Below are 61,473 nucleotides of genomic sequence, written 5' to 3'. Positions count from 1 at the left end.
GATGGGAGGATATGTGAGATGCAGCAGGAGAGGTGGAGGAAGCACAGGTATACAGAAGAGATGAAGTAGAAGCAGGGAGATACTTTCATGACATGTCCTCAGGTACAGCTTCCTCTCCAGTATTAGGAATTGACTTCCGGTATTGCTCATGGTCTCCCTGCAACTGATCCTTTCCCTATTACTGACCTACAATGCTCCGGGTCTCTGTGTGGAGGTGCCCATCTTGGTAGAGGAGCAAAGTTTTGCTCCCTATGTCAAAGCTGCCCTCTTGATATTGACTGGTTGTCTTATGACTGGCGGTGTAATGATCAGTGGCAGCCGCTTCATTAGGGGCGCAGGTGTGCCGCCCCCCTAATGTTAGCGCCCAGCCCCTAATCTACATGCAGGGCGCTGGCCGGATGTATTTCAATGGGTTTTTTTGTTTTTGAAGCATGTGATTAAAGCCTGAGGCTCTAATTGGCCTAAAAAAAGGGTGGGCTCGGGGCGCAGAGCACTGTGCCCGAGCCCACCCAGTTGTGTGACATTAACAAAGTATTAATATTAGCTATTGTTTTCCTGAGTCTCTTCACAGCCAATTGGAAGGCTGGCCCTGAGACCTGATTTGGCCAGGGAGTCTTTGGAGTCCCAGCCAATCAGGTTTTAGGACTCCCCTCCTGTTCGGCTGGGAGCAAAAGCAATGGCCCCTCGGCAAGCTGAAGCGAGGAGCAGCATCGGCCCCCTAAGGTAAGGCCACTGATCGCTGCCTTCCTGCCCGCCCGGGAGGCCCAGATAGGCAGTCCAGCCAGGCTGGACTGCCTGTGCATGGTGCTGGTCATCTTTTGGTAAGTGGGCACTGACCTGTGGCTGACGGTGGACTATTACCGGTGGAGGGACTATGTACCGTGCTGCCCCAGATCTTCTGCTTCAGAAGGTTCTCCCAGGACTACACTGGAGGCCGGCCGTGCAGGGGCTAAGCAGCTGTGGGAAATGTTCAGCACTATAAGCTGCAGACTCTCCGTCTGGGCTTGACAAGCTGTCATCCATTTTTCTGCCCCCCAAATAGTGAGCACCAGCCGTGACCTGTAATGATAGAGGGGGGGGGAGGCACAGATCCAAAGAATGGGGTGAAGTAGAAGCAGGGAGATCCTTGCGCTGCAGGTCCTCAGGTACAGCTTTCTCTCTAGCAAGGAGAACAGAGATTGTCACAGCACTGACATCTCCAACACTAGCGAGACTGTCAGAGGTAGATGTACCTTAGATCTCACACTACATGTATACAGCTTTGGGGTTGTAGGTACAGAAGAGTTCAGATTGACTGTTTTCTGACTACAGCGGGGATCATGTGACACTGTCTTGGCCAGCCTTTCTAAATAGGGGTTCCTCCAGAAATTAGTAGGGGTTCCTTCAGCAGATTGCTTTCCCACCTGACAGTCCTCCATTAGTGTGGGACCAGTGGAGATTCTCCCCTCATCCTTCTGGTAAGTAACCACTGACACTAACAAACTTTTTAACCCTCTGTAAGAGACATTCTTCCCACTGATCACCAATGTAAGGAACATTCTTCCCACTGATCACCAATGTAAGGGACATTCTTCCCACTGATCACCAATATGAGACATTCTTCCCACTGATTACCAATGTAAGGAACATTCTTCCCACTGATCACCAATGTAAGGAACATTCTTCTCACTGATCACCAATGTAAGGGACATTCTTCCCACTGATCACCAATGTAAGGGACATTCTTCCCACTGATCACCAATGTAAGGGACATTCTTCCCACTGATCACCAATGTAAGGGACATTCTTCCCACTGATCACCAATGTAAGGGACATTCTTCTCACTGATCACCAATGTAAGGGACATTCTTCCCACTGATCACCAATGTAAGGGACATTCTTCCCACTGATCACCAATGTAAGGGACATTCTTCCCACTGATCACCAATGTAAGGGACATTCTTCCCACTGATCACCAATGTAAGGGACATTCTTCTCACTGATCACCAATGTAAGGGACATTCTTCTCACTGATCACCAATGTAAGGGACATTCTTCCCACTGATCACCAATGTAAGGAACATTCTTCTCACTGATCACCAATGTAAGGAACATTCTTCTCACTGATCACCAATGTAAGGAACATTCTTCACACTGATCACCAATGTAAGGGACATTCTTCTCACTGATCACCAATGTAAGGGACATTCTTCTCACTGATCACCAATGTAAGGAACATTCTTCCCACTGATCACCAATGTAAGGAACATTCTTCCCACTGATCACCAATGTAAGGGACATTCTTCCCACTGATCACCAATGTAAGGGACATTCTTCTCACTGATCACCAATGTAAGGGACATTCTTCTCACTGATCACCAATGTAAGGGACATTCTTCCCACTGATCACCAATGTAAGGAACATTCTTCTCACTGATCACCAATGTAAGGAACATTCTCCTCACTGATCACCAATGTAAGGAACATTCTTCTCACTGATCACCAATGTAAGGGACATTCTTCCCACTGATCACCAATGTAAGGGACATTCTTCCCACTGATCACCAATGTAAGGGACATTCTTCTCACTGATCACCAATGTAAGGAACATTCTTCCCACTGATCACCAATGTAAGGGACATTCTTCTCACTGATCACCAATGTAAGGGACATTCTTCCCACTGATCACCAATGTAAGGGACATTCTTCACACTGATCACCAATGTAAGGGACATTCTTCCCACTGATCACCAATGTAAGGGACATTCTTCTCACTGATCACCAATGTAAGGGACATTCTTCTCACTGATCACCAATGTAAGGGACATTCTTCCCACTGATCACCAATGTAAGGGACATTCTTCTCACTGATCACCAATGTAAGGGACATTCTTCCCACTGATCACCAATGTAAGGGATATTCTTCCCACTGATCACCAATGTAAGGAACATTCTTCTCACTGATCACCAATGTAGGGGGAGTATGTTTAGACTGAGGCTGTTCCCATGTACATTAGTATTTCCGGCGCTCTTGGCGTTCTGCCAGCCTCTGATCTGTATGGAGTATGTCATTGGATAAGAACAGGCCTGCAGCCTGACACGGAGGAGCTCACACACAGGGCTGGGGGGGTTCTTTGTGAATGGATTTATACTCTGTAATATCAGAGATCAGAGCCGCGCTGCGCCTTGATCAGTCACATGTGAAAACTTGTCTGCCTGCGGAATATTTCTGTCTGTCCTGCAGTTATTCCTGGAATGTAGAGAACGGCTCCCTCACACAGGAAAATCCCTTAAGGGAACTCTCCGCTGGCTTACAGAAACTGCTTGCCAGCTAAAAGAAGAACTCTGCCTTCAGGAGGAACTGAGCACATGGCATGTATATCTGTTAAAGGTGAACTCCAGACGCCAAAACTTTGCAAACCCAGATATTGTCTTGTGACAGTAGCAGTGACATCATCACTGTGCTGTATATAGCCTGAGCAGAGCTGTGGAAGGAACCCAGCAAGCGCCACCAATTTTTGAAATCTATAGGAGGGGGCGGAGACGAGACCAGTCACCCTTCACAAGGAGAGAAAGAAGAGCTGTGGGAGGAGCCCAGCAAGCACCACCCACTGCAGAAAATACAGGAGGAGGCGGAGGCCAGACAAGTTACCTTGCACAGGGAGAGCACAGAGCTGTGGGAGGAGCCCAGCAAGCACCACCCACTACAGGAGGGGGCGGAGGCCAGGCAAGTTACCCTGCACAGGGAGAGCGCAGAGCTGTGGGAGGAGCCCAGCAAGCACCACCCACTACAGGAGGGGGCGGAGGCCAGACAAGTCACCTTGCACAAGGAGAAAGAGAAAAGCTGTGGGAGGAGTCCAGCAAGCACCACCCACTACAGGAAAGTACAGCAGGGGGCGGAGACCAGACCAGTCACCCTGCATTAGGAGAGAGAGCAGAGCTGTGGGAAGAGCCCAGCAATCGCCACCCGCTGCAGAAACTACAGGAGGGGGCGGACACCAGACCAGTCACCCTGTACAAGAAGAGCGCAGAGCTGTGGGAGGAGCCCAGCAAGCACCACCCACTACAGGAAAGTACAGCAGGGGGCGGAGACCAGACTAGTCACCATGCACAAGGAGAGAGGGCAGCAGTGGGCGGTCTTTATTACAGGAAATATCAAATTGGATTAGTGCACAGAAAACTCTTCTGGGAAGGCCGTCCACAAGGTTTAGGAGGGTGTCTATGGGAAGCTTTGACCGTTCTTCCAGAAGAGCATTTGTGAGGTCAGGCCCTGATGTTCAGCTTTCCCAGAAGAGGTGAAGCTGTTATAGCTGCAAAGGGCGGTGCCAACTCAATATTGAACCCTACGGACTAAGACTGGGAGGCCATTAAAGTTCATGTGTGTGTAAAGCAGGGGTCGACAAATCCCGGTCGCCATGGCGACTAGAAATAGGGTCCTGGCGACTTGGTTTGGAAGGGGGGGCAAAAAAAAAAAAATTTTTTTTTTTTTGTGAGCTGGCGCCATCTGGTGGTGGCCGTTGGTATTACAAGTTAAACAGCAATTCTAATGTAATTTTTCACTATTTTCACTGCCATCTTCTTCCCTCTAATTAGAACCCCCAAACATTATATATATTTTTTATCCTCACACCCTAGAGAATAAAATGACGATCGTTGCAATACTTTCTGTCACGCCGTATTTGCGCAGCGGTCTTGCAAGCGCACTTTTTTGGGGACAAAATTACACTTTTTTTAATTTAAAAAATAAGACAACAGTAAAGTTATCCCCATTTTTTTTAATATTATGAAAGATAATGTTACGCCGAGTAAATTGATACCCAACATGTCACGCTTCAAAATTACGTCCGCTCGTGGAATGGCGTCAAACTTTTACCCTTTAAACGTCGCCTATGGAGATTTAAAAAAAAACTCTACAGGTTGCATGTTTTGAGTTACAGAGGAGGTCTAGGGCTAGAATTATTGCTCTCACTCTACCAATCGCGGCGATACCTCACATGTGTGGTTTGAACACCGTTTACATATGCTGTCGCTGCTCATGTATGCGTTCGCTTCTGCGCGCAAGCTCGTCGGGACGGGGCACGTTTTCTGGCTCCTAAGTTTTTTAGCTGGCTCCTAGATTCCAAGCAAATTTGTCAAACCCTGGTGTAAAGGCCGGCGTCCCAATACTTTTGGTAAAATAGTGTGTATCATGTATAGGATTCCTGTACAGACCCTGCAATTGAAGCTGATGTTTGAGGGGGGGACTACAGGCTGACAATGATGGTGGAATGGCTGGAAATAGAGGATATCCTTCCACTGGTCTTTATACCTATTGCTAGCAGTGCAGGTTGGAGGAGGAGTGCTATGTTACCCCCCCCCCCCCATTTCTGTACTCACCCCTCGGGGTAGTGCAGGGAGCAGACGCCCCGTCTTGCTGTCAGTGTTTGGCTCCAGAGAGCGATGTCTGTCCAGGCTTGTTATCTATGAATGACAGCCAGTTTCTCTGCTGCTCCTCGCCGATTCCAATATCTTTCTTATAACATTCACAAGTCCTGAATTTAGGCGCTGACATCATGGCCCAGGTGTGCTGCGTTCTCCCTGCAGGGTTCATACGCAGTGGGCGTGACCCAGACTCCGTGTCCCCAAAACCTGGAGCTGCGAGGGCTAAGATGCAGCTCGGTGGAATTTTAACGTGAACCCGCAACAGGGGTCTCCAAACTTTCTAAACATAGGGCCAATTTAATGTCCTTCAGACGTTAGGGGGGCCGGACTGTGACCAGTGGGAGTAAAAAAAGGTCCCAATGTCATTGGGGGGGGGGGGGGGAATAATGCCTCTTTTGTGTCAGTGGGAGGAATAGTGTCCCATCATTGGTGTCAGTGGGAGGAATAGTGTCCCATCATTGGTGTCAGTGGGAGGAATAGTGTCTCATCATTGGTGTCGGTGGGAGGAATAGTGTCCCATCATTGGTATCACTGGGAGGAATAGTGTCCCTTCATTGGTGTCAGTGGGGGGAATAGTGTCCCATCATTGGTATCAGTGGGAGGAATAGTGTCCCATCATTGGTGTCAGTGGGAGGAATAGTGTCCCATCATTGGTATCAGTGGGAGGAATAGTGTCCCTTCATTGGTGTCAGTGGGGGGAATAGTGTCCCATCATTGGTATCAGTGGGAGGAATAGTGTCCCATCATTGGTGTCAGTGGGAGGAATAGCGTCCCATCATTGGTGTCAGTGGGAGGAATAGCGTCCCATCATTGGTGTCAGTGGAAGGAATAGTGTCCCTTCATTGGTATCAGTGGGAGGAATAGTGTCCCTTCATTGGTGTCAGTGGAAGGAATAGTGTCCCATCATTGGTGTCAGTGGGGAGTAATAGTGCCCCATCAGTGGGAGGAATAGTGCCCCATCATTGGTGTCAGTGGAAGGAATAGTGTCCCATCATTGGTGTCAGTGGGGAGTAATAGTGCCCCATCAGTGGGAGGAATAGTGCCCCATCATTGGTGTCAGTGGGAGGAATAGTGTCCCATCATTGGTATCAGTGGGAGGAATAGTGTCCCATCATTGGTATCAGTGGGAGGAATAGTGCCCCATCATTGGTGTCAGTGGGAGGAATAGTGTCCCATCATAGGTAAAATAAACCGACCATTACAATTATAGACTGATCGTTTCTTTATCGGTGGGCAAACGTACAAAATAAGCAGCCGATCAAATACTTTTTCCCCCCCTCACTGTAGAAAAGGATAGGACCAGTAAATTACATATTTACTGGCCCCTTCCTCCGCACTCCATTCTGAAACATCCCCCCCCAGCAGCCGGTTGGGGAGGAGAGGAGGGAAGGCGGGAAACACGGGGGCCCTCATGGGGTGATTAGGGTGTGCCCAGGCACGCCGACACACCCCATGCGCACACGCCTAAACTGATGAAATCTATAAAAGGGAAACATTTCAGTGTACAGACGTATTCCTCGTAAGCAAAATTTAATGCAGATATTTCTTCTTATTATTTTTCACTAAAATTCCCCCCCCCCCCCCAAATAAAAAAAAAATGATTTCCTTCCCGTATTCGCATTCACAGAGAATGGGGGGGGAATCTCAAGCAACACTGCAATCCAAGATTCAGATTTCACTGGCAGCATATTTCACCCTTTGGAGAGTTAGACATAAAAATACATTTATTTTTTTATAATACATACATAACATATAAATAGACAATACTATATGCTTGGAGAGTCAGATCAGTAACATTTTCCAGTGTAATGTAAAAGAACTCTAAAACCGTCAACCCGGGGGTTGTTCCTCGTGGGTGGGGCTTAGTAATAGAAGGCAGGTCAGTAAGTAAGAGCTACTGTGGGGATTTCATTGGTTAGTGAAGCTGTAGTTTGATCAGAGGAAGCACAGCGATAGTTGTCCGCCCCGGTGGCCACTCTTGGTATCGCAGCTGAGAATGAGAGGGGGGGGGGGGGCAAATAATCCACTTGAATACGACACCTGCTACTAGCCCATGAACCACGACGACGGAACGGATGTGTCTACAGGTATTTAGGTACGAGCACAAATATCCGGATGGACGACGTGGCCACCACACCACGTCGAGCGCATACAACTTTCTTCTCCTTTTGCTGACGTAACAAGGGCCACTGTTCCTGGTTGGCAGCCCGCTACCGCCGCTGTGTGTTTCCATCCACCGCCAGATATACTTCCTATTAGTGCCGACGCTTGACCGCCCTCTTCTACCTCCAAGGCATTCCTATTGGCCAACGAAACATCCTATCATAGTAATGGGCCAATAGGGATATAAGGACACAGGGCCGGGACAAGAGGTGCGGCTGCCCTGGGCATCGGGGGTTGTGCTAGAAGGGGTGATTTGGAGGGGGGGGGATTTATACTAGGGGGTGGGTTTCTGTTAGAAAGGGTGATGGGATGGGAGTAGTTGTGCTAGTAGGGATGATTGGGGGAATTTTTGGGGGGGAGAAGGTATTGGGGGGGATTGTGAAAATTGAGGGGTAGAGGATTTGTGTTCCAAGGGGGTTTGTGCTGGGAGTGGGGGATTTTGAGGGGGGGGGGAGCATTTATGCACAGAGCGTAAATTTGAGAGGGAGAGGATTTGTTCTAGGATGGCGGATTTTGAAAGATGGGGGGGGGGGGGTGATTATGCGCAGAGGAGAAATTTGAGGGGTAAGGGATTAGTGCTAGATGGAGGGATTTGTGCTGGGAGTGGGTGATTTGGAAGAGGGGGGAGGAGAGGATTTATGCTCAGAGGAGAAATTTGAGGTGTAGAGGTTTTGGGGGGAATTTGTGCTGGGAGTGGGTGATTTGGAAAAGGGGGAGAGGATTTATGCTCAGAGGAGAAATTTGAGGGGTAGATGTTTTGGGGGGGATTTGTGCTGGGAGTGGGTGATTTAGAAGAGGGAGGAGATGATTTATGCTCAGAGGAGAAATTTGAGGGGTAGAGGATTTAGGGGGAGGGGGGATTTGTGCTGGGAGTGGGGTATTTGGAAGAGGGGGGAGGAGAGGATTTATGCTCAGAGGAGAAATTTGAGGGGTAGAGGATTTAGGGGGGATTTGTGCTGGGAGTGGGTGATTTGGAGGGGGGAGAGGATTTATGTTAAGAGGGAAGATTCGATGGGTAGAATATTTGTGCTAGAAGGGGGGATTTGTGCTGAGTGAGGCGGATTTGGAGGGGGATGAGAGGATTTTTTTCTCAGTGGGTAGATTTAAGGTTGTAAAGGATTTGTGCTGGGAGTGGGAGATTTTAAGGGGGGGGGGGTTTATGCTCAGAGGGGAAATGTGAGGAGTAGAGGATTTGTGCTAGGAGGGGGGATTTGTTCTGAGAGTGGGATATTTGGAAGGGGGGGGGGCATTTATGCTTAGAGGGGAGATTTGAGGAGTATATTTGTGGGAGGATCTTGGGTGGATTTGTGCTGGAAGTGGGGTATTTGGAAAGGAAGGGGGGGGGGCATTTATGCTCAGAGGGGAGATTTGACAGATCGAGGATTTGTGCTGGGAGAGGGTAATTTGGAGGGGGGTGAGGGGATTTATTCTCAGAGGGGAAAATTTGAGGGGTAGATGATTTGTGTTAGAAGGGGGGTTTGTGCTGGGAGTGGGGGATTTTGAGGGGGGAGCATTTATGCTCAGAGCGTAAATTTGAGAGGGAGAGGATTTGTGCTAGGATGGCGGATTTTGAAAGGTGGGGGGGGTTATGCGCAGAGGAGAAATTTGAGGGGTAAGGGATTAGTGCTAGATGGAGGGATTTTTGCTGGGAGTGGGTGATTTAGAAGAGGGGGGGGGGTGATTTATGGTCAGAGGAGAAATTTGAGGGGTAGAGGATTTAGGGGGGATTTGTGCTGGGAGTGGGGGATTTGGAAGGGAGCGGGAGCATTTATGTTAAGAGGGGAAATTCGATGGGTAGAAGATTTGTGCTAAAAGGGGGGATTTGTGTTGAGTGAGGGGGATGAGAGGATTTTTTTCTCAGTGGGTAAATTTAAGGTTGTAGAAGGATTTGTGCTAGGAGGGAGAATTTGGGGGGATTTGTGCTGAGTGGGGTATTTGGAAGGGGGAAGCATTTATGCTCAGAGGGGAAATTTGACGAATAGAGGATGTGTGCTGGGAGAGGGTGATTTTGAGGGGGGTGAGGGGATTTATTCTCATAGGGTGAATTTGAGGATAGAGGTAGAGGATTTGTGCTGGGAGTGGGAAACTTTGAGGGGGAGAATTTATGCTCAGAGGGGAAATTTGAGGGGTAGAGCACTTGTGTTAGAAGGGAGGATTTGTGGGGGGGGTTGTGCTGGGAGTGGGGTATTTGGAGGGGGGATTCATGCTCAGAGGGGAAATTTGAGGGGTGGAGCACTTGTGCTGGGGGGAGGATTTGGGGGGGGGGGTTGTGCTGGGAGTGGGGTAATTGGTAAGGGGGGGATTTATGTTCAGAGGGGAAATTTTAGGGTTGGAGCACTTGTGCTGCGGGGAGGATTTGGGGGGGGGGGGAGTTGTGCTGGGAGTGGGGTAATTGGTAGGGGGGGGGGGGATTTATGCTCAGAGGGGAAATTTGAGGGGTAGAGCACTTGTGTTAGAAGGGAGGATTTGTGGGGGGGGGTTGTGCTGGGAGTGGGGTATTTGGAAAAGGGGTGGGGGATTTATGCTCAGAGGGGAAATTTAAAGGGGTTCGGTACTGTAACGACATGTTGCTGTGGGCGTAGTGATGTCATCAGTTCCGGGGTGGGGCTAGACAGAATGGGGGCGGATCCCTCGAGAGAAGGAAGTCTACGTCGTGTAATACCATCAAGAAAAGGCGGCATAGAAAAGCCGCTCAGATTCTGCCCCGCCAATCGGCAAATCCCACGATCGTCCACCAATCCCACCCAACACCACCGTCCGTAACATTCTAATTGCACGTATAGGCTTGCGTCCTTTCGCTGCACGTGCTGCACGTCACGTGGCAACACCAGTGGAACTTGCAGTGGCACTGCCACGTGTGGGTGTACTGGAAGGTCTTGTACCCGCGGCCGCAGCACAGGAGCTCGCAGCTGTCGGACGTGCGGTTGCACAGGCGCCCGTAGGTGCCCGCGCTCCCCGTGGCGTCGTCCCTCTCGCAGAAGTTGGGGGAGCCGTCCACGTAGACCAGGTCCGTCTCGGCCGGCTTGGCGTAGCTCTGGGGGTTCTTCAGCTTCAGGAAGGTGGGCAGCTGCTGGCGCCTCCCTCTGACGGCCTCCACCATCACCGCCTCCTTGTAGCGCTCCTTCAGCATGTAGCCCATCTCTCGGAAATGAGGCAAGGTGACCCAGCAAGTCTTCACCGTGCACGAGCCCGAAACCCCGTGACACTTGCACTCCAGGCGGACGCTCTTCTCTAAGATCTAGGAGGAGGAGGAGACGTCATGAGAAACAACGTGGCATCAAATTATAACAGTTCTCCCCCTCCCCCCTCTTCTACAATACAGGAGAACCACACTATATTACCAAAAGTATTGGGACGCCTGCCTTTACACGCACATGAACTTTAACGGCATCCCAGTCTTAGTCCATAGGGTTCAATATTGCTTTCCCCCCTGATGAAGACTCTTTATGAGTTGAAATGCGTTGGCGTCCAGCCATTGACAGATTGATATTGAAGATATCTCCATGTGGAGGAGTCTATATATACTATATTACCAAAAGTATTGGGACACCTGCCTTTACACACGCATGAACTTTAATGGCATCCCAGTCTTCGTCCGTAGGGTTCAATATTGCTTTCCCCCCTGATGAAGACTCTTTATGAGTTGAAATGCGTTTTTCATCCAGCCATTGACAGATTGATATTGGCCCGGATTCAAAGAGCAATTGCGCCTGCGTAACCATAGTTACGCAGCGCAATTGCTTACTTGCGCCGGCGTAACGAATGCGCCTGATTCAGGAACCTCGTTACGCCGACTGCAGCCTAAGATCTGCGCGGCATAAGGCTCTTATGCCCGCCTATCTTAGGCTGCATTCTTGTGATGGCCGCTAGGTGGCGTTCCCGTTGTGCTCAGCGTATAGTGTGCAAGTTGCATACTAACGCCGATTCACAACGTTACGCGAGCCCTGCGTACGCAGTTTACGTCGTTTGCGTACGGCAGTTTTCGTGTTGGGCTGCCCCTGCTATTAGCAGGGGCAGCCAATGTTACGTATACCCGCCGTTCCCGCGTCGCGAAATTTAAATTTTACGTAGTTTGCGTAAGTGATTCGTGAATGGCGCTGGACGCCATTCACGTTCACTTTGAAGCAAATGACGTCCTTGCGACGTCATTTGCCGCAATGCACGTCGGGAAAGTTTCCCGACGGAGCATGCGCTCTACGATCGGCGTGGGAACGCGCCTAATTTAAATGATTCCCGCCACCTACGGGATCATTTAAATTGCGCGCGCTTACGCCGGGCAATTTTAAAGAGCGCACACGCAATTTACGGAGCTACTGCTCCGTGAATCGCGGGTAGCGCAGTAAATTTGCGGGGGCGCAGGGCAAAAACGGTGCCCTGCGCCTACGTAAAAAATGCGTAATTGTTACTGAATCTACCCCATTGAAGATATCTTCATGTGGAGGAGTCTATATATACTATATTATCAAAAGTATTGGGATGCCTACCTTTACACACACATGAACTTTAATGGCATCCCAGTCTTAGTCCGTAGAGTTTAATATTGCTTTCCCCCTGATGAAGACTCTTTGAGTTGAAATGCGTTGGTGTCCAACAATTGACAGATTGATATTGAAGAGATCTCCATGTGGAGGAGTCTATATACACTACATTCCCAAAAGGGACGCCTACCTTTACACACACATGGGCCCGGATTCAGAAAGACTTACGACGGGCGTATCCGTAGATACGCCGCCGTAAGTCCGAATCCGCGCCGTCGCAACTTTAAGCGTATGCTCAAACTGAGATACGCTTGAATGTTGCTAAGATACAACCGGCGTAAGTCTCCTACGCCGTCGTACCTTAACTGCATATTTACGCTGGCCGCTAGGGGCGTGTATGCTGATTTACGCCTAGAAATATGTCAATCAGCTAGATACGCAAATTCACGAACGTATGCCGGCCGTCGCAGTACAGATACGCCGTTTACGTTAGGCTTTTTCCGGCGTAAAGTTACCCCTGCTCTATGAGGCGCAGCCAATGTTAAGTATGGACGTCGGGCCAGCGTCAAAATTTTCCGTCGATTACGTCGTTTGCGTAAGTTGTTCGCGAATTAGGGCTGTGCGTCATTTACGTTCACGTCGAAAGCATTGGCTTTTTGCGGGTTAATTTGGAGAATGCGCTGTTTGGAAAAAGCGTCATTTACGTGGGGTCACAATAAATTTACATAAAACACGCCCACATCTTCCACATTTGAATTAGGCGGGCTTACGCCGGCCTATTTACGCTACGCCGCCGCAACTTACGGAGCAAGTGGTTTGTGAATACTGCACTTGCCTGTCAAAGTTGCGGAGGCGTGGCGTAAATAGGATACGTTACGCCCGCACACAAATACACACTCCCTACCTGAATCTGGCCCATGAACTTTAATGGCATCCCAGTCTTAGTCCGTAGAGTTCAATATTGCTTTCCCCCTGATGAAGACTCTTTATGAGTTGAAATGCGTTGGAGTCCAACCATTGACAGATTGATATTGAAGAGATCTCCATGTAGAGGGATCTGTATACACTGTATTTCCAAAAGTATTGGGACACCTGACTTTACACGCTCATGAACTTTAATGGCATTCCAGTCTTAGTCCGGAGGGTTCAATATTGAGTTGGCTCCGCCCTTTGCAGCTATAACAGCTTCACCTCTTCTGGGAAGGCCGTCCACAAGGTTTAGGAGGGTGTCTATGGGAATGTTTGACCAATTCTTCCAGAAGCGCATTTGTAAGGTCAGGCACGAGAAGGTCTGGCTTGCAGTCTCCACTCTAATTCATCCCAAAGGTGTTTTATTGGGTTGAGGTCAGGACTCTGTGCAGGCCAGTCAAGGTCCTCCACCCCAAATTCACTCATCCATGTAATCTTTATGGACCTTGCTTTGTGCACTGGTCCCAATCATTTGGTGGGGGATTATGGGGTGGGGTTGTTTCTCAGGGGTTGGGCTTAGTCCATGGGGTTCAGTTAAGACATTTTGGACAATTTCATGCTCCCAACTTTGTGGGAGGAGTTTGGGGGACGGCCCCTTCCTGTTCCAACATGACTGCCCACCAGAGCACAAAGCAAGGTCCATAAAGACATGGATGGGCGAGTTTGGGGGTGGAGGAACTTGACCGGCCTGCACAGAGTCCTGACCTCAACCCCATAGAACACCTTTGGGATGAATTAGAGCGGAGACTGTGGCGTGCCAGGACTTCTCGTCCAACATCAGTGCCTGACCTCACAAATGCTCTTCTGGAAGAACGGTCAAACATTCCCATAGACACCCTCCTAAACCTTGTGGACGGCCTTCCCAGAAGAGGTGAAGGTGTAATAGCTGCAAAGGGCGGAGCCAACTCAATATTGAACCCTCCGGACTAAGACTGGGAGGCCATTAAAGTTCATGTGCGTGTAAAGGCAGGCGTCCCAATACTTTTGGAAATATAGCTTATATAGACATGGAGATATGTTCAATTTCAACTTGTCAATGGTTGGACTCATTTCAACTCATAAAGAGTCTTCATCAGGGGGGGAAGCAATATTGAACCCTACGGACTAAGACTGGGGGCCAGATTCTCAAAAGAGATACGCCGTCGTACCTCTGAGTCCGCCCGTCGTATCTATGCGCCCGATTCATAGAATCAGTTACGCATAGATATCCATTAGATCCGACAGGCGTAAGGCTCTTACGCCGTTGGATCTTAATTGCAATTTTTTTTTTAGCCGCTAGGTGGCGCTGACGTCGTTTTCCCCGTCGGGTATGCAAATTAGCAAAATACGCGAATTCCCGAACGTAAGCCCGAACGACGCAGTGAAGTTACGACGTTGACGTAAGATTTGCGACACGTAAAGTTGCTCCTGCTATAGGAGGCGCAGCCAATGTTAAGTATGGCCGTCGTTTCCCGCGTCGGAATTTAAAAATTTACGTCGTTTGCGTAAGTCGTCCGTGAATGGCGCTGGACGCCGTTAACGTAGAAACCAATGACGTCCTTGCAACGTCATTTAGCGCAATGCACGTCGGGAACATTTTAGGGACGGCGCAGTACGATCGGCGTGGAAAACGCGCCTAATTTAAATGATCCACGCCCCCCTACCCGGATCATTTGAATTAGGCGGGCTTGTGCCGGGGGATTTACGCTACGCCGCCGCAACTTTTACAGGCAAGTTCTTTGTGAATCAAGCACTTGCCCGTAAAACTTAACGTAAATGATATACGCTGCCGCCGCAGAAATGCGGCGATTCTAACAGAATCTGGGCCAGGGAGTCTATTACAGTTTATGTGAGTGTAAAGGCAGGCGTCCCAATACTTTTGGTAATGTAGTGTGTGTCTGTATGAAATCTGATATTTGTCGTTTTGCAGGAAGCAAATTGAACTGTTTGACCCAAAAACGCAGATTTCACCCTTCAGAGAAGGAACGCTTTTTGCTGCAGGGCTGCGTCGCATCGAATGGCTCCCCGCAGTTGGCTGATTCTGAAATGATTCATATTCTGAGATCCGGCCCCCAGGAAGTAAGACAGAAGCACATTCCTTCATAACGAGTCGATCTTCTTCTTCACCGATCCCCGACCACGTTGTTGTTACTCGGCAGTGTGCGCAGCGTTGGGGACACTCCCCCTCACTTCCTGCCTCCCCCCTCACTTCCTGCCTCCCCCCCTCACTTCCTGCCTCCTCCTCACTTCCTGCTTTAGTGACAACATCGTCACCAACACAGGAATTGGTGGGACAGACGGGCAATACAAATCTTGGTGGATTGCTGGACAGCGGTACAAAGGATCATCTGCAGGCGGGTAGTCAGGGGAGCTCTCTGGAATCTGGTGACCCCAGCAATTGTCACCATAGTAGTGACCCAAAACGACCAATCACAAAGGAGCACCAATGATGCTTCATATGTCCAACTGAATGTATCTCTCTATCTCCCTTCTGATCAATGTTTATAAACACTGGCCCGGATTCAGGTAGATTTGCCCCTTATTTGCGGAGGCGCAGGGCAGCGTTTTTGCCCTGCGCCCCCGCAAATTGACTGCGCTACCCGCGATTCACGGAGCAGTAGCTCCGTAAATTGTGTGTGCGCTGTGTAAACCTGCCCTGCGTAAGGGCGCCTAATGTAAATGATCCCGCAGGGGGCGGGAATCATTTAAATTAGGCGCGCCGAGCGTAGAGTGCATGCTCCGTCGGGAAACTTTCCCGACGTGCATTGCGGCAAATGACGTCACAAGGACGTCATTTGCTTCAAAGTGAACGTGAATGGCGTCCAGCGCCATTCATGAATCACTTACGCAAATTACGTAAAATTCGAACGTCGCGACGCGGGAACGACGGGTATACTTTAGCATTGGCTGCCCCTGCTATTAGAAGGGGCAGCCTTACACTAAACACGCCGTATCGGAAACAACGTAAATTGCATACGCAGGGCTCGCGCAACATTGTGAATCGGTGTTAGTATGCAATTTGCATACTATACACTGAGCACAATGGGAACGCCCCCTAGCGGTCATCGCAAGAATGCAGCCTAAGATATGCGGGCATAAGAGCCTTATGCCACGCAGATTTAGGCTGCAGTCGGCGTTACGATGTTTCTGAATCAGGAGCATTCGTAACGCCGGGGCAAGTAAGCAATTGCGCTGCGTAACCTATGGTTACACAGGCGCAATTGCTTCTTGAATCTACCCCAATGTTACTTTGTATCTCTATCTCTTGTCTAATTAATGTTTATAAACAATGTTACTTTGTATCTCTCTATCTCCAGTCTGATCAATGTTTATAAACAATGTTACTTTGTATCTCTCTATGTCTCCCGTCTGATCAATGTTTATAAACAATGTTACTTTGTATCTCTATCTCCCGTCTGATCAATGTTTATAAACAATGTTACTTTGTATCTCTCTATCTCCCGTCTGATCGATGTTTATAAACAATGTTACTTTGTATCTCTCTATCTCCCACCTGATCAATGTTTATAAACAATGTTACTTTGTATCTCTCTATCTCCCATCTGATCAATGTTTATAAACAATGTTACTTTGTATCTCTCTATCTCCTGTCTGATCAATGTTTATAAACAATGTTACTTTGTATCTCTCTATCTCCAGTCTGATCAATGTTTATAAACAATGTTACTTTGTATCTCTCTATGTCTCCCGTCTGATCAATGTTTATAAACAATGTTACTTTGTATCTCTATCTCCCGTCTGATCAATGTTTATAAACAATGTTACTTTGTATCTCTCTATCTCCCGTCTGATCAATGTTTATAAACAATGTTACTTTGTATCTCTCTATCTCCCGTCTGATGAATGTTTATAAACAATGTTACTTTGTATCTCTCTATCTCCCATCTGATCAATGTTTATAAACAATGTTACTTTGTATCTCTCTATCTCCTGTCTGATCAATGTTTATAAACAATGTTACTTTGTATCTCTCTATCTCCCATCTGATCAATGTTTATAAACAATGCTACTTTGTATCTCTCCATCTTCCGTCTGATCAATGTTTATAAACAATGTAACTTTGTATCTCTCTATCTCCCATCTGATCAATGTTTATAAACAATGTTACTTTGTATCTCTCTATCTCCTGTCTGATCAATGTTTATAAACAATGTTACTTTGTATCTCTCTATCTGATCAATGTTTATAAACAATGTTACTTTGTATCTCTATCTCCAGTCTGATCAATGTTTATAAACAATGTTACTTTGTATCTCTATCTCCAGTCTGATCAATGTTTATAAACAATGTTACTTTGTATCTCTCTATCTCTCCCGTCTGATCAATGTTTATAAACAATGTTACTTTGTATCTCTCCATCTTCCGTCTGATCAATGTTTATAAACAATGTTACTTTGTATCTCTCCATCTTCCGTCTGATCAATGTTTATAAACAATGTTACTTTGTATCTCTCCATCTTCCGTCTGATCAATGTTTATAAACAATGTTACTTTGTATCTCTCTATCTCCTGTCTGATCAATGTTTATGAACAATGTTACTTTGTATCTCTCTATCTCCTGTCTGATCAATGTTTATAAACAATGTTACTTTGTATCTCTCTATCTCCTGTCTGATCAATGTTTATAAACAATGTTACTTTGTATCTCTCTATCTCCCACCTGATCAATGTTTATAAACAATGTTACTTTGTATCTCTCCATCTTCCGTCTGATCAATGTTTATAAACAATGTTACTTTGTATCTCTCTATCTCCCGTCTGATCGATGTTTATAAACAATGTTACTTTGTATCTCTCTATCTCCTGTCTGATCAATGTTTATAAACAATGTTACTTTGTATCTCTCTATCTCCCGTCTGATCAATGTTTATAAACAATGTTACTTTGTATCTCTCTATCTCCCGTCTGATCGATGTTTATAAACAATGTTACTTTGTATCTCTCTATCTCCCATCTGATCAATGTTTATAAACAATGTAACTTTGTATCTCTCTATCTCCCATCTGATCAATGTTTATAAACAATGTTACTTTGTATCTCTCTCTCCCGTCTGATCAATGTTTATAAACAATGTTACTTTGTATCTCTCTATCTCCCGTCTGATCGATGTTTATAAACAATGTTACTTTGTATCTCTCTATCTCCCGTCTGATCAATGTTTATAAACAATGCTACTTTGTATCTCTCCATCTTCCGTCTGATCAATGTTTATAAACAATGTAACTTTGTATCTCTCTATCTCCCATCTGATCAATGTTTATAAACAATGTTACTTTGTATCTCTCTATCTGATCAATGTTTATAAACAATGTTACTTTGTATCTCTATCTCCAGTCTGATCAATGTTTATAAACAATGTTACTTTGTATCTCTCCATCTCCCGTCTGATCAGTGTTTATAAACAATGTTACTTTGTTTATAAACATTGATCAGACAGGAGATAGAGAGATACAAAGTAACATTGTTTATAAACATTGATCAGACAGGAGAGAGAGAGATACAAAGTAACATTGTTTATAAACATTGATCAGACGGGAGATAGAGAGATACAAAGTAACATTGTTTATAAACATTGATCAGACGGGAGATAGAGAGATACAAAGTAACATTGTTTATAAACATTGATCAGACGGGAGATAGAGAGATACAAAGTAACATTGTTTATAAACATTGATCAGATAGAGAGATACAAAGTAACATTGTTTATAAACATTGATCAGACAGGAGATAGAGAGATACAAAGTAACATTGTTTATAAACATTGATCAGACAGGAGATAGAGAGATACAATGTTACTTTGTATCTCTCTATCTCCTGTCTGATCAATGTTTATAAACAATGTTACTTTGTATCTCTCTATCTGATCAATGTTTATAAACAATGTTACTTTGTATCTCTCTCTCTCCCGTCTGATCAATGTTTATAAACAATGTAACTTTGTATCTCTATCTCCAGTCTGATCAATGTTTATGGTCGTTACCCTCTGACCGAGAGAGATGTGGATCACATAAACACGCGACAAGACTTACAACATAAATAGACCTGAAGTGTGCCTTGGTGGTCTGGTCAGTATGCCAAGAAAAGGGGGCATACCCAAGGTAAGTAATGGGTAGTTAATTGAAGAAGGACATGCTGAGAAGTGCCCTGAAAAAGGGAAGGGCGGGAGGGTGTCGAATGCGATTGAATGCACAGACTCACGGACATGAGGTGAGCTGGGAAGAGTCGGCCCAGTGACGTGTAGTACTGCACACTGAACCGACAAAGAGCATGTGTGAGTGGGCTGTTTAAATACCCTCCGGGCTCCTCCCATAAACTCAGGCCACCATACTGGCCTTCTTATTTATACACACTGGGGTAGATTCAGGTACGACTTGCGCCCTCTAACGGAGGCGCAGCGTATCGTTTTTACGCTACGCTTCCGTAAATTACATGCGCTACGCTTCATTCACGAAGCAGTAGCTCCGTAATTTGCGGGGGCGCTCCGTAAAACTGGCCGGCGTAAGAGCGCGTAATTTAAATGATCCCGTATTGGGCGATTCACTTACGCAAACGACGGAATTTTTTAAAAATCGTGACGCGGGAACGACGGGTATACTTAGCATTTTCTGCCCCTGCTAATAGCATGAGCAGCCTTACGCAGAAACCGACGAACGCAAACAACGTAAAATGCGAACCCCGGGCGCGCGTACGGTTGTGAATCGGCGTGAGTATGCAATTTGCATACTCTACGCTGATCACTACGGGAACGCCACCTAGCGGCCATCGTAAGAATGCAGCCTACGATACGACGGCATAAGAGACTTATGCCAGTCATATCTTAGGCTGCAGTCGGCGTATCGAGCTTATAACCCGTAAGAAGGGAAAGTGCCGGGGACTACCTTTCTCCCCACCAGGTTGTTGTGCAGGTTCATCAAGGTGCGGGCGTTGCGCTTCACCTCCCGGGCGTCCAGGAACTCGCGGGACAGGCGCATGCCGTGCTTCACGTCGGCGGAGCACCCGCCCCATCGCCATCCCTTCTCGGGGTCGTGGTGCCCGTGCTTGTCCCGGTCGCAGCCGCAGTTGGTCAGGTTGCCGTGGCTGCAGGCGTTGGTGATGGTGTGGGCGATGCCGGCCGACAGGATGGCGTAATAGAAGGCGGTTTCTCGACTGCCTGGTCAGTGGAGGAAAAAGATAAAATAAAATGGAAAGAGATTTCAGTTTTGTTATCAACATATTTTGCCTTCCCTGGCTCCTCCCATCGCGCCCCCTCCCCCCTTCACATACAAGCTTTCCATTCTCATTACAGTCCTTACATTCGTCCCAGTGATGTCATCGCCGGGTCCAATGGCGGCTGGTGGTCATTTTTTGGGGTGGGGCGGCAAACAGGGCACCCGCCAACCAGTGCCACCTACCAGTGTCCATCAGTACTGCTATTCAGTGCTGCCAATCAGTGCCTCATCATCAGTGCCCATCATCAGTGCCCATCAGTGCTGCCTTTCAGTACCACCCATCAGTGCCCACCATTGCTGCCAATCAGTGCCTCATCATCAGTACCACCTATCAGTGGCACCTACCAGTGCCCATCAGTACCACCTACCAGTGCCAATCAGTGCCTCATCATCGGTGTCACCTATCAGTGCTGCCTACCAGTGTCCATCAGTACTGCTATCCAGTGCTGCCAATAAGTGCCTCATCATCAGTGCCACCCATCAGTGCTGCCTTTCAGTGCCACCCATCCGTGCCCACCAGTGCTGCCAATCAGTGCCACCCATCAGTGCTGCCTTTCAGTGGCACCTATTAGTGCCACCTACCAGTGCTGCTAATCAGTGCCTCATCATCAGTACTGCCTATCAGTGGCACCTATCAGTGCCCATCAGTACCACCTACCAGTGCCAATCAGTGTCTCATCATCGGTGTCACCTATCAGTGCTGCCTACCAGTGGCCATCAGTGCTGCCTACCAGTGGCCATCAGTGCTGCCTATCAGTGGCACCTACCAGTGCCCATCAGTGCTGCCAATCGGTGCCTCATTAGTGCCACCTATCAGTGCCCATCAGTGCCAGCTACCAGTGCTGCCAATCAGTGCCTCATCATCCGTACCACCTATCAGTGCTGCCTATCAGTGGCACCTATCAGTGCTGCCAATTAGTGCCTCATCATCAATGCTGCCTATCAGTGGCACCTACCAGTGCCACCCATCAGTGTCCACCAGTGCTGCCTTTCAGTGGCAACTTTCAGTGCCACCTATCAGTGCCATGTATCAGTGCTGCCAATTAGAGCCTCATCATCAGTGCCACCTATCAGTGCTGCCTATCAGTGGCACCACCTACCAGTGCCCATCTGTTCTGCCTATCAGTGCAGCCTCATCGGTGAAGGAGAAAAATTACCTGTTTGCAAAATTTTATAACAAACCAAACTTTTTTTTTTCTCTCTCTTTTCGCTCTTTTTATGTTTTATTAGAAAAAAAATGTAACCCCCCCGTGGTGATTAAATACCACCAAAAGAAATCGAAATTAGTGTGAAAAAAATGAAATAGAAAATGTCCTATGTGTAGAGTGTTGCATGACCGTGTAATTGTCATTCAAAGTGTGAGAGCGCTGAGATCTCAAAATTGGCCTGGGCAGGAGGGGGGTGAAAGTTCCCCCCGGTATTGAAGGGGTTAAAAAATTATATATTAAAAAAAATATATTATTTTTAAATAAATAACGCACACATAGGGCCAGATTCAGAGAGATACGCCGTCGTATCTTTGAGTTAAGTCGGTCGTATCTATGCGCCTGATTCATAGAATCAGTTACACCGTCGGATCTTAACTGCAATTTAAAAATGGCCGCTGGGGGGGTTCTCGCCGATTTACGCTGAGAAATATGTAAATCAGCGAGATACGCCAATTCACGAACGTACGCGGGCTCGACGCAGCGTTGTTACGACGTTTACGTAGCGGTTTTCCCGGCGAATACTTACCCCTGCTTCTATGAGGCGCAGCCAATGTTAGGAATAGCCGTCGTTCCCGCGTCGATTTTTGTTTTTTTTTACGTCGTTTGCGTACGCCGATTCTCGAACCCGCTCGTCGCAAGTTACGCTCACGCCGAAACCACTGACGTCCTAGCGACGTCATTGGGAGCAATGCACGCCGGGAAAATTCGCAGACGGCGCATGCGCATTTAAATCGGCGCGGGGACGCGCCTGATTTAAATAGTACACTCCCCCTAACCGCGGAATTTGAATTCCCCCGGGGGAGTTACGATCCGCCGCCGCAAGTTTGGAGGTAAGTGTTTTGTGAATTACCCACTTGCCTCGCAAACTTGCGGCGGCGGATCTTAAATCACATAGATCACGCGGATCTAAAGATCCGCTGATCTATGTGAATCTAGCCCATAATCTAAATCTATAAATAACCTTCGCACATAACAATACTGGATTGCGGTATAATGAGAGATAAGGTCCCCCTCCCCCATATCCCCCAGGCGTAGTAGGAACGCACGCGGGGCAGATTTACAATCCGCAGACGATGGAATCTGGACCAACGTTTCACAATACTGGTCATACTGGGAGCTCTGACTGGGAGCAGAATCCGGGGGAAACGTCTTTTGTTATGTAGAAGTTTCTCTGCAGACGGTAAAGTATTTATATTGGAGGGGGGAGGGGGGGAGTTATGAGTTATAAGCATTTATTGATTGGTTTGCGCAAATGTTATAGCGTCTTCAAAATATGGGAACGTTTTATGGCATTTTTATCAAATATATATATTTGTTTTTTACTACTAATGGGGGCGATCAGCGATTTTTATCGTGACTGCGACATTGCGGCGGACACATCGGACACTTTTGATGCTATTTTGGGACCATTCAAATTTTTTCAGCGATCAGTGATATAAAAATGCACTGATTACTGTGTAAATGGCACTGGCAGGGAAGGGGTTAACCACTAGGGGGCGATCGAGGGGTTAAGTGTGTCCTAGGGAGTGATTCTAACTGTGGGGGGGATGGGCTACCAGTGACATGACACTGATCACTGCTCCCAGTGACAGGGAACTGTGGATCAGTGTCCTGTCACTAGGCAGAACACACCTACTGGGCACCCCACACCTACCGGGCACCGCACACCTACCGCCACCCCACACCTATCGGGCACCACACACCTGCTGGGGACCCCACACCTACCGGCACCTATCGGGCACCCCACATCTACCGGGGACCCCGCACCTACCGCCACCCCACACCTATCGGGCACCTCACACCTACTGGCCACCCCACACCTACCGCCACCCCACACCTATTTGGCACCCCACACCTACTGGGGACCCCGCACCTACCGCCACCCCACACCTATCGGGTACCACACACCTACTGGCCACCCCACACCTATCGGGCACCTCACACCTACTGGCCACCCCACACCTACCGCCACCCCACACCTATTTGGCACCCCACACCTACTGGGGACCCCACACCTACCGCCACCCCACACCTATCGGGCACCACACACCTACTGGGGACCCCACCCCTACCGGCACCTATCAGGCACCCCACACCTACTGGGGACCCCGCACCTACCGCCACCCCACACCTACTGGGGACCCCACACCTACCGGCAGCTCACACCTACCGCCACCCCACACCTATTGGGCACCCCACACCTATTGGGCACCACACACCTACCGCCACCCCACACCTACTGGGGATCCCACACCTACTGGGGATCCCACACCTACCATCACCCCACACCTACTGGGCACCCCACACCTACTGGGCACCCCACACCTACTGGGCACCCCACACCTATCGAGCACCGCACACCTACTGTCGGCCCACACCTACTGGGGACCCCACACCTACCATCACCCCACACCTACTGGGGACCCCACACCTACCATCACCCCACACCTACCGGGCACCCCACACCTACTGGGGACCCCACACCTACTGTCACCCTACACCTACTGGGCACCCCACACCTACCGTCACCCTACACCAACTGGGCACCCCACACCTACTATTACCCTACACCAACTGGGCACCCCACACCTACTATTACCCTACACCTACTGGGCACCCCACACCTACCGGGCACCCCACACCTACTGGGCACCCCAGATCTACCGGGCACCCCACACCTACTGGGCACCCCAGATCTATTGGGCACCCCCACACCTACTGGGCACCCCACATCTACCGGGCACTCCACACCTACTGGGCACCCCACATCTACCGAGCTCTCCACACCTACCAGGGACCTTACACCTACCAGGCACCCCACACCTACCCACTTTTAGCTCTGGTCCAAAGAGACTCGGTTCCCCCAGGGAGGTGCAGTTCCACCGGCTGTGCTGGAACTGGTAGCGGCATTCCTCAGTGCCCAGACGAGCGCCGGTGCCGATGGCGATCATGGCGTCTGGACGGGCCTCACAGATGTTTCTCTGTCTCGGTGATAAGCCCGGCATTTTCCGGCAGATGATACTAGCACCGAGAGCCAGCACAGACGACACCCCACTGGAGGAAAGATGGGAAAAAAAGATGAGGAATGAATAATAACTACCGGGCCCCGCCTCCGACCGCCTCTCCCCATCTCACCGGTGATTGGTGGAAGCGGAGCCGAATACAATCTATAGATAAATACTTTATTGTCATTGCAAATGAACATATAGACAAGCCTGATGCATTTTGGAAACAAGTTCTGTGGACCGATGAGGATAAAATAGAACTTTTTGGCCGGAATGAGCAAAGGTATGTTTGGAGAAGAAAGGGCACAGAATTTAATGACAAGAACCTCTGTCCAACTGTGAAGCATGGGGGTGGATCAATCATGCTTTGGGGTTGTATTGCAGCCAGTGGCACAGGGAACATTCCACGAGTAGAAGGAAAAATGGATTCAATAAAATTTCAGCAAATTTTGGATGGTAACTTGATGCCATCTGTGAAAAAGCTGAAGTTAAAGAGAGGATGGCTTCTACAAATAATGATCCTAAACACACCTCAAATCCACGGGGGAGGAATTTCATCAAGAGGCGTAAACTGAAGGTTTTGCCATGGCCTTCACAATCTCCTGACCTCAACATCATTGGAAATCTATGGATAGACCTTAAAAGAGCAGTGCGTGACAGACAGCCCAGAAATCTCAAAGAGCTGGAAGACTTTTGTAAGGAAGAATGGGCAAAGATCCCTCAAACAAGAATGGAAGACTCTTGGCTGGCTACAAAAAGCGTTTACAAGCCGTGATACTCGCTAAAGGGGGCAGTACAAGATATTAACTCTGCAGAGTGCCCAAACTTTTCCACACGCCATTTTTTATGTTTTCTGTAATTTTGAAAGTGTAAATGATGGAAATTAAATTTAACTTTTTTTGACATATTATAAGAATGTCTAATCTGTAATTTGATGCCTTTTGGAGATTTTTCCATCTTTCCTTGGCTTCGTTATGCACATTAATACAAATTTTTACCTGGGGTGCCCAAACTTTCGATCCCCACTGTACATGGGAGGAGCCTGTGATGCTTATGTACCTGGGAGGAACCTGTGATACTTATGTACCTGGGAGGAGCCTGTGATACTTATGTACCTGGGAGGAGCCTGTGATACTTATGTACATGGGAGAAGCCTGTGATACTTATGTACATGGGAGGAGTCTGTGATACTTATGTTCCTGGGAGGAGCCTGTGATACTTATGTACCTGGGAGGAGCCTGTGATACTTATGTACCTGGGAGGAGCCTGTGATACTTATGTACATGGGAGGAGCCTGTGATACTTATGTACCTGGGAGAAGCCTGTGATACTTATGTACCTGGGAGGAGCCTGTGATACTTATGTACATGGGAGGAACCTGTGATACTTATGTACCTGGGAGGAGCCTGTGATACTTATGTACCTGGGAGGAGCCTGTGATACTTATGTACATGGGAGAAGCCTGTGATACTTATGTACATGGGAGGAGTCTGTGATACTTATGTTCCTGGGAGGAGCCTGTGATACTTATGTACATGGGAGGAGCCTGTGATACTTATGTACCTGGGAGAAGCCTGTGATACTTATGTACCTGGGAGGAGCCTGTGATTATTATGTACATGGGAGGAGCCTGTGATACTTCTGTACCTGGGAGGAGCCTGTGATACTTCTGTACCTGGGAGGAGCCTGTGATTATTATGTACATGGGAGGAGCCTGTGATACTTATGTACCTGGGAGGAGCCTGTGATACTTATGTACCTGGGAGGAGCCTGTGATTATTATGTACATGGGAGGAGCCTGTGATACTGATGTACATTGGAGGAGCCTCATGGGAGAAGCCTGTGATACTTATGTACATGGGAGGAGCCTGTGATGCTTATGTACATGGGAGGAGCCTGTGATACTTATGTACATGGGAGGAGCCTGTGATACTTATGTACATGGGAGGAGCCTGTGATACTTATGTACATGGGAGGAGCCTCATGGGAGGAGCCTGTGATACTTATGTACATGGGAGGAGTCTGTGATGCTTATATACATGGGAGGAGCCTGTGATACTTATGTACATGGGAGGAGCCTGTGATACTTATGTACATGGGAGGAGCCTGTGATACTTATGTACATGGGAGGAGACTGTGATACTTATGTACATGGGAGGAGCCTGTGATACTTATGTACATGGGAGAAGCCTGTGATACTTATGTACATGGGAGGAGCCTGTGATACTTATGTACATGGGAGGAGCCTGTGATACTTATGTACATGGGAGGAGCCTGTGATACTTATGTACATGGGAGGAGCCTGTGATACTTATGTACATGGGAGGAGCCTGTGACACTTATGTACATGGGAGGAGTCTGTGATACTTATGTACATGGGAGGAGCCTGTGATACTTATGTACATGGGAGGAGCCTGTGATACTTATGTACATGGGATTTTTCTCCTTTTCTATTTTTAATAAATTTGTAAAGATTTCAAACAATCTTCTCTCACGTTGTCATTCTGGGGAATTGTTTGTAGAATTTTGAGGAAAATAACGAATTGAATCCATTTTGGAATGCGGCTGTAACATAACAAAACGTGGAAAAAGTGAAGCACTGTGAATACTTTCTTGATGCACTGTATTTCATGCAGACTATAGTTTTCTATACCAAGCACCCTTGTACTGCAGAAGTGCTAACCACTAAGCCACCAACAATTCACAATGCCAGAGGTTTGCAGACCATGCAGAGTTAAGCCCTTATCATCTTCCGTGCCAAGCTGGGCAGAGACCAGGCGCAGAGTGGTGGCAGATAACAGGTCATCAAATCCGCTATCGATCCATCCGCAGCCTGCAACTGAACCCCCCCCACCCCCCGCACCAACCACCACCAACACAAGGAGCCTTTTTCTCTGCCAACCCCGCAGAACAAAACGTCTGTGTGTTCCACAGCGGGATCAAGCGCCCCGTCACTTAACACTAAAGTCCCATTCTTATTTATTTATTTATCATGGAATAAATGGGACGCTCACAGGGACCGATGAAAGCAAAGGAGCCGACGGAACAAGGGACAGAACAGTGTGAGCTCAGCGATCACTGCTCTTCTGTTCAAGGACCCGCTGATACGTACAGGCCGTGCCGTGCGATACCCCCCCCCCCCCCAAAAAAAAGATGATCCCAATCATAACATCAAAGTTGGCTTCACCCATGTACAGGCTACACAATTCTACCCATACTATGCGAGGGCACTGCCAACATGACCATACCTCCGTACAAGACCGTAATACATTCCGTGCCACACCATTAAAGGACACTACATCACAGCAGTGACTTATTCCATTTCCATTACGATACATTACACCCAACCACCTACGATACATTACACCCAACCACCTACGATACATTACACCCAACCACCTACGATACATTACACCCAACAACCAGTGAGTGTTCAGTGTTTACTTTGACACCAAGGAACCATCTAAATGAAATATTTGAAGCTTATCGCAGGAAAGGTGATTAAGCAGGAATGCTAATTTATCATTTATCAGAAGATCTCTGAGGCCTCACCCACATCCCACGCATTGGTTTGCCTTTGTGTCTAGCAGAACTTGTCTGGGACATGCAGTCAGCCATGTCTCTCTCCAACAAACCAAGCCAAGAAGTATGAGTAAGACCCAGTTATTCTGTATGGTCATGCAAAGAATGGAAAGATTGTTGCTCCTTGGTTCTCTACCATTTCTCCCAGAGCGTCTCATTTACATAAACCTTCATGCTGCTTTCTGTTTTGTTCCCCATGAAGATTTAAACAGCCAAACTAATCTAACGCTGTGCAATGTAGACCTTTATAACCCTGGCTGTGCTGGAAATGAAAAAAGGTTGGGGACCACAAGGCCTTAGAAGTTATATCCTTCCCCTTTGCATCTCTAGATCAGCAGTTCTCAACCACTGGACCATGGCTCACTGCCGGACCACAGCCAGCTTCCTCCCAGGCCTCCAGCCACTTGTAGATCCCCTAACCTCCTACAATGCCTCCCAGCTCCCATAGTGCCACCCAACCTCCCTTAGTGGTCTACATTTTGGAGTTTGAGGGCACCATGGCACAATGTTGGAGGTTGAGGGCACCGTGCAAAAAAGGTTGGCAGTTGAGGGCACCATGGAATAATGTTGGAGGTTGAGGACACTGTGGGACAATGCTGGAGGTTGAGGGCACCGTGGGACAATGCTGGAGGTTGAGAGCACAGTGGGACAATGTTGGAAGTTGGGGGCACAGTGGGATAATGTTGGAGGTTGAGGGCCCCATGGGACAATATTGGCGGTTGAGGGCACCATGCCACAATGTTGGAGGTTGAGGGCACTGTGGGATAATGTTGGAGGTTGAGGGCCCGTGGGACAATGTTGGAGGTTAAGGGCACTGTGCGACAATGTTGGAAGTTGAGGCCCCCGTGGGATAATTTTGGAGGTTGAGGGCACCATTGGGACAATTTTGGAGGTTGAGGGACCCGTGGGATAATATTGGAGGTTGAGGACACCGTGGGACATTGCTGGAGGCTAAAAGCACCATGGGACAATGTTGGAGGTTGAGGGCCCTGTGGGACAATGTTGGAGGTTGAGGGCACCGAGCGACAATGTTGGAGGTTGAGGGCACTGTTGGATAATGTTGGAGGTTGAGGGCACCGTGGGTCGATGTTGCAGGTTGAGGGCAGGTGAGGGGATGGAGGCCCTGCAGCTAACTAGGGGGCACTGCAGGGGACTGGAGGGCACTGTGGAAGGTTGGGGAGGGGGTCACTGTGTGGGCTAAGGGTTCTCAGGGGGCTTGGGGGTACTTTGGGACGTCAAGGGGCCCAGTTTCTACAGTGCACTCAATTCAACCACAGTGCCCCTGGAAATCCCCACCCCCAAGAGAGACCAACAGCCCCCCTCCAGAGACTCTGTCCCTTACAGTTGCAACCAGTTCCCTCCAGAATCCCCTACAGAGCCACCAAATGTGCTGCAGAGTCCCCAAACTCTCTTCCGAACCCCCATCAGTGACACCCAGCCCCATTCAGAGCCTTCCAACATTTCAATACATACAGTATTTTATATTCCCTTATTTTTATGGTGGATGTACAAACTTTTTTTTTTTTTTTACTGTTGGGGCATGGAAGGTTTTGGAAGAAATTATTGGGCCCTAGTCTCAAGAATGTTGAGAAGCCACTCGTCTCTGTGTAAAGCTGAGGATTCTAGTGACCACGGGAACGACGTGCACTGTGCTCCCTCTGCTCTGTGTACTTCACATATCCCAGGAGGCATAGCCTTTCATTGAGGATAGGAGGAGGGGGTGGGCCTATCGGCCTGTCATCAGCCGGAACCCTATCAATGACATCACAGGAAAACATGGCGGCATGGGACAGAGCGCTGCCAGAGAAAAGGAAGATCTCAACTGGGCAACGCTGGATCCGCTGGGCAGGTGAGAATCTCAAATAGCTGCAAAGGGCGGGGCCAACTCCATATTGAACCCTACTGACTAAGGGTCCTTTCACACTAGCGGACCGTTCGTCCGCTTATTACAAGTCCGTTTACGGACTTGTAATGAATCCCTATGGGATCGCGTCTGTTAGCGGATGCAGCATCCGCTAACGTCCGAATCCGTCGGGATCCGCTTTTGTGAACGGAAGAAACCCTATTTTTCTTCCGTCCGGCGGAACGGATCGGATGCAGACGGACAGACGGTCCGTCTGCATCAGATCCCCCATAGGGGAGAGCGGAGCAGAGACAGGGCGGTCTCTGCACTGTGTGCGGGGACCGCCCTATCCGCCGACAGCTCAGCGGGGATGACGGATGATCCCGCTGAGCTTTGGCTGACACACGGAGCGGACACAGAAACGGTCCACTCCGTGTGAAAGGACCCTTAGACTGGGATGCCATTACAATTCCTGTGTGTGTAAAGGCAGGCGTCCCAATACTTTCGGTAATAAAGGGGTAGATTCAGGTCGCTTTTACCGCGGCGTATCTCCAGATACGCCGCCGTAATTTCAAATCTGCGCCGGCGTATCGTTCCGCCGATTCTCAAAGGCAGATCCGCTAAAAAAATAGGCTTCCTCCGCCGACGTAACTTGAATGCGGCGGCGTAGAATTGTGTGCAATATTACGTTGGCCGCTAGGGGCGCTTCCGTTGTTTTCGGCATAGAATATGCAAATTACCTAGATACGCCGATTCACAAACGTACGTACAGCCGGCGCAATTTATTTACGTTGTTTGCGTAAGGCTTTTTCGGCGTAAGGTTGCTCCTGCTATTAGGAGGCGCAGCCAATGTTAAGTATGGACGTCGTTCCCGCTTTGAAAATTTGAATTTTTTACGTCGTTTGCGTAAGTCGTTCGCGAATAGGGCCTGACGTAATTTACGTTCACGTCGAAACCAGTACGTCGTTGTGGCGTACTTGGGAGCAATGCACACTGGGATATGTATGCGCCGTTCGTAAAACACGTCAATCACGTCAGGTCATCACACATTAGCATAAAACATGTCCCCCCTTCCACATTTGAATTACGCAGGCTTATGCCGGCCCCATTTACGCTACGCCGCCGCAAATTGCTTTGTGAATACTGCACTTGCTCCTGTAAGTTACGGCGGCGTAGCGTAAATACGATATGCTGCGCCGCCGTAAGAAGAAGCGCAGGTACATGAATCTAGCCCAAAGTGTATTATTTGCTGTATTAGGCTTCGTTCTCCAAAGTCGCGCGATTACAGGGCCGATCCTAGGGTCACAGACGCCTGGGTGCAGAAATATTGCTGGCGCCCCCATATGGGCGTGGTCATCTTACTAACACCTCCCCTTTACAAATGTTTCTATTGCTACGACTCAAACACAGAGATGCTCCCCTAAGAAGTCTTCATTAGTGTCCCCCATCAGCAACAGCAGGTGTTCTCCTTCAGAGCCCCCACAGCAAGTGTCCCCCATCAGAGCCCCCCACAGCAGGTGTCCCCCATCAGAGCCCCCCACAGCAGGTGTCCCCCATCAGAGCCCCCCACAGCAGGTGTCCCCCATCAGAGCCCCCCACAGCAGGTGTCCCCCATCAGAGCCCCCCACAGCAGGTGTCCCCCATCAGAGCCCCCACATCAGGTGTCTCCATAGATCAGTACCCGTCCAATAGATCCCTCTAGCTCGAGTGCGCTGGGAGCAGAAGCACATTACAGGGGGCTGGGCATACATGGCATCTTTGGTTACTAGGAGGGTGGCACTCAGAGAGCATTTCTGGGAGTGCACGGGATGATTGGCAGCAGCTCCGGCCAACCCAGAAGCCTCTCATCACACCGCCTATGGGAGAAGAGCTGACACACGCAGAGGGGGCGTGGCAGACAGGAGACTGCTCCATGCACACCGGACAGAATTAATTAGTGGAGCCTAGTACCGGGAACGTGTTCCGGTACTAGGCTCCGCTGCAGTACCCAACCCGGATTCCGGGGACAGCGGGAGGTATGTCCTCTTGTCAGTTGCCGGCGGAGAGATCAAGTGGGATGGGGAACCGCAGCACCCGCTACATGCGCTCCGCCTCTGGACACAGACAAGGAGGAGGGAGCACTTTGGAGCTTCGGCGCCTGGGTGCAAAGCACCCTGCGCACCCTGCCTAGGATCGGCCCTGGTAGGTAACCTGGGGCCCTCCTGCTGTTGTGGAACTACATTTCCCACAAGGCATTGCAAGGCTGGCAGTTACAATTAGAGGCATGATGGGACTTGTAGTTCTGCAACAGCCGGACTGCCCCCAGGTTGCCCACCCCTGTTCTATGGCATCCAGGTTGCAAGAAAGTCGCATCAAAGTAGTACGGGAAGCTTTTTTGGAGTGGCTGGGACGTGAGGCGCAGCAGTCACAACGGTGGCCATTGAGATACATGGCTTTTCACTTCGCACTGGTGGGAACGGAACCTTACACACGCACGTCTTTTTCTTATCTATGATGTAACAATGTAACAACTAGCTGCTCACATATACATTATTGCATAGCTCAGCGCGGTTCAGAGCGATAACCCCCCCGGGGACACCCAGCGCAGGACTTCACCACATCAGAGACGGGGGAACCTGCAGACGTAGGCGGGATGGAGGGCGAGGGAGGTGGTTGGTGGGGGGGGGGGGACCAGCTGTGCCAGGAGGAGAGGACAGCAGCTGCCAGACTTTTTCGCATTCTTTGAGAACAATCTGCTCTTCCCCGCACGCTCAGCGCACAGAGCCGGGAGGAATGAAAACTATGAGCGCAGCACAGAGGCAGGCCTGATTTACCGTTGCCGTAGAAACCGGCGTGTTTGTTTGGCCCCGCTCGCTAATGGGAGGTGCCAGGCGGCGTTATGTCACGGGCACATCACTGGCAGCCGCCGGTGACTATATGGGCAAACCCCCTCCCGGGGCACGGCGCGCCCTGTTCGCGTTTCTCAGAATTTTGAAAGGTACTAGAGTTCACGGGGTTGGCGGCGCCGCTGGTCTGAAATGCCAACCTGTGAATTTCCCCATATAACAAAAACTTGACTCCTGATGTCTCCATAAGGAGGACCTGTCACTTGCCCATGCTATCACCTAGGGGGCTTGTTAGACCACTTGTGATAGCATGGGCAGGTGACAGGTTCTAATAGATCCCCTGATGTCTCCATAAAGAGGACCTGTCACCTGCCCATGCGACCACATAAGGGGCTTCTCAGCCCAATTGTGATAGCATTGGCAGGGAAGATATTAGGGGTCTAATAGACCCCTGATATCTCCATAAACAGGACCTGTCATCTGCCCATGCTGTCATATAGGGGGCTTGCATCCTAGTGTAGCTGTGGATGTAGCCATTCAAGCACAATCTGTGCTCGAATAGCTGCATTGGAAGGCAGGCCCCTGATGTCACCCTAAACAGGACCTGTGACCTGCCCATGCTATCACATAAGGGGCTTCTCAGCCCAATTGTGATAGCTTGGGCAGGGAAGACATTAGGGGTTTAATAGACCCCTGATGTCTCCATAAATAGGACCTGTCATCTGCTCATGCTATTACATAGGAGGCTTCTTAGACCCTCTGTGATAGCATGAGCAGGTGACGGGTCCTAATAGACCCCAGAGGTCTCCATAAAGTGGACATATTACCTGCCCATTCAATCACATAGGGGGCTTAATAGACCCCTGATGTCTCCATAAAGAGGACATGTGACCTGCCCATGCTATCACATAGGGGGCTTGTTAGCTAGTGTAGCTGAGGATGCAGCCATTCAAGCACAATCTGTGCTTGAATAACTGCATTGGAAGGCAGGGAAGATATTAGGGGGGGGGTGGGTCTGATAGACTTCTGAGGTCTCCATAAGGAGGACCTGTCACTTGCCCATGCTATCACCTAGGGGGCTTGTTAGACCACTTGTGATAGCATGGGCAGGTGACAGGTTCTAATAGGTCCCCTGATGTCTCCATAAAGAGGACCTGTCACCTGCCCATGCGATCACATAAGGGGCTTCTCAGCCCAATTGTGATAGCATTGGCAGGGAAGATATTAGGGGTCTAATAGACCCCTGATATCTCCATAAACAGGACCTGTCATCTGCCCATGCTATCATATAGGGGGCTTGCATCCTAGTGTAGCTGTGGATGTAGCCATTCAAGCACAATCTGTGCTCGAATAGCTGCATTGGAAGGCAGGCCCCTGATGTCACCCTAAACAGGACCTGTGACCTGCCCATGCTATCACATGAGGGGTTTCTCAGCCCAATTGTGATAGCTTGGGCAGGGAAGACATTAGGGGTTTAATAGACCCCTGATGTCTCCATAAATAGGACCTGTCATCTGCTCATGCTATTACATAGGAGGCTTCTTAGACCCTCTGTGATAGCATGAGCAGGTGACGGGTCCTAATAGACCCCAGAGGTCTCCATAAAGTGGACATATTACCTGCCCATTCAATCACATAGGGGGCTTAATAGACCCCTGATGTCTCCATAAAGAGGACATGTGACCTGCCCATGCTATCACATAGGGGGCTTGTTAGCTAGTGTAGCTGAGGATGCAGCCATTCAAGCACAATCTGTGCTTGAATAACTGCATTGGAAGGCAGGGAAGATATTGGGGGGATGGGTCTGATAGACTTCTGAGGTCTCCATAAGGAGGACCTGTCACTTGCCCATGCTATCACCTAGGGGGCTTGTTAGACCACTTGTGATAGCATGGGCAGGTGACAGGTTCTAATAGGTCCCCTGATGTCTCCATAAAGAGGACCTGTCACCTGCCCATGCGATCACATAAGGGGCTTCTCAGCCCAATTGTGATAGCATTGGCAGGGAAGATAGTAGGGGTCTAATAGACCCCTGATATCTCCATAAACAGGACCTGTCATCTGCCCACGCTATCATATAGGGGGCTTGCATCCTAGTGTAGCTGTGGATGCAGCCATTCAAGCACAATCTGTGCTCAAATAGCTGCATTGGAAGGCAGAGGGGTCTAATAGACCCCTGATGTCACCCTAAACAGGACCTGTGACCTGCCCATGCTATCACATGAGGGGTTTCTCAGCCCAATTGTGATAGCTTGGGCAGGGAAGACATTAGGGGTTAAATAGACCCCTGATGTTTTCATAAAAAGGACCTGTCCTCAGCCCATGCTATTACATAGGAGGCTTCTTAGACCCTGTGTGATAGCATGAGCAGGTGACAGGTTCTAATCGACCCCTGATGTCTCCATAAAGAGGACCTGTGACCTGCCCATTCTATCACATAAGGGGCTTCTCAGTCCAATTGTGATAGCCTGGGCAGGGAAGACATTAGGGGTTTAATAGACCCCTGATGTTTTCATAAACAGGACTTGTCCTCTGCCCATATGCTATTACATAGGAGGCTTCTCAGCCTCTTTGTGATAGCATGGGCAGGTGACAGGTCCTAATCGACCCCTGATGTCTCTATAAAGAGGACCTGTCATCTGCCTATGTTATGATTATGTTGTTAGTCTCCTTGTAATAGCAATACAGTTAAAAAAAAAAAAAAAAAATTATACTAAATAAATACGCCAGAGCGATAATTCTAGGGCCATAACCCACAGTTAACTCTAAACTGATAGCCTGTAAAGGCTTTTAAAGCACCACCTATGAAGAATTTGGGGTACTGTTATTCTTTGAGATTTTTACAGGGCAGAGCGAATCCTGCCAATAAATCACAATGGGGTCACCGGTTGACAGTTGAAGTGTACCTGTCAATGTCCCGGTCACCAGATCCCCGATGGTTCATTCAAGTATCTCAGACAACCTGCCTCCGGGTTCTCCTTGAGCCGATCCCCCACCGCACAGCACATAGCTTAGGATCTCTTCAGTAGAGCTGGGGACCCAGTAAGTCACTGGGGCCCCTGGTAGTATCAGTTGCTCCAGGCCATGAGGGCTCAGAGTCAGGAACTCCACGTTGCGCGCGACCCCAGGCCAGGTAGGCCATAGTGGTGGGGCCCGCGATGTGCGCACACCCTAAAGGTGGGTGCCGCACCCGGAACCAGGAACCCGCGAAGAACCAAGAACAACGGCCTCCGCCACAGAAATACCCCTCCCCAGCATGCCCTGTGAGGGAAAACCCCTCTAATTGGCTGCTGAGAAGCAGCGGCTCCGCCTGGACCTCTCTGGCGCCACCTGCCGCCCAGGGAAGGTACCGCATCCCTAGAACACAGTCTGACCCACAGAACAATCCAGATTTGGCGACAGCCAAATTTAACATAATTAAGAATGAGAGCAACTTATCTCTCTCTCATTCTCCCACTAACTTTAGCGTAGCGCCTTTACTGAAAGTAAGGGGGCGCTACAGTATGTAATCTCTTTGAGAGGCCAAATGGGAGGAGCCAGGGGTCTAGTCCTAAGATGGGCCCCACCTAAGGATGAGGAAGTGCATGTGATCTTTTTGAGAGGAGCCAGGGGCCTAGTCCTGAGAGGGGCCCAACGTGAGGATGAGGAAGTGTATGTGACCTTTTTGAGAGGCCAGATGGGAGGAGTTAGGGGCCTAGTCTTGAGATGGGCCCAACGTGAGGAAGTGTATGTGATCTTTTTGAGAGGCCAGATGGGAGGAGCCAGGGGCCTAGTCCTGAGATGGGCCCAACGTGAGGATGAGGAAGTGTATGTGATCTTTTTGAGAGGCCAGATGAGAGGAGCCAGGGGCCTAGTCCTGAGATGGGCCCAACGTGAGGATGAGGAAGTGTATTTGACCTTTTTGAGAGGCCAGATGAGAGGAGCCAGGGGCCTAGTCCTGAGATGGGCCCCACCTGAGGATGAAGAAGTGTATGTGATCTTTTTGAGGGGCCAGATAGGAGGAGTTAGGGGCCTAGTCCTGAGATGGGCCCAACGTGAGGATGAGGAAGTGTATTTGACCTTTTTGAGAGGCCAGATGAGAGGAGCCAGGGGCCTAGTCCTGAGATGGGCCCCACCTGAGGATGAAGAAGTGTATGTGATCTTTTTGAGGGGCCAGATAGGAGGAGTTAGGGGCCTAGTCCTGAGATGGGCCCAACGTGAGGATGAGGAAGTGTATTTGACCTTTTTGAGAGGCCAGATGAGAGGAGCCAGGGGCCTAGTCCTGAGATGGGCCCCACCTGAGGATGAAGAAGTGTATGTGATCTTTTTGAGAGGCCATGTGAGAGGAGCCAGTGGCCTAGTCCTGCGATGGGCCCCACCTGAGTCTGAGGAAGTGTATGAGGTCTCTAAGTAGGCCGAATGGGGCTCTTACTCTGCAAGTTTGTAAACATAATAATAACAGCCCCAAAGCCCCTTGTGATTGGCAGCTGTGGGTTGAGTACTGCCAGGTATGCCCCACCCCAGAGGATCCACCAACACAGTTGCTTTACCCATTAGCAGTGTAAGACTTAAGTTCAAACCCAACTCCAGACAAAATTTTTATTTAATTTTTTTTGACAGAGTGGGGGAGAAAAATACCCTCATTCTTTTTTTATATTTATATTTGGGTAAAGATTGACCACTGCTTCCACAAAGAAATAATGTATTGATTGATATTTTCTGAAATTAGCTGATGGTTAAGCATTGCCGTGTTGTGTGGGACGTATATTAGATCCATTTATGTAAAAGTTTGCTGTGCCGATGTCTCCAGCATTCACACAGCCGTCATGAATAACCCTTGTAGTTTCCCTAATAGGTGTTTTTTTCCTATGATCATCGGCTCCATCTAGTGGCCCTAATGTAGTATTTTGCTGAAATACCACAATTAGGAAAATACCCCAATAATGGCCACTAGTTGGTGCTGACGATCTCTGGAAAAAAACATATTATGCAAATTACGAGGATTAGTCTTTGGAATAGCAGCTGACATATGTTCTCAGTACAAATCTCTTCTCTGTTCAAACGACATTCTCTGCTGCTAAAAACCCGATAGTGTTGGGGTTATAGTTAGAGTGAATTCGAAGGTTAGTGTGAGGGTTAGTATTAGGACTACAGGGAGAACTGGTTTATAGGTTATAGGGAGGGTAGATGGGAGGGTTAGTACGGAGGTTAGTGATAGGGTAACAGGGGAGGTTAGTTTTAGGGTTCCTGGAGGGGTTAGCGTGAGAACTACAGTGTTAGGATTAAGGGTGGGATAGTGTTAGGGCTGCAGGCAAAGTTGGTGTTCAGTTTACATGGAAGGATGATTGGTAAGTTTGTGTTATTGCGACAGGGAGGGTTGGTGTTAGGGTTACAGGGAGGGTTGGTGTTGGGATTACAGGGAGGGTTGGTGTTGGGATTACAGGGAGGGTTGGTGTTGGGATTACAGGGAGGGTTGGTGTTAGGATTACAGGGAGGGTTGGTGTTGGGATTACAGGGAGGGTTAGTGTTGGGATTACAGGGAGGGTTGGTGTTGGGGTTGTTACTGAGTAGGGGATCAGCAGAGCTGGGGGTTGTTACTGAGTAGGGGATCAGCAGAGCTGGGGGTTGTTACTGAGTAGGGGATCAGCAGAGATGGGGGTTAGTTCTGAGCGGGGGATCAGCAGAGCTGGGTGTTGTTACTGAGTAGGGGATCAGCAGAGCTGGGGGTTAGTTCTGAGCGGGGGATTAGCAGAGCTGGGGGTTGTTACTGAGTAGGGGATCAGCAGAGCTGGGGGTTAGTTCTGAGCGGGGGATTAGCAGAGCTGGGGGTTGTTACTGAGTAGGGGATCAGCAAAGTTGGGGGTACTGCTGAGCTGGGGAACTGCTGAGCCGGGATACTACTGAGCTGAGGATCTGCTGAGCTGGGGGTTCTACTGGACCTCTTTAAAACAAATATAAAAATCAACACACGCAACACATTTGCAAAACTTCAATAAAGTATCACGAAGCACCAACAACACATCAAAGTGAAGTAAATGAGTCGGTCAGTCGACCTTGAAAGGACCTCCCGCCAGCACATCTTTTTTCCCTCCGAAGGTTAGTGTGAGGGTTAGTATTAGGACTACAGGGAGAACTGGTTTATAGGTTATAGGGAGGGTAGATGGGAGGGTTAGTACGGAGGTTAGTGATAGGGTAACAGGGGAGGTTAGTTTTAGGGTTCCTGGAGGGGTTAGCGTGAGAACTACAGTGTTAGGATTAAGGGTGGGATAGTGTTAGGGCTGCAGGCAAAGTTGGTGTTCAGTTTACATGGAAGGATGATTGGTAAGTTTGTGTTATTGCGACAGGGAGGGTTGGTGTTAGGGTTACAGGGAGGGTTGGTGTTAGGGTTACAGGGAGGGTTGGTGTTGGGATTACAGGGAGGGTTGGTGTTGGGATTACAGGGAGGGTTGGTGTTGGGATTACAGGGAGGGTTGGTGTTAGGATTACAGGGAGGGTTGGTGTTGGGATTACAGGGAGGGTTAGTGTTGGGATTACAGGGAGGGTTGGTGTTGGGATTACAGGGAGAGTTGGTGTTAGGGTTACAGGGAGGGTTGGTGTTGGGATTACAGGGAGGGTTGGTGTTGGGATTACAGGGAGGATTGGTGTTGGGATTACAGGGAGGGTTGGTGTTGGGATTACAGGGAGGGTTGGTGTGAGGATTACAGGGAGGGTTGGTGTTGGGATTACAGGGAGGGTTGGTGTTGGGGTTACAGGGAGGGATGGTGTTGGGATTACAGGGAGGGTTGGTGTGAGGATTACAGGGAGGGTTGGTGTTAGGGTTACAGGGAGGGTTGGTGTTGAGGTTACAGGGAGGGTTGGTGTTGGGATTACAGGGAGGGTTGGTGTTGGGATTACAGGGAGGGTTGGTGTGAGGATTACAGGGAGGGTTGGTGTTAGGGTTACAGGGAGGGTTGGTGTTAGGATTACAGGGAGGGTTGGTGTTGGGATTACAGGGAGGGTTGGTGTGAGGATTACAGGGAGGGTTGGTGTTGGGGTTACAGGGAGGGTTGGTGTTAGGATTACAGGGAGGGTTGGTGTTGGGATTACGGGGAGGGTTGGTGTTGGGATTACAGGGAGGGTTGGTGTTGGGATTACAGGGAGGGTTGGTGTTAGGGTTACAGGGAGGGTTGGTGTGAGGATTACAGGGAGGGTTGGTGTTGAGATTACAGGGAGGGTTGGTGTTGGGATTACAGGGAGGGTTGGTGTTGAGATTACAGGGAGGGTTAGTGTTGGGATTACAGGGAGGGTTGGTGTTGAGATTACAGGGAGGGTTGGTGTTGGGGTTACAGGGAGGGTTGGTGTTAGGGTTACAGGGAGGGTTGGTGTTAGGGTTACAGGGAGGGTTAGTGTTGGGATTACAGGAAGGGTTGGTGTTGGGATTACAGGGAGGGTTGGTGTTAGGATTACAGGGAGGGTTGGTGTTAGGATTACAGGGAGGGTTGGTGTTGGGATTACAGGGAGGGTTGGTGTTAGGGTTACAGGGAGGGTTAGTGTTGGGATTACAGGAAGGGTTGGTGTTGGGATTACAGGGAGGGTTGGTGTTGGGATTACAGGGAGGGTTGGTGTTGGGATTACAGGGAGGGTTGGTGTTGGGGTTACAGGGAGGGTTGGTGTTGGGGTTACAGGGAGGGTTGGTGTTGGGATTACAGGGAGGGGTGGTGTTGAGGTTACAGGGAGGGTTGGTGTTGGGGTTACAGGGAGGGTTAGTGTTGGGATTACAGGGAGGGTTGGTGTGAGGATTACAGGGAGGGTTGGTGTTGGGGTTACAGGGAGGGTTGGTGTTGGGATTACAGGGAGGGTTAGTGTTGGGATTACAGGGAGGGTTGGTGTTGGGATTACAGGGAGGGTTGGTGTTGGGATTACAGGGAGGGTTGGTGTTAGGGTTACAGGGAGGGGTAGTGTTGGGATTACAGGGAGGGTTGGTGTGAGGATTACAGGGAGGGTTGGTGTTGGGATTACAGGGAGGGTTGGTGTTGGGATTACAGGGAGAGTTGATGTGAGGGTTACAGGGAGGGTTGGTGTTAGGGTTACAGGGAGGGTTGGTGTGAAGATTACAGGGAGAGTTGATGTGAGGATTACAGGGAGGGTTGGTGTTGGGATTACAGGGAGGGTTGGCGTTAGGGTTACAGGGAGGGTTGGTGTTGGGGTTACAGGGAGGGTTAGTGTTGGGATTACAGGGAGGGTTGGTGTGAGGATTACAGGGAGGGTTGGTGTTGGGGTTACAGGGAGGGTTGGTGTTGGGATTACAGGGAGGGTTAGTGTTGGGATTACAGGGAGGGTTGGTGTTGGGATTACAGGGAGGGTTGGTGTTAGGGTTACAGGGAGGGGTAGTGTTGGGATTACAGGGAGGGTTGGTGTGAGGATTACAGGGAGGGTTGGTGTTGGGATTACAGGGAGGGTTGGTGTTGGGATTACAGGGAGGGTTGGTGTTGGGATTACAGGGAGGGTTGGTGTTGGGATTACAGGGAGGGTTAGTGTTGGGGTTACAGGGAGGGTTGGTGTTGGGGTTACAGGGAGGGTTAGTGTTAGGGTTACAGGGAGGGTTGGTGTTGAGGTTACAGGGAGGGTTGGTGTGAGGATTACAGGGAGGGTTGGTGTTGGGATTACAGGGAGGGTTGGTGTTGGGGTTACAGGGAGGGTTGGTGTTGGGGTTACAGGGAGGGTTGGTGTGAGGATTACAGGGAGGGTTGGTGTGAGGATTACAGGGAGGGTTGGTGTTAGGGTTACAGGGAGGGTTGGTGTTAGGGTTACAAGGAGGGTTGGTGTGAGGATTACAGGGAGGGTTGGTGTTGGGATTACAGGGAGGGTTGGTGTTAGGGTTACAGGGAGGGTTGGTGTTGGGATTACAGGGAGGGTTGGTGTTAGGGTTACAGGGAGGGTTGGTGTTAGGATTACAGGGAGGGTTGGTGTTAGGGTTACAGGGAGGGTTGGTGTTGGGATTACAGGGAGGGTTGGTGTTGGGATTACAGGGAGGGTTGGTGTTGGGATTACAGGGAGGGTTGGTGTTGGGGTTACAGGGAGGGTTGGTGTTGGGATTACAGGGAGGGTTGGTGTTGGGGTTACAGGGAGGGGTAGTGTTGGGATTACAGGGAGGGTTGGTGTTGGGATTACAGGGAGGGTTAGTGTTGGGGTTACAGGGAGGGTTGGTGTGAGGGTTACAGGGAGGGTTGGTGTTAGGGTTACAGGGAGGGTTGGTGTTGGGATTACAGGGAGGGTTGGTGTTGGGATTACAGGGAGGGTTGGTGTTGGGATTACAGGGAGGGTTGGTGTTGGGATTACAGGGAGGGTTGGTGTTGGGATTACAGGGAGGGTTGGTGTTGGGGTACAGGGAGGGTTGGTGTTGGGATTACAGGGAGGGTTGGTGTTGGGATTACAGGGAGGGTTGGTGTTGGGATTACAGGGAGGGGTGGTGTTGAGGTTACAGGGAGGGTTGGTGTTGGGGTTACAGGGAGGGTTGGTGTTGGGATTACAGGGAGGGTTGGTGTTGGGGTTACAGGGAGGATTAGTGTTGGGGTTACAGGGAGGGTTGGTGTTGAGATTACAGGGAGGGGTAGTGTTGGGATTACAGGGAGGGTTGGTGTTGGGATTACAGGGAGGGTTAGTGTTGGGGTTACAGGGAGGGTTGGTGTTGGGATTACAGGGAGGGTTGGTGTTGGGATTACAGGGAGGGTTGGTGTTGGGATTACAGGGAGGGTTGGTGTTGGGATTACAGGGAGGGTTGGTGTTGGGATTACAGGGAGGGTTGGTGTTGGGATTACAGGGAGGGTTGGTGTTGGGATTACAGGGAGGGTTGGTGTTGGGATTACAGGGAGGGTTGGTGTTGAGATTACAGGGAGGGTTGGTGTTACGATTACAGGGAGGGTTGGTGTTGGGATTACAGGGAGGGGTGGTGTTGAGGTTACAGGGAGGGTTGGTGTTACGATTACAGGGAGGGTTGGTGTTGGGATTACAGGGAGGGTTGGTGTTGAGATTACAGGGAGGGTTGGTGTTGGGATTACAGGGAGGGTTAGTGTTGGGATTACAGGGAGGGTTGGTGTTGGGATTACAGGGAGGGTTGGTGTTGGGATTACAGGGAGGGTTGGTGTTGGGATTACAGGGAGGGGTGGTGTTGAGGTTACAGGGAGGGTTGGTGTTGGGGTTACAGGGAGGGTTGGTGTTGGGGTTACAGGGAGGGTTGGTGTTAGGGTTACAGGGAGGGTTGGTGTTGGGATTACAGAGCTGTAGGTTACTACTGACCAGCGAATAAACAGAGCTGGGAGTTACTACTGAGCAGGGGATCATCAGAGATGGGGGTTGTTACTGAGTAGGGGATCAGCAGAGCTGGGGGTTGTTACTGAGTAGGGGATCAGCAGAGCTGGGGGTTGTTACTGAGTAGGGGATCAGCAGAGATGGGGGTTAGTTCTGAGCGGGGGATCAGCAGAGCTGGGTGTTGTTACTGAGTAGGGGATCAGCAGAGCTGGGGGTTAGTTCTGAGCGGGGGATTAGCAGAGCTGGGGGTTGTTACTGAGTAGGGGATCAGCAGAGCTGGGGGTTAGTTCTGAGCGGGGGATTAGCAGAGCTGGGGGTTGTTACTGAGTAGGGGATCAGCAAAGTTGGGGGTACTGCTGAGCTGGGGAACTGCTGAGCCGGGATACTACTGAGCTGAGGATCTGCTGAGCTGGGGGTTCTACTGGACCTCTTTAAAACAAATATAAAAATCAACACACGCAACACATTTGCAAAACTTCAATAAAGTATCACGAAGCACCAACAACACATCAAAGTAAATGAGTCGGTCAGTCGACCTTGAAAGGACCTCCCGCCAGCACATCTCCCCCCCCCCCCTTTCCCCTGGCAGCTGCGCTGGCTGACTGCCCACCCCACACGGCCGGCTCACCCTTCTCCGCAGAGCATCAATCCGATGCACAGCACGGTGTGACAGAGGTCCAGCACGCTCAGCTTCACTCTCATACTGGTCTGCGCTCTTCCCTCCTCCTCAGTCTGGATGAGACTTCCCCTCCATACAAGAGACTGGGGCCATTGCTACCTGCGGGAGAGACAAGGAAAGAGGACAAGGCGTCAGAGGAGAGCGAGATCAGCGCAGGGAACAGAGCTGTCACTGTTACAGCCAGAAATACGGAGATCAGACAATACAGCTGGTGTGCGACTCTCCTTCCACCCCACACCCGCCCCCCCGCGGTGCGGCCTTGAACGTCTTTCCCAATTCTTCGCAGGTGTCAGGGCTCCTCCGTCATTGCATGGTGTCAGGGCTCCTCCGTCATTCCATGGTGTCACCGCTCCTCCATCATTCCATGGTGTCACCGCTCCTCCATCATTCCATGGTGTCACCGCTCCTCCGTCATTCCATGGTGTCACCGCTCCTCCGTCATTCCATGGTGTCACCGCTCCTCCGTCATTCCATGGTGTCACCGCTCCTCCGTCACTCCATGGTGTCACCGCTCCTCCGTCATTCCATGGTGTCACCGCTCCTCCATCATTCCATGGTGTCACCGCTCCTCCGTCATTCCATGGTGTCAGGGCTCCTCCGTCATTCCATGGTGTCACCGCTCCTCCGTCATTCCATAGTGTCAGGGCTCCTCCGTCATTCCATGGTGTCACCGCTCCTCCGTCATTCCATGGTGTCACCGCTCCTCCGTCATTCCATGGTGTCAGGGCTCCTCCGTCATTCCATGGTGTCACCGCTCCTCCGTCATTCCATGGTGTCACCGCTCCTCCATCATTCCATGGTGTCACCGCTCCTCCGTCATTCCATGGTGTCACCGCTCCTCCGTCATTCCATGGTGTCAGGGCTCCTCCGTCATTCCATGGTGTCAGGGCTCCTCCGTCATTCCATGGTGTCACCGCTCCTCCGTCATTCCATGGTGTCAGGGCTCCTCCGTCATTCCATGGTGTCAGGGCTCCTCCGTCATTGCATGGTGTCAGGGCTCCTCCGTCATTCCATGGTGTCAGGGCTCCTCCGTCATTTCATGGTGTCACCGCTCCTCCGTCATTGCATGGTGTCACCGCTCCTCCGTCATTCCATGGTGTCACCGCTCCTCCATCATTCCATGGTGTCACCGCTCCTCCATCATTCCATGGTGTCACCGCTCCTCCGTCATTCCATGGTGTCACCGCTCCTCCGTCATTCCATGGTGTCACCGCTCCTCCGTCATTCCATGGTGTCACCGCTCCTCCGTCACTCCATGGTGTCACCGCTCCTCCGTCATTCCATGGTGTCACCGCTCCTCCATCATTCCATGGTGTCACCGCTCCTCCGTCATTCCATGGTGTCAGGGCTCCTCCGTCATTCCATGGTGTCACCGCTCCTCCGTCATTCCATGGTGTCACCGCTCCTCCATCATTCCATGGTGTCACCGCTCCTCCGTCATTCCATGGTGTCACCGCTCCTCCGTCATTCCATGGTGTCAGGGCTCCTCCGTCATTCCATGGTGTCACCGCTCCTCCGTCACTCCATGGTGTCACCGCTCCTCCGTCATTCCATGGTGTCACCGCTCCTCCGTCACTCCATGGTGTCAGGGCTCCTCCGTCATTTCATGGTGTCCCCGCTTCTCCGTCATTCCATGGTGTCACCGCTCCTCCATCATTCCATGGTGTCACCGCTCCTCCATCATTCCATGGTGTCACCGCTCCTCCATCATTCCATGGTGTCACCGCTCCTCCGTCATTCCATGGTGTCACCGCTCCTCCGTCATTCCATGGTGTCACCGCTTCTCCGTCATTCCATGGTGTCACCGCTCCTCCGTCATTCCATGGTGTCACCGCTCCTCCGTCATTCTATGGTGTCACCGCTCCTCCGTCATTCCATGGTGTCACGGCTCCTCCGTCATTCCATGGTGTCAGGGCTCCTCCGTCATTCCATGGTGTCAGGGCTTCTCCGTCATTCCATGGTGTCAGGGCTCCTCCGTCATTCCATGGTGTCACCGCTCCTCCGTCATTCCATGGTGTCACCGCTCCTCCGTCATTCCATGGTGTCAGGGCTCCTCCGTCACTCCATGGTGTCAGGGCTCCTCCATCATTCCATGGTGTCACCGCTCCTCCGTCATTCCATGGTGTCACCGCTCCTCCGTCACTCCATGGTGTCACCGCTCCTCCGTCATTCCATGGTGTCACCGCTCCTCCGTCATTTCATGGTGTCCCCGCTTCTCCGTCATTCCATGGTGTCACCGCTCCTCCGTCATTCCATGGTGTCACCGCTCCTCCGTCATTCTATGGTGTCACCGCTCCTCCGTCATTCCATGGTGTCACGGCTCCTCCGTCATTCCATGGTGTCAGGGCTCCTCCGTCATTCCATGGTGTCAGGGCTTCTCCGTCATTCCATGGTGTCACCGCTCCTCCGTCATTCCATGGTGTCACCGCTCCTCCGTCATTCCATGGTGTCAGGGCTCCTCCGTCATTCCATGGTGTCACCGCTCCTCCGTCATTCCATGGTGTCAGGGCTCCTCCATCATTCCATGGTGTCAGGGCTCCTCCATCATTCCATGGTGTCACCGCTCCTCCATCATTCCATGGTGTCAGGGCTCCTCCGTCATTCCATGGTGTCACCGCTCCTCCGTCATTCCATGGTGTCAGGGCTCCTCCGTCATTCCATGGTGTCACTGCTCCTCCGTCATTCCATGGTGTCAGGGCTCCTCCATCATTCCATGGTGTCAGGGCTCCTCCGTCATTCCATGGTGTCAGGGCTCCTCCATCATTCCATGGTGTCAGGGCTCCTCCGTCATTTCATGGTGTCAGGGCTCCTCCGTCATTCCATGGTGTCAGGGCTCCTCCGTCATTCCATGGTGTCACCGCTCCTCCGTCATTCCATGGTGTCACCGCTCCTCCGTCATTCCATGGTGTCAGGGCTCCTCCGTCACTCCATGGTGTCAGGGCTCCTCCATCATTCCATGGTGTCACCGCTCCTCCGTCATTCCATGGTGTCACCGCTCCTCCGTCATTTCATGGTGTCCCCGCTTCTCCGTCATTCCATGGTGTCACCGCTCCTCCGTCATTCCATGGTGTCACCGCTCCTCCGTCATTCTATGGTGTCACCGCTCCTCCGTCATTCCATGGTGTCACGGCTCCTCCGTCATTCCATGGTGTCAGGGCTCCTCCGTCATTCCATGGTGTCAGGGCTTCTCCGTCATTCCATGGTGTCACCGCTCCTCCGTCATTCCATGGTGTCAGGGCTCCTCCGTCATTCCATGGTGTCACCGCTCCTCCGTCATTCCATGGTGTCACCGCTCCTCCGTCATTCCATGGTGTCAGGGCTCCTCCGTCATTCCATGGTGTCACCGCTCCTCCGTCATTCCATGGTGTCAGGGCTCCTCCATCATTCCATGGTGTCACCGCTCCTCCATCATTCCATGGTGTCAGGGCTCCTCCGTCATTCCATGGTGTCACCGCTCCTCCGTCATTCCATGGTGTCAGGGCTCCTCCGTCATTCCATGGTGTCACCGCTCCTCCGTCATTCCATGGTGTCAGGGCTCCTCCATCATTCCATGGTGTCAGGGCTCCTCCGTCATTCCATGGTGTCAGGGCTCCTCCATCATTCCATGGTGTCAGGGCTCCTCCGTCATTTCATGGTGTCAGGGCTCCTCCGTCATTCCATGGTGTCAGGGCTCCTCCGTCATTCCATGGTGTCACCGCTCCTCCGTCATTCCATGGTGTCACCGCTCCTCCGTCATTCCATGGTGTCAGGGCTCCTCCGTCACTCCATGGTGTCAGGGCTCCTCCATCATTCCATGGTGTCACCGCTCCTCCGTCATTCCATGGTGTCACCGCTCCTCCGTCATTTCCATGGTGTCAGGGCTCCTCCGTCTTCCATGGTGTCACCGCTCCTCCGTCATTCCATGGTGTCAGGGCTCCTCCGTCATTCCATGGTGTCAGGGCTCCTCCGTCATTCCATGGTGTCAGGGCTCTCTTTGCTGCACAGATCTATGTATTCCCTGTGCTCCTCAGTTCCATCTAGTGGCCATGAGGTGGTATTTCACTACTACTCATACTGCCCATTCATTCTGAAGAGAGTATAGCCTAAAGAATTCATTGGGGTAGATTCAGGAAGCAATTACGCCTGCGTATCCATAGATGCGCAGCGTAATTGCTTAGTTGCGCCGACGTATCGACTTCTCCTGATTCAGAAAGCTCGATACGCCGACTGTAGCCTAAGATATGCCTGGCATAAGGCTCTTATGCCGTCGTATCGTAGGCTGCATTCTGACGCTGGCCGCTAGGTGGCGCTCCCGTAGTGGTCAGCGTAGGGTATGCAAATTGCATACTTACGCCGATTCACAACCGTACGCGCGCCCGGCGTTCGAGTTTTATGTCGTTTGCGTACGGCGCTTCCGTCGTAAGGCTGCTCCTGCTATTAGGAGGCACAGCCAATGCCAAGTATACCCGTCGTTCCCGCCTCGGGATTTTCGAAATTTACGTCGTTTGCGTAAGTGGATCGTGAATGGCGCTGGACGCCATTTACGTTCACATCGAAGCAAATTACGTCCTTGCGACGTCATTTACCGCAATGCACGTCGGGAAATGTTCACGACGGAGCATGCGCAGTACGTTCGGCGCGGGAACGCGCCTAATTTAAATGATCCACGCCCCCTACGGGATCATTTAAATTACGCGCGCTTAGGCCGGCCCCTTTAACGAAACGCCGCCGCAAATTACGGAGCAAATGCTTCGCGAATGAAGCGTAGCTCCAGTAATTTACTGTGGCGTAGCGTAAAAACGGTACGCTGCGCCGCCATAGCAGTGCGCGCCCCTACCTGAATCTACCCCATTGTTTTTTTGCTCGATTTGTACAGAACGAATGTTCTGGGGGGGTTATGTAAATCGACCCCCATAGTGCGAATCAACCCCTCCCCCTTAGTGCAAATAGACCCCTCCCCCTTAGTGCAAATAGACCCCTCCCCCTTAGTGCAAATAGACCCCTCCCCCTTAGTTTAAGTTAAAAAAGTATCACCATACTCAAGTGTTTTTATATGGCACCAATATAGAGCCAATTCACCTACCAGCATGTCTTTGGATGGGGGGGGGGGGGGGGGAGACCTGAGTAGTCTCATACAAGCACGGGGCAGACATGCAGACTCCATGCAGATAGTGTCCTGGATGGAATTTAAACCAAGAACCCCAGTGCTGCAAGGCAGACCTACTAACCACTAAACCACTGTGCTGCCCATCCACACCTACACACCTACTAGGGCCAATTAGCCCACCGGCGGGTCTTTGGAGTGTGGGAGGAGACTATGCAAACTCCATGCAGACAATGTAGTAGCAAGTATTGGAACCAAGGACCCCAGTGCTGCAAGGCAGACCTACTAACCACGAAACCACTGTGCTGCCCATCCATACATTTACCCCCTACTAGGGCCAATTAGCCCACCGGCGTGTCTTTGGAGCGTGGGAGGAAACCCACACAAGCACAGGGTGATCATGCAAACTCCATGCAGACAGTGCCTTGGCCAGTATTTGGACCAAGGACCCCAGTGCTGCAAGGCAGACCTACTAACTGCTAAACCACTGTGCTGCCCATCCATACATATACACATACTAGGGCCAATTAACCCACCAGTGTGTCTTTGGAGCGCGGGAGGAGATTATGCAAACTCCATGCAGACAATGTTGTGACCAGTATTTGAAGCAAGGACCCCAGTGCTGCAAGGCAGATCTACTGACCACTAAACCACTGTGCTGCCCGTCCATACAAATCCACCACTCTCCTAGGGCCAATTAACCTACCAACATGTCTTAGGAGTGTGGGAGGAAACCCAGACAAGCACAGGGAGAACATGCAAACTCCATGCAGACAGTGCCTTGGCCAGTATTTGGACTAAGGACCCCCAGTGCTGCAAGGCAGATCTACTAAGCAGTAAACCACTGTGCTGCCCATCCATACATAAACACCCCCGCTAGGGCCAATTAACCCACCAGCGTGCCTTTGGAGTGTGGGAGGAAACTATGCAAACTCCATGCAGACAATGTGGTGACAAGTATTGGAACCAAAGACCCCCAGTGCTGCAAGGCAGAACTACTGACCACTGGGTGGCCCATCCAATCATAAACACCTACTAGGGCCAATTAACCCACCAGAGTGTCTTTGGAGTGTTGGAGGAAACCCTCCACAAGCAAAGGAAGAACATGCAAACTCCATGCATATAGTGTGGTGACCAGTTTCTGAGCCAAGGACCCCAGTGCTGCGAGGCAGACCTGCTAACTACTGGACTGCCTGTCCATACATATGCATCCCTGCTAGGGCCAATTAACCTACCAGCATGTCTTAGGAGCGTAGGAGGAAAACACGCAAACTCCATGCAGATAGCGTATAGCCAGTATTTGAACCAAGGACCCCCAGTGCTGCAATGCAGAACTAATAGCCACTGGACTGCCCGTCCATACATTTACCCCTACTAGGGCAAATGAAACTACCAGCGTGTCTTTGGAGTGTTGGAGGAATCCCACACAAGCACAGGGAGAACATGCAAACTCCATGCAGACAGTGTGGTGAACAATATTGGAACCAAGGACCCCAGTGCTGCAAAAACTACTAACCACTAAACCATTGGACTAGCCGTCCACACCTATACCCCTACTAGGGCCAATTAACCCACCAGTGTGTCTTTAGCGTGTGGGAGGAGACTATGCAAACTCCATGCAGACAATGTAGTAGCAAGTATTGGAACCAAGGACCCCAGTGCTGCAAGGCAGACCTGCTAACCACTAAACCATTGGACTAGCCGTCCACACCTATACCCCTACTAGGGCAAATGAAACTACCAGCGTGTCTTTGGAGTGTTGGAGGAAACCCACACAAGCACAGGGAGAACATGCAAACTCCATGCAGGTAGCATACTATCTAGATTTGAAGCCACTGTGCTGCCTTGGATCCTATCTTAGCACCCATGTGCACACAACCCCGACAGCGGCACCCCCCCCCAGGAAGTAGGGAGCGGTGTACCTTGCTCTGGCCGCAGCGGGTGCCATTGCGTTCTCCAGTCCCCGATGGCAGGAGGAGCTCCTTCCAGTGACAGGCGGACAGGTGAATCCTGTCTCCATACCTTGCTGCCCAGACAAGCTTTGCTCCCAGCGCCTGCACTCTACAAATCTTACCTTCGATGTGTGGAGGCGTAGCTGAGGGTGGGGGGGGGGGTGTGAAGGAGACGGAGAAGGTGGGTCAGACAATTCATATCACCCTGCCAAAAAATATTCTCCTATTCATTCCTCCACCACCTGCCTTCCCCCCCCCCCCCCCCCCGGCTTTGTGATCAGAGGAGGGCTCAGCCTGCTGGGTGGGTCCTTCTGTCAAAGAGCAGCAACAAATGATATTCGTTACAATGGCCCAGATTCAAGAAGCAATTGCGCCCGTGTAACCATGAGTTACACGGCGCAATTGCTTACTTGCTCCGGCGTAACGAGTGCTCCTGATTCAGGAACCTCGTTACGCCGGCTGCAGCCTAAAATCTGCGCGGCATAAGGCTCTTATGCCTCGCAGATTTTAGGCTGCATTCTTGCGATGACCGCTAGGGGGCGCTCCCATTGTGTATCAGCGTGTAGTATGCAAATTGCATACTACCACTGATTCACAATCTTGCGCGGGCCCCCGCGCAAGCCAGGTACGGAGTTTCCGTACGGCTACTTTTAGCGCAAGGCTGCCCTTTCTAATAGCAGGGGACGCCTGTGCTAAAGTATACCGCCGCTCCCGCGTCGCGACGTTCAAATGTTACGTCGTTTGCGTAAGTGCTTCACGTCCAGCGCCATTCACGTTCACTTTGAAGCAAATGACGTCCTTGCGACGTCATTTGCCGCAATGCACGTCGGGAAAATGTTTCCCGAAGGAGCATGCGCTGTACGCTCGGCGCGGGAGCGCGCCTAATTTAAATGATTCCCGCCCCCAGCGGGATCATTTAACTTGCGCGCGCTTACGCCGGGCAAATTTGCCGGCGCGCCCTCGCAGTTCACGGAGCTACTGCTCCGTGAATCGAGGGCAGCGCAAAATATTTGCGTGGGCGCAGGGCAAAATCGTTGCCCTGTGCCTGCGCAAATAAAGCGCAAGCTATGCTGAATCTGGGCCAATGAGTTTGGTGGTGGGGGTGTGATTGTCTTCAGATCGCCCCCCCCCCCTCCACCCCGGAGCATGGGGCCCCAAAACGAAATCTGCCTGCGGGGAGTGAGAGGGGAAGCTTTTATCACAATCCTCGCTGTCACCCCCCCCCCCCCCCCCCCAGGTTACAGGTCTCTCTCCTATCTCTGGATTCAGGAGAAGCTTTTCTGTCCATCCAGTCCTGAGATTTACACTGCTCCGCCACACAGTACGTAACCGTCTGGCATGGCGAGAGACCTGACTTTTCTCGGCTGCGGTCCAGTAACACTGACGGGTCTTGTCCATCCCCCAAGCCTGTGATTGGACAGTGAAAGAAGAAGCTGCAGACTGATGATCTCCTCACCTCTGTCACTCTGCCCTGCCCTCCTGTCAACAGTGAAAGGAGAAGCGGCAGGCGGGTGAGCTCCTCACCTCAATAACTCTGCACTCTCCTCCTATCAGCAGTGAAGGGAGAAGCGGCAGGCTGGTGCGCTCCTCGTCTCCATCACTCTGCTCTCTCCTCCTATAAGAAGTGAAGGGAGAAATAGCAGCTTGGTATTCTCCCAATCACTCCTCCTATCAGCACGTTCCTTGCACTTCATTCTCTCCTCCTTATACCAGGTTTTGGAATGAGCACTCTTTCTCTCCGCCTTGCTCCAGGTTGTGGGCGGGCACTCTTTTTATCTCCTCCGTGCACCATATTGTGGGCGGGCACTCTTCTTCTTTCCTCCTTGCTCCAAATTGTGGGCGGGCACTCTTCTTCTTCTTTCCTTCTTGTTCCAAATTGTGGGCGGGCACTCTTCTTCTTTCCTTCTTGTTCCAAATTGTGGGCGGGCACTCTTCTTCTTTCCTTCTTGTTCCAAATTGTGGGCGGGCACTCTTCTTCTTTCCTTCTTGTTCCAAATTGTGGGCAGGCACTCTTCTTCTTTCCTTCTTGTTCCAAATTGTGGGCAGGCACTCTTCTTCTTTCCTTCTTGTTCCAAATTGTGGGCGGGCACTCTTCTTCTTTCCTTCTTGTTCCAAATTGTGGGCAGGCACTCTTCTTCTTTCCTTCTTGTTCCAAATTGTGGGCGGGCACTCTTCTTTCCTCCTTGCTCCAAATTGTGGGCGGGCACTTTTCTTCTTTCCTCCTTGCTCTGGGTTGTGGGTGGGTACTCTTTTTCTCTCCTCCTTGCACCAGGTTGTGGGCAGGAACTTTTTTTCTCTCCTCCTTGCTCTGGGTTGTGGGCGGGCACTCTTCTTCTTTCCTCCTTGCTCCAAATTGTGGGCGGGAACTTTTTTTCTTTCCTCCTTGATCTGGGTTGTGGGCAGGAACTTTTTTTCTCTCCTCCTTGCACCAGGTTGTGGGCGGGAACTCTTTTTCTCTCCACCTTGCTCTGGGTTGTGGGCGGGTACTCTTCTTCTTTTCGCTTTGCACCAGGTTGTGGGCGGGCACTCTTCTTCCTACCTTGCTTTGGGTTGTGGGCGGGCACTCTTTTTCTCTTCTCCTTGCACCAGGTTGTGGGCAGGCACTCTTCTTTCCTCCTTGTCCCGGGTTGAGGGTGGGCACTCTTTTTCTCTCCTTGCACCAGATTGTGGGTGGGCACTCTAATTCTTCCCGCTCTGCTCCTGTTTGTGGTGGGCACTCTTCTTCTTTCCTCCTTGCACCAGATTTTGGGTTGGACACTCTTTCTCTCCTTCTTGCTCCCGGTTGTGGGCGGGCACTCTTCTTTTCTCCTCCTTAAACCAGCTTGTGGGCGGGCACTCTTTTTCTCTCCTCCATGCACCAGGCTGTGGGCGGGCACTCTTTTTCTCTCCTCCTTGCTCCAGGTTGTAGGCAGGCTGATAGTCCTGCATTTTATGCAGTGACCTTAAACAGCCAACAACTGATGGTGAGGCAATGAGAAGTGGCGTTGGGGGACCGATCGAGTAGCTTGGAGAGAACCTGTGAAAGCGAGGAATAGGGTAATAAGTATAATTTATTTTTTTGTTCCCCCCTAGAGAAAAACTCAACCCAACTCACAATGCTCACCTAAGCTTTTCCCTGCAGTACCTCTTTGTGAACACAAGATGTCTTCTGAGTTGAATGTCATTCATTGTCACTCAGTTTGTAAGACTGAGGAGAGACTGTGAGTAAGGAATGGCATGGCCCCTCCCCCTTGTCATGGCACCCAATCACAGTATATTCATGCCCAGATTGGCGCTGTTCTCTGCATCATCTAGAACTGCCCCCTGCTGGGAGGAACCATCAGGTGTTTAAAATCAAAAGCAGCTCAGACTCTTTTCCGTGCAGTACCTCGTTTTTGCCACATGATGCCCTCAGTCTCCTGGGTTGACATTCGGAGTGACCCAACCTGGAAGACCGAGGAAAGACTGTGAGTGCAGAGTGTCATGGCCCCTCCCCCTTAGCATGGCACCCTACAATCACAGTATATTCATACCCAGATTGGCGCTTTTCTCTTCCTCGACCAGTACCACCCCCTGCTGGGAGGAACCATCAGGTGTTTAAAATTAAAAGCAGCTCAGACTCTTTTTCATGCAGTACCTCGTTTTTGCCACACGATGCCCTCAGTCTCCTGGGTTGAATGGCATTCAGAGTGACCCAACCTGGAAGACTGAGGAAAGACTATTAGCTGGATTCACGTTGGGCGGCGTATTTTTGAGCCGGCGTAGTGTATCGTATTTACGCTACGCCGCCGTAAGTCAGAGAGGCAAGTGCTGTATTCACAAAGCACTTGCCTCCTATGTTACGGCGGCGTAGCGTAAAGGGGCCGGCGTAAGCGCGCCTAATTCAAATTGTGAAGAGGTGGGTGTGTTTTATGTAAATAAACCATGACCCAACGTGATTGGCGTTTTTAACGAACGGCGCATGCGCCGTCTGTGTACATATCCCTGTGTGCATTGCTCCAAAGTACGCCGCAAGGACTTATTGGTTTAGACGTGAACTTAAATTACGTCCAGCCCCATTCACGGACGACTTACGCAAACAACGTAAAATTTTCAAACTTCAACGCGGGAACGACGGCCATACTTAACATTGGCTACGCCAGCTATTTGTTCGACTAACTTTACGCCTGAAAAACGCCTTACGTAAACGGCGTATCTTTACTGCCACGGGCAAGCGTACGTTCGTAAATAGGCGTAACTCGCTGATTTACGCATTCTAGGCGTAAATCAGCGTTCACGCCCCTAGCGGCCGGCCTAAGTAGAAAGCACAGGCCGTCGTATCTTAGCTAGATTTAAGTGTATCTCATTTTGAGAATACACTTAAAGATACGACGGCCTAGATTCAGAGTTACGACGGCGTATCTACTAATACGCCGGCTTAACTCTTTCTGAATCTGGCCCTGTGAGTGCAGAGTCTTATGGCCCCTCCCCCTTAGCTTGGCACCCAGGCACATTATATACATGCCCATATTGGTGATATTCTTTGCATACAGCCCCCTGCTGGAAGGACCCAGCATGTCATGTGACTGGCCAGAAGACATAATAAAGAGCATAAAATTACACGGGGGGGGGGGGGGCTTTTAAATGGGAGGGGGCCTTTGTGGGTAAAGAGCATGGAGTCAGTGGCATAGCGTAGGTTGTCAGTGCCTGGGGGGAGGCAAGTAATTTGCGCTTCCCTGACTCATGGACTTACCTATTTTCAGCTAGCTCTAATCTGGTCACATGATCCACTGTGTGAGACAGCGGTGGCTGTAGGGAAGAGGAGAGTGTGCTTGATAATGAATGGTAAAGCCTGGAGTGGTGGCATTATGCATATGTTCCTATGTTCCATCTGTTGTTGGTGCTCCCTCCTCTCCACACTTGTGACAGCGCCCCTCTAAATTTTGCGCCCGGGGCGGGGGACCCCCTGGCACCCCCCACGCTACGCCACTGCATGGAGTAGTCCCTCACTACTACCTCTTGGATCCAGCCTTTAACCACTTCCCGACCTCCTCATGTACATATACGTCAGCAGAATGGCACGGACAGGCACATCAACGTACCTGTACGTGCTCTGCTAGACGTGGGTGGGGGGTCCGATCGGGACCCCCCCCCGGTACATGCAGAGGTCGGGTCCGCTCGGGGAGCGATCCGGGACGACGGCGCGGCTATTTGTTTTTAGCCGCTCCGTCGCGATCGATCCCCGGAGCTGAAGAATGGGGAGAGCCGTGTGTAAACACAGCTTCCCCGTGCTTCACTGTGGCGGCGCATCGATCGAGTGATCCCTTTTATAGGGAAGACCCGATCGATGATGTCATTCCTACAGCCACACCCCCCTACACTAGTAAACACACACACAGTGATCCCTAAATGTTACACCGCCCCCTGTGGTTAACTCCCAAACTGCAACTGTCATTTTCACAATAAACAATGCAATTTAAATGCATTTTTTGCTGTGAAAATGACAATGGTCCCAAAAATGTGTCAAAATTGTCCGAAGTGTCCGCCATAATGTCGCAGTCACGAAAAAAATCGCTGATCGCCGCCATTAGTAGTAAAAAAAAATTTAAAAAATTAAAATGCAAAAAAACTATCCCCTATTTTGTAAACGCTATAAATTTTGCGCAAACCAACCGATAAACGATTATTGCGTTTTTTTTACCAAAAATAGGTAGAAGAATACGTATCGGCCTAAACTGAGGAAAAAAAAAAATGTTATATATGTTTTTGGGGGATATTTATTACAGCAAAAAGTAAAAAATATTGCATTTTTTTCAAAATTGTCGCTCTATTTTTGTTTATAGCGCAAAAAGTAAAAACCGCAGAGGTGATCAAATACCACCAAAAGAAAGCTCTATTTGTGGGGAAAATAGGACGCCAATTTTGTTTGGGAGCCACGTCGCACGACCGCGCAATTGTCTGTTAAAGCGACGCAGTCCCGAACTGTAAAAACCCCTTGGGTCTTTAGGCAGCAATATGGTCCGGGGCTTAAGTGGTTAAGATACAGGCAGGCTGTGAAGCTTCTACAGCTTCAATCCGGTCTGGAAGGTTTCCTGACAAACATATATAAACGTCCGTACGATATTTTCTGTTTTGACTGGAGTTTAATCAGGCGGAGACATCGGGACGTCGTAGAGGCAATTACACCCCCGTGTCCCCCTGAATACAGGTAGAGATTACCAGACAGAAGAACAGACAAAAACCACAACTGAAGCCATCAAAGATGTTTGGAAACGCAATGACTAATGAACCCAAGTTAGTAAAGCAAACAACAAAAGACAAAAATCAACACAAATGACGGAATAGATCGCAGACATCCATCCATTTCTTTTTCTTTTTTTTGGTGCCGTTACACCGCAGACAGATTGTTAAAGGAAAACTACAATCAGGTTAGGGTGAATTTCAACAACAAAAGACATTTAGCTAGATTCAGGTAGATCCGCGCATCTTTGAGGCGGCGTAGCGTATCGTATATTTACGCTACGCCGCCGTAAGTCAGAGAGGCAAGTGCTGTATTCACAAAGCACTTGCCTCCTAAGTTACGGCGGCGTAGCGTAAATGGGCCGGCCTAGGCGCGCCTAATTCAAATGAGGGGGGGCGTGTTTTATGTAAATTACTTGTGACCCGACGTGATTGACGTTTTTTTTACGAACGGCGCATGCGCCGTCCGTGGACATATCCCAGTGTGCATTGCTTCAAAGTACGCCGCAAGGACGTATTGGTTTTGACGTGAACGTAAATTACGTCCAGCCCCATTCACGGACGACTTACTCAAACGACTAAAATTTTTCAAATTTCGACGCGGGAACGACGGCCATACTTAACACTGACTAGGCCAGCTATTTGTTCGACTAACTTTACGCCGGGAATCGCCTTACGTAAACGGCGTATCTTTACTGCGACGGGCAAGCGTACGTTCGTGAATCGGCGTATCTCGCTGATTTATGCATTCTAGGTGTAAATCAGCGTGCACGCCCCTAGCGGCCGGCGGAACTAGACAGCTAAGATACGACGGCGCAGGAAATTTAAGTGTATCTCAATTTGAGAATACACTTAAATTTACGACGGCTCAGATTCCGAGTTACGACGGCATATCTACTGATACGCCGGCGTAACTCTTTGTGAATCTAGCCAATTGACAACAACAACAAAAACTAACAGAAAGAAACATATTCAATGTATCTCAGCCATCCATGTACATTTCCCTATACACATGATATAGGGAAATACAGAAAAATACTTATTGATTCTTCCAGAAATCCAGGGGGCTCATAAATTCCTCTTTTGGGCAGACAAGGCAACAGTACTGAAATCTGGATCCGTAAATAGTGCGCACACTATAAATGTCTGTAATGAAGACATAAAATCCATAGGCACGGGTGACTAGCTAATAGCCGAGTCTGTATTGTCCCCCCATTGGTTTACTGAGTCTGGGGGTTGAGTTTGTTATGGTTTTTTTTTTCCTTCTTCTTTGTCTTCCCGACACCAGTGGCTCTAATTTGTGTCTTATATTAATTGATACTGTACCTATGTTTTTTTATTGTCTTGGATGTATTATGGTGGCACTTATTATGTTTGAACATATCATATGTTTGTATTATGGTGTGGATCCTGAGGAAGTGAAAATATCACGAAACACGTAGAGCAAATAACTTTGTTTGGAATTGAAAATACCTGTTGTCTCCCCAACACCAATGGCTCTAATGTGTCTTATATTAATTGATACTAATGTATGTACTGTACCTATGTTTTTTTTTATTTTTGGATGTATTATGGTGCCATTTATTATGTTTGTACAGCCGTATCATATGTTCGTATTATGGTGTGGATCCTGAGGAAGTGAAAACATCACGAAACGCTAGGTCCGATAATTCCATTTGGAATTGAAAAGACCTGTTGAGTTGACTGTTAGGAATATGATGACCGTAAAAAAAAAAAAAAAAAAAAGTTATGCGCCCATGTATTTTATCAGGATTGTATTGATATAATAAAGATTTTATCAGGGGGCCATTCCTGGCACTATGCAGCGTGTGATGTGAGGGACGCCCTTATGCTTGTTATACAGGTGGTGGGTCTCTGGACTTGGATGTATTAGGGTGGCACTTATTATGTTTAAACATATCATATGTTCGTATTATGGTGTGGATCCTGAGGAAATGAAAACATCACGAAACACGTAGAGCCAATAACTCCATTTGCAATTTAAAATACCTGTTGTCTCCCCGACACCAATGGCTCTAATTTGTGTTTTATATTAATTGATACTAATGTATATACTGTACCTATGTTTTTTTTTTTTTTATGTATTATTGTGGCATTCATTATGTTTGTACAGCCATATCATATGTTGGTATTATGGTGTGGATCCTGAGGAAGTGAAAACATCACAAAACACGTAGATCCGATAATTCATTTTGGAATTGAAAATACCTGTTAAGTACACTGTTAGGGATCTGGTGACCGTAAAAAAAACCCAGTTTTGTATCCTTGTATTTTTATTAGGGTTTTAATGATACGATAAAGATTTTTTATCAGGGGCGCCATTTCCGGCACTATGCGGCGTGTAATGCGAGGGACTCCCTTATGCTTGTTATACAGGTGGTGGGTCTCTGGACTTGGATGTATTAGGGTGGCACTTATTATGTTTGAACATATCATATGTTCGTATTATGGTGTGGATCCTGAGGAAATGAAAACGTCATGAAACACGTAGAGCCAATAACTCCATTTGCAATTTAAAATACCTGTTGTCTCCCCGACACCAATGGCTCTAATTTGTGTTTTATATTAATTGATACTAATGTATATACTGTACCTATGTTTTTTTTTTTTTGGATGTATTATGGTGCCATTTATTATGTTTGTGCAGCCATATCATATGTTGGTATTATGGTGTGGATCCTGAGGAAGTGAAAACATCACGAAACCTGTAGATCCGATAATTCCATTTGGAATTGAAAATACCTGTTAAGTATACTGTTAGGGATATGGTGACCTTAAAAAAAAACAGTTTTGTATCCTTGTATTTTTATTAGGGTTTTAATGATATGATAAAGATTTTTATCAGGGGCGCCATTTCCGGCACTATGCGGCGTGTAATGCGAGGGACTCCCTTATGCTTGTTATACAGGTGGTGGGTCTGTGGTCTTGGATGTATTAGGGTGGCACGTATTATGTTTGTACAGCCATATTATATGTTTGTATTATGGTGTGAATCCTGAGGAAGTGAAAACATCAGGAAACGCGTAGAGCCAATAACTCCATTTGGAATTGAAAATACCTGTTGAGTATACTGTTAGGGGAAGGGGAAGGAAAGGACAGGAAAGAAAAGAAAAGGACAGGAAGTGAAGGGGAAGGAAAGGACAGGAGACAAAGGGGAAGGTAAGGACAGAAGGGGAAGGAAAGGACAAGAAGTGAAGAAAAAGGAAAGGACAAGAAGTGAAGAAAAAGGAAAGGACAGGAGGTGGAGGCAAAGGAAAGGACAGGAGGTGAAGGGGAAGGAAAGGACAGGAGGTGAAGGGGAAGGAAAGGACAGGAGGTGAAGGGGAAGGAAAAGACAGGAAGTGACGGGAAAGGAAAGGACAGGAGGTGAAGGCAAAGGAAAGGACAGGAGGTGAAGGCAAAGGAAAGGACAGGAGGTGAAGGGAAAGGACAGGAAGTGGAAGAAAGGACATGAAGTGGAGGAAAGGATAGGAAGTGAAGAGGAAGGAAAGGACAGAAGGGTAAGGAAAGGACAGGAGGTGAAGGGTAAGGAAAGGACAAGAAGTGAAGGGAAAGGAAAGGACAGGAGGTGAAGGGAAAGAGAATGACAGGAAGTGAAGGAGAAGGAAAGGACAGGAGGTAAAGAGGAAGAAAAGGACAGAACGTGAAGGGGAAGGAAAGGACAGGAGACAAAGGGGAAGGTAAGGACAGAAGGGGAGGGAAAGGACAGGAGGTGAAGGGGAAGGAAAGGACAAGAAGTGAAGGGAAAGGAAAGGACAGGAGGTGAAGGGGAAGGAAAGGACAGGAAGTGAAGGGAAATGAAAAGACAGGTGGTGAAGGGAAAGGAAAGGACAGGGAGGTGAAGGGAAAGGACAGGAAGCAAAAGGAAAGGACAGGAAGTGGAGGAAAGGACAGGAAGTGAAGGGGAAGGAAAGGACAGGAAGTGAAGGGAAAGGAAAGGACAGGAGGCGAAGGCAAAGGAAAGGACAGGAAGTGGAAGAAAGGACAGGAGGTGAAGGGTAAGGAAAGGACAGGAGGTGAAGGGGAAGAAAAGGACAAGAAGTGAAGGGAAAGGAAAGGACAGGAGGTGAAGGGAAAGAGAAGGACAGGAAGTGAAGGAGAAGGAAAGGACAGGAGGAAAAAGGGAAGAAAAGGACAGAACGTGAAGGGGAAGGAAAGGACAGGAGACAAAGGGGAAGGTAAGGACAGAAGGGGAGGGAAAGGACAGGAGGTGAAGGGGAAGGAAAGGACAAGAAGTGAAGGGAAAGGAAAGGACAGGAGGTGAAGGGGAAGGAAAGGACAGGAAGTGAAGGGAAATGAAAAGACAGGAGGTGAAGGGAAAGGAAAGGACAGGAGGTGAAGGGAAAGGACAGGAAGCAAAAGGAAAGGACAGGAAGTGGAGGAAAGGACAGGAAGTGAAGGGGAAGGAAAGGACAGGAGGTGAAGGGGAAGAAAAGGACAGGAGGTGAAGGGGAAGAAAAGGACAGGAGATGAAGGGGAAGAAAAGGACAATAAATGAAGGGAAAGGAAAGGACAGGAGGTGAAGGGAAAGAGAAGGACAGGAAGTGAAGGGAAAGAGAAGGAAAGGACAGGAGGTAAAGGTGAAGGAAAGGA

General features: G+C 49.8%; 1 protein-coding gene across 1 annotated transcript; it reads right to left on the bottom strand.

Moving 5' to 3' along the window:
* Positions 1–10,138: 10,138 nt before the first annotated feature.
* LOC120913020 (protein Wnt-7b-like) lies at positions 10,139–50,848 on the bottom strand. The gene is made up of 5 exons (XM_040322677.1): positions 50,632–50,848; positions 43,576–43,725; positions 24,254–24,480; positions 19,889–20,160; positions 10,139–10,801 (listed from the first exon to the last, which is right to left on the bottom strand). Exons 2-5 carry the CDS (start codon positions 43,647–43,649, stop codon positions 10,331–10,333), a joined length of 1,044 nt encoding a protein of 347 aa, XP_040178611.1. The 5' UTR covers positions 43,650–43,725; positions 50,632–50,848; the 3' UTR covers positions 10,139–10,330.
* Positions 50,849–61,473: the final 10,625 nt, after the last annotated feature.

The sequence above is a fragment of the Rana temporaria genome, chromosome 9 (assembly GCF_905171775.1).
Source record: "Rana temporaria chromosome 9, aRanTem1.1, whole genome shotgun sequence".
Lineage (NCBI taxonomy): Eukaryota > Metazoa > Chordata > Amphibia > Anura > Ranidae > Rana > Rana temporaria.
Note: the sequence above shows the minus strand (reverse complement) of the source record. Positions and strands in the feature narration are given on the sequence as shown.

What these genes read in the sequence shown, in the direction of transcription:
- LOC120913020 (XM_040322677.1), bottom strand. Translation starts at nt 43,649, where the DNA reads ATGAGAGTGAAGCTGAGCGTGCTGGACCTCTGTCACACCGTGCTGTGC. An exon ending in TTGATGCTCTGCGGAGAAGG is followed by an intron (nt 24,481 to 43,575) that starts GTGAGCCGGCCG and finishes TCTTTCCTCCAG; the next exon opens with TGGGGTGTCGTCTGTGCTGG. An exon ending in ACAACCTGGTGGGGAGAAAG is followed by an intron (nt 10,802 to 19,888) that starts GTAGTCCCCGGC and finishes TCCTCCTCCTAG; the next exon opens with ATCTTAGAGAAGAGCGTCCG.